We start from the raw sequence: 72,089 nt of genomic DNA, 5'->3' as shown, positions 1-72,089 counted from the left end.
TTTTGAGGAAAAGGACTCCTAGTTTCGGAGCGGAATAAATGTCGAGCAAACTGCAAATCAGTCTAAAGTTGTCTTCTTCCTAGAATAACGTGATCATAATAAATGATCAGAGTCATTCTGGGAGAGTCAAGGATAGACAAAACAATTGCTGGCATAGGCCAGAAATAGCGCGCGCCTTTTACAGCTGTTTAAGCGGTGCCTTTGTGAGACAGCGACATGTGAAATTTACCTCTGTAAAGAAACCGAAAATGCGCACAGCCAGTGAATCTACAACGGTGGAGTTATGCGCGCAGTAAGCGTGGGAACGCCGTGTGCAAGATTTTCTCACTTTCGACTTTATCTCCGCTCGGAGAAGTCCTTTTTCCCCGGCCCACCCACCCCTCTTTAGTTTAAGTAGAGTTGAAGAAGTAAACTACTTAAAGTTGATTGAGGATTGACAAATTGGAAGTACAATGTTGTTTTGAGTGATATAACGAATTGTATGTATTTAATATCATGGTAACACGGGGGTTGACTGGGGGAGGATTTCTTTACTCGTGATTATTCCATGGTTGGTTCCGATTATCACCACTTCTTATATATGCGCTGGTATAGTAGCACCGGGATAACATTGGGGATACTGCAGGAGATACTATCCTGTCGGTGGGTCACGTAAACCCCAGGTATCTGGGGTGATCGGAGGGAGTTACTACCCTTCCGCTGATCGCGTGACTCGAGACCCCACAAATATAGTGTTTCCATAACTATGTTATTTATGCATTGATGATTTTGTGAGTATTGAAAAGTTGTGGGGATCATCCGTAGGAGATACTATCCTACCGGCAGGTCACGTAAACCCCAGGGACCTGGGGTGATCGGAGGGAATTACTATCCTTCCGCTGATCGCGTGACTCGAGATCCCACAAATATAGTGTTTCCATAACTATGTTATTTATGCATTGATGATTTTGTGAGTATTGAAAAGTTGTGGGGATCATCCGTAGGAGATACTATCCTACCGGCAGGTCACGTAAACCCCAGGGACCTGGGGTGATCGGAAGGAGTTACTATCCCTCCGCTGATCACGTGACCGGAGATCCCTACAATTTTGAGTTTCACTCATGGTACATGTACCCTTAAGATTGTTGAATCATATCACGTTTATACATTATTGTCGAATTGTTTATGGTGGACCCTCTTTATTGTGGTTATAAGATTTTGTTATTGCTTTTATGCATGTTACTTGTTTTACTTTGACTTTCCTACTTTACATGTTTTGAGGAAAAGGACTCCTAGTTTCGGAGCGGAATAAATGTCGAGCAAACTGCAAATCAGTCTAAAGTTGTCTTCTTCCTAGAATATAAAATGAAGAACCGACCGACCGACCAGGTTTTTGCTGGGCTGGTGAGCGTATATCGTCGCACGGCTGGCAGAAGGGCGTTAGCTCGAATTTCAGGTCAAAAATCGATTTTTGATATTTCATGTCATATAATAGAGTTTTCAAAGCTCTTTCAAATGATGTGATCGAGATGGCATAAAACGAAGTAAATGATTACGTAATCGACAATAGTAAAAGGGCGTTAGCACAAACTGTCAGATATCGCGCTAAGCAGAAGGGCGTAAGCCCTCTACGCCCTTTGCATATTAGGCGCGAGCGTAAATTTTGATCAAAGCAGAAGGGCGTTATCGCGAAGCTGACGTCTGCTAGGCCTGTGGTAAGCAAAATAACTGCTTCTTCTTTTAAATAACGTGTTGTAAATGTCAAATTATCTGGAAGATTTGATATATTTGGTCATACTGATTACATTATGATTAGGATCGTTAGAATATTTTGATTTTATCGGGTAAAAATGCGATGTATAATGATGATAATTAATACGTTGCCCCATGTATTGATTTATATGGTATCACGGGCAAGTAGAGTCATTACGCATTATCATTGACTCTCTGTGCTGGGGTGGATGTTGAGTGGCATTGACTCTATGCTTTGCTGGAGTGGGTTGCAATGTAAGCGCTCCCTTGAAGTTGAAGGCCTCCAAATATGAAGTAGATCTAGGTCTAGCAACTAGCATGAAGCCCCAAGTCAAGGGTGATTTTCGAAAGTGCGTTCCACGCAGTTACTAGCTGTCCCGAGGGAAAACGTCAGTTCCGGTAGAGTTGGGTGCGGGATGTAATGTTGTTTGTGTGAGGTTGTTCAGTTAGATCAAGATACATGTACAGTATGTAGGAGTAGTCGTCAATCTATAGATCTATGTGCCATGATAATCATTTCACTGTTTTTTCGCTCATGGAAAGACGAGACAAGACAACAATTTGTAAAGACAGTGGTACGGATTGAAATTTGAAAGCATGCTTAGCGTAGATCTACAAAATTAGTTAAATAAATGCCAGATTGTTAGTAGTATACCGTATTCAGGTATTATTATACCAATTGCAACAGTGCAAGCAGATTCTAGACTCTAGAGGTCTAATACTTTTTATTGTTCAAATCAAATTTGCAAAAATGATAGTAGTCTACAGATATGAAAGGAGAATGGTTTGAATTTTGATACCTTTGTCTTTTAGTGGCTTTGTTCAAATTTAATCAAGGGCAATCTCAAATGATAGTTGCATGTCTAGAACTCAAGTTTCTACTTTCCGCTACAAGTATTGGGGACGGTCAATTGTAAAGTAGCTTGTAAGTTGGATTAGATCTACTTTCAGTCAAAATTAATGTAACCCTTTTGTTTCCCTCACTTTGTCAGGATTTGCACAGGTAGGCTACAGCATGGAGCCAACAACAGAATTGCTTGTTCAGTGGAAAAAAGATGGCTCCAAAAACCGTGGTAGTGTATGGAGATATATTCAATGTCCCTGTAATCCAATAAAAGGGACAAAAGTCTTCATGCCTTGGAAAGGCAGGAGATGGGAGGGAGTTGTCCTGTCAGTGGATGATGAGTCTGAGGAAAGTGATGATGACAGCATACCAGATCAACCAAGGCTTGACGTTGGAGATGTCGGTGTCGGTGTCAGAATGACAGGTAATGTATAATACTATTGATGAAACAGTGTTGGCCTACATACTATTCTGTTTGGTTTGATAACAATATGACAGCAATCATTGAACTGAAATGCTATTCAGTATCCAGGGGCGTCTCCAAAGGGGGGGGGGGGACGCGACACCCCCCCCCCCCCCCACCTGTCAGGATATTGTCGGTAAAATTGCGCTGCCCTCGTGAAAAAAGAGAAAAGTGGGAGGGGAAAAAAGTGAGGGAAAGAAAAGAAAAACAAGAAAAGGAAAAGAGAGGAAAGAAAGGGAAAAAAAGAGAAGAAAAAAAGAGAAAAAAGAAAAAGAGGGAGGAGAGGAAAAAAGAGAAAAGAAGACAGAAACAAACAAAAAGGGGGAAACAAAAGAAACGCGGGTGAAAGAGAGGAGAGAGAGGGGAGGTAAGAGCCTGAGAGAGGAGGAGTGGGAGTAAAAGAAAGAGGGGGTTGTTGGGTGGAGTCGTCTCGTCGAGGGAGCAAGAAAGACATGAGTAAATATGTTACTGTGTCGGGTCAGATGTGTCGGTATTCTTGCTCGATCCTCGTGTACTATATCAATGCAGAAGTTTGAAGTCGGTGAGGTTTATATTGTCGGTCGGCTACAAGTTTTTTTCCCTACGAAATGTGACTTTTTATCCGCTGCGATGACTTCGAGAGTGACTACGACTACAAAACTTGTATTTTCTAGAAGTTTCACTTTCCTATAATATCAGCTAAAGAAATAAGAGGTTTAAAATTTTCGGGGAAACTAAATTCAAACAAGGATAAAGAGTCAGCTATAGTACAACGAATTGTCTTCCTTTCTCTATATTTTGATGAAACGCCAAAAATTCTGCGCTTTGCGCGAGAGGGAAAACTTAATTTAGACGAGTCGAGAACGGTAGAACGAATCGTCCTCTTTATCTAATAATTTAAGGAAACGTCTAAGCTTCCGCGATTTGCGCGGGAGGGGGGACAACCGAATTTAGAAAAGGATTAAGAGTCGAGAATAGTACAACGAATCGTCTGCTTTTCTCATAATTTAAGGAAACGTCAAAACTTCCGCGCGAAAGCACAGGAGGAGGGAAACTGATTTCAGACAAATTAGGGTTAAGAGTCGTGAACGGTACAACAAATTGTCTGCTTTATCTAATAATGTAAAGCCCCACTGTCCTACCTGTAGCTACTTGCTCCCTCTTTATAGAAAACTTCCCCAATCGGTGCCTGTTGGTCCCCCATGATCCTCTTTTTCTTATGTTAGTTGAGAGTTAATGAAATAGCCACCTCTCAGTGACCTCGCTGTGTGGTCTAATCCCTTCTGGCCCAGTAGTATTGACGGTCTTTAAGGAAATGTCAAAGCTTCCGCGCTTCGCGCGAGAGTGGGAAACCGAATTCAGACAAATAGGTCTTATAAAGAGTAGAAAACGGTACAACAAATCATCTGCTTTCTCTAAAAATTAAAGGAAACTTCAAAGCTTTCGCGCTTTGCGCGAGAGGGGGCAACTGAATTCAGACAAATAGGGCTTATTACGGAGTCGAAAACGGTACAACTAATCGTCTGTTTTCTCGAATAATTTAAGGGAACGTCTAAGCTTCCGCGCTTCGCGCGAGAGGGGAAAACTGAATTCAGATAAGGATTAAGAGTCGCAAACGCCGGGTACAACAAATCGTCTGCTTTCTCTATTAATTTAAGGAAATGTCAAAGCTTTCGCACTTCGCGTTAAAGGAGGAAACTGAATTCAGACAATTAGGGCTTATTAAGAGTGAAAAACGCCCAACTATTCGTCTTCTTTCTCTAATAATTTAATGAAACTTCAAAACTACCAAGCTTCACGCGAGCGGGGGAAACTTCATTCAAACAAGGATTAAGAGTCGAGCATATCAACGAATCGTCTACTTTCTCTAATAATTAAATGAAACATCAAAACTTCGGCGCTTCGCGCGGGAGGGGGAGAACTGAATTCAGATAAGGATTAAGAGTCGAGAACAGTACACCGAATCGTCTGCTTTTCTCATAATTTAATGAAACGTCAAAGCTTCCGCGGAAGGTGGAGAAACTGAATTCAGACACGGATTAACAGTCAAGGATGGTACAATAAATTGTCATATTTTCTTAATAATTTAAGGAAACGTCTAAGCTTTCTAAGGCGTATCACCCACCCCCAATTAAAAATGATACGCTTGCCCACTACCGCCCCTCCCTAAAAAGTGCTACGGTGTGTCTGCGTGCTCCCAAATCCGTACGGAGGCGGTACTCACCACGTACCGATACCCAAATTTTGCACACGTTTTTGCACGTAGACAGCATGCACTTGCAAGTACGGCGGGATGTGACCACCGAATTAGTTGACGAAATAATTCGTATATTTATGTCGTCGAGGAAAATGACCATTTGCGCATACACAAGTACTATAGATAGTTCATATGAAAAACAATTTAGATTTTTACCCCAGGTTTATAGGGTTAAATTTGTAGATATTGGGACATTTAATTTTGTCGGTAATTGGTGGCTAGTTTTGTCGGTAATCGTTGGCCTCTACACCCCCCCCCCCCCCCCCCCCCCCACTGAAGAAGGTCTAGCGACGCCCCTGACAGTATCATGATTTCTAAATGAATATTTCTGAATTATTTTCATTGTAGACCATGGACCTCTACCAGATCAACCAAGGCTTGACGTTGGAGATGTCGGGTCACAATGACAGGTAATGTATGATACTATTGATGAAACAGTGTTGGCCTACATACTATTCTGTTTGGTTTGATAACAATATGACAGCAATCATTGAACTGAAATGCTATACAGTATCATGATTTCTAAATGAATATTTCTGAACAATTTTCATTGTACATCATGGACCTATACGAGATCAACCGAGTGTCGGTAGGCTTTATGATGGAGATGTAAAGCAATGAAAAGTAATGTCACGAAGAAACATTGTTGGCTTACATACTTTCCAAAATTATTTGATGATCATTGTTAGCTTTTATTCATATGCAGTAAGTGTCATTTTAAAAAAAAGTTTTCATCAAATTTTCAATTTAGTAAAGTTAAATATATCGTCAGTGGGGTGACAAAACCTTGTATCTCAATTTGTGTACCTAATGGCCTACGACACCACCTGATAAATCCATGGAACGCCTTCTCTGTTTTTTTTACAAATTCCACAAACACCCTTAAACTAAACCTCGTAACTTTAACCCCCTTTGAAGCTGCACTGACAAAACCTCGTAACATAAGATATGTAATCCCTTTTTCTCGTAACTCACACACGGCCTAACAGTACCGAAGTTAGTGTATTCAAATCCTCGTAACTTATTCAACCAAATACTCGTAACTCATTCAGAGTTGAAAGTAAGAACTCGTATCTCAATTTGAATAAAAACTAAAAACTTGTATCTCAATGTAGATAAACGCAAAAACCTTGTAACTCACTTTTAAATATAAAAACTATTATTTTACTGTATTTCAACAATGACATTACAAATTGTATAAATATTCCAGTTTTAAAAAGAAAAGACGGTGTCACAGCACTAAATTTGTTGAGACAGGAAAGTTTTTTTGCTCTCCTGAAAATTCATGATTTTTGAGATACAAGGTTTTGTCACCCCACCGATGATATTAGTTATTTAGTCCTATTAATAAACCAGACTGAGATAGTTGATGAAGTGATATTCAAGTTTTTCTTTGTTTTCTATATTTTTGTAACGTTCTCTTTTTATTCATAGACATGCCTCATTGAAGTTCAAATGTGTCAACATTTCATATGTTTACATGAAGTGTTTAGTACATGCTCCCAGTGTCTTGTTTCCCTGTGTGAACACCACTTCAAAGAGGACAACCCATGTGCAAACCACAATAACTATGCTGTAAGTTAAACTAGCGTTATGTTGATTTCACTAAAAATGCCTTATAAATTATCGTAAAGCCCTTATACAGTATTGATATGGTCAAAAAGAAGTTATAATCCATGATAATTGTTACATTATTCCTTAAGCTGTTTCTGCTAGTTTGCTTGCATTTTTTGAAGATGTTGCAATAGTTAAAAGTATCTGCCCCCCCCCCTGATAATTGTTTAAAATCACAAAAACAATAAAACCATTAACTTTAAAGTCATTGCTGCCATGACAATTTCAGGATATGTTCAAAAAGTTCTCAAAAAAGAATGTAAGTGGCACTCCCCTGGTTATGGGTACCGGTATATTTAAGTTTTGACTGCGGCAAAGCTGAAAGATGAAGGTATCATGCTAACTATATTACAAAATATTACAGTGCTCTCTTTATAATATTATTCCTGGCTTTACATATTTTTACTACCATAGCATCTACTTCAAATTCCGGAGAGGTTTTCAGAAGATCATCCAGCGATCGACACAGTTCTGGAATTGATGACGGTTGTTCCCTTAGCAATCGAAGTGCAGGAGACAGTTGACATAGTTTCAAGTTATCCAAGCAGACAGTGAAGGTAGTACTGAAAAATATTAATGTCTCAAATGTCACCAATTTGAGTTTGTAGTTTACAGTGGGCATTGTCTTTAGGAATTATAAGTCAGTTTGTTGCAATTATGCTGTTGCAGACACCTCTACAATATTCATTAATCAAAACAACAACCTCTTAAGCTAACTTTTGAACCATTTATTTCTCCTACAATATTTACTTCGAAAATGGGTTTTACATTTCTATGTCATAAAGTTTATTCTTGTGTACTTTACAGAGAGTGGCTTCTACACAGAGATATTGGAGAACGTCCTGAACAAAGTGAGGTAAAAGTCTGAAGCTTTAAAATGGTTGCCTGTTACAAATTCCCCCAAGGGAGTGGAGAATTTTCTTTGAAAAAGATAAATGTATTTTTGTTGTACCAGAAAATGGCTGTGTACATCTCTTTAGACAGAGTAAATGGAATAATTGCTCTGCTTCCCTCTGATGGAGGGGTTCTGGGATAAATGACCATGCAGACGTACTGCAATTCTCTTCTTTCTCCTCCCATCTCTCTTTCTCTCTCTCTCTCTTTCACTCCCTTATTTCTTGATGATGGCTGGGTTTAAAGGTGGGGTAAGGGGAGAGAGTGAATGTATTGGTTCATTAAATCAAGGCAAGAGAGGAGAAGCAAAAGGAGAGAAGCATGTCAGTCAGATTGCAAGGTTACAGTCATTTACATTGACTTGCTGCAGTGTTGACTCCTTCATCCTTCACCAGTACTTTTACTTTTATAGAATTTTGCACTCTGTACAGTTCAAAGCATGAATATGTTAAACTAATATTTTGTCCACCACTTTTATATTTTTTATTCTAATACAGAATAAGAGAGCCAGGAAACGTATTGCAGATCCCAACAGCTGCTAAAGTTTCACTTATTGTCATACTTTTTTGTATCGCCTTTGATAATGCTGAAATATTTTTGAAGTATTTTCTTTTTTGTTAACTTACTGCACAGTACGTTAACTGCAGAATACACAAAGTTCTTTTAAGAGCTACCATGTTGTACTTTCTGCCATAAACGTGTGCTACAGTTTCACTTATTGTCATACTTTTTTTTTTATATCGCCTTTGATAATGCTGAAATATTGTTCAAGTATTTTCTCGTATGTTAACCTACTGCACAGTACGTTAACTGCAGAATACACAAAGTTATTTTAAGAGCTACCATGTTGTAATTTCTGCCATGAACATGTGCTACAGTTTCACTTATTGTCATACAATTTTGTTTATTTGCCTTTGATAATGCTGATATATTGTTCAAGTATTTTCTCTTTTGTAAACTTACTGCACAGTTTTTAAAACTATGCTACAAAAGCTCACTAGAGCTAGAACAGATTCAACGCAGAATACAAAACTTTCTTTTGAGAGCTACCATGTTGTTCTTTCTGCCATGAGCATGTGCTACAGATAAGTTCCAATTTTTATATTTAATCATGATTCATTATGATTGATCAATTTTGAATGATTGTACATGGAATTGTAAAATGAACTGTACAAAAAGGATTCCAGTTATATTGCAAAGAAATAAATTCAGTCATTACCATGACAGAAGTGTTCATCTTAACATTTGATTGCTTTGTGCTATTTAGCGTTTATTCTTATATAGTTACATTTGTTCATGGGAAAAATGTGTCCGAGAGAGTAATGTACTAGAATGGAAATGACTAATGCGACAAGAAGATAGACACGCAACTGCAAAAGAGGGGTAACAAACGATTATGAGATGTGTTTAATGGAGAAAGAAAAAGAGAGATAGACAGAGAGATCGATAGAAATAGAGAGAGAGAGTGAGGGGATGTTCTTGTTTGCATGAGAGAGAGAGAGACAGAAAGAGAAAGAATTGAGAAGAAATTGTACATAGTGCTTGGTGTGCCCCCCCCCCCAAAAAAAAAGTATACAAATATACTTTTGATTATTGACAACAATATCCAATCAAACTTAAATCACATATGAAGCACAACGTACAGTATACAGTTGTAGACATAAAGGGCATTCTGTAACAAATTAATGCATTTCCTGCATTCTGTGAAGGATTAAAGATAAATATCAGGATGGGGCAGAGTGATGTGATCAGTGTAATTTTTTAATTTTTTACTCTATTACTCTTTGAATGTATTGACCTCTTTGTATAGAGATACGAATAAGAGGAAATATAATAGAGTTCGAAATCATGGGAATAAATTCCGGAAATCAGCATAAAGTAATTATTACTATTTGAAATTCCAAATAGGTTTAAGGAAACATGAAAAATACCTTGGATACTATAAGCGATGTACTTGGTTAATGCATTAAGAATTACCCTTGCATAATAATCAATAAATTGCCGTGATACATTATGATTTAAAATAAATTGCTGATAAATTTAATGAGTTTTTTGTAAATATTGGAAGCGAAATCCGCAAAGCATAACCTAATACTATTAATTAATGCTAAAACAAAAGCAAACGAAAAATCAAATTTGATATTTTATCATCACAAACAATTGCATGCGTCTGCTTTTTATTTCAGAAAGTCTGAATGACAACACGCTCCATCCGGGCTACACCATGCGCGTTACGCCCTTTTACAAGCTTTACGCGCCGAAGCGTATCTATTTTACTCAAAGCAGAAGGGCGTTACGCGGCTTGCGCCCTTTAGCATGAAAGAAGATGCGCAATAATGCGTTAAGCAGAAGGGCGTTAGCACTAAATCGCCTCAAACTTTTATAAAACTGACTTATTTCCGGGAAAAAATGTCTTGTCGTGTTCTGCTTTAACATTTCTATTAGTCTTTTAAGTTTTAAACCAAATTTCGGGACGGAAAGCAGTTTAAATATAAAACAAATCTTTAAATGCGAATTACTCGAAAAGTAGTTTTCGAGTCGATCGCGCGCTAACGCCCTTCTGCCAGCCGTGCGACGATATATGATTTCATTGATCACGCCATCTTCTTCGGCTTGAGTCAATAACTAGACTGCTATGACAGGCATCGATGTTTATATAGGCTCAAGGGGACGTTACCTACTTATATGACCCGAGGCGCACGGGGCGTCCCCGAGAGCCAGTATAGAAACAGCTATGCTTCGAATTTTAAAGTAGTCGATATATCTTTTATACACCGAATTCACAAACACATCTACAGAGAATTTCCTTGATTAAAGACTGGTTAACAAATCACAGAAAATGTAAATCTTCGCTGGAAAGTTGCATGAATGTTACGATCATTCGGGAATCGCAGACTAAAAGCACTGTATGGTATCCGTGCTCGCACAAAGAAACTATTTACACGTAAACCAATGGGGATCTCTAAAAATGTTATTTATGCGGCCCGTTAGGCGGGCTTGTGAGCATATTTTAAAAAAAAATTGACCGGTAGGCGGGCATGGCTAAAATCACGAATCCAATTTCGACCAATCAGATGACTAGATTTCTTCAACATACTAAACAGAGGGGGGAAATAGAGAATATAATATGAAGAGCCGGCCACATTCTGGACCACTATATTGTCAGTTGCACACAAGGGCGTCATTGGTTTGACGTAGGTCTTCACAGTCACATTTCCCAATTAAAATAAAGGAGTTATTATCTTATTTGTGCATGCAAGTATACAATTATTTTGTAATTTCTGAAATTTCCTGAAATCGATCACTGTAAATTTGTATCAGGATGACGTCACTTCCTGTTGCTTTTAGTAAATTTTAGTAAAGTAATATTTAAATTGTTGTAATTAATTGTTTAGCTTGCACCCAGTAGATTAAGATCGCATGCTCGATCTGTTAATTGAAAATTACGCCCTGTGTGCAAATCATTTTACAGTTTCGGTTTATTCAACTGGATGGCATTAAAAGTATTTAGATATTTTACGTTTGAGTGAGCATCAGTTAAATTCGGAATAACAAAGTCGCGAAAATTGGTTTGCTCAAACAATATTTAAGCCTTGGATTAAAGTCTTGGTCAAAGTGCCGTTCGTCTGTTCGCTCCTCCGCCCACACAAACAGGAACAGTGTAAATCATATGGGTGCATTTTTCTTGACATGGAGAACATTATCAGGGGCACACATTGAGACTGGAAAATAGAAAGAAAACAATAGAACAAATGGACAAATAAAAATTGATATAAAATCAACACCAACTATAAAGAAGAAAAATAAACAGAGCACATTTCTCGAATTTTAGCGTTCTGTATCCCTCTCTTTGTTGTTTTTTAGCACATTTGGGTGTTGAGACAATAGGATCAAAATCGATTTAATTCTATGGTGGGTGCTGTTCTAACAATTTATTGGTATGGAAATATTGAAATACTGAACTTGTGTTGAATGGAACATTCCCGTTTTTACTTCAAAATACTCCATTCCCTTTCATAATGCTGACTCATCTTTGACAGAGCGGAACCCTTTTTTTGGTAAAGCACAGGGGCGGATCCAGGAATTTCTTGCCGGGGGGGGGGGGCACCGTGTGGGAAAGAGAACTATATATATATATTTAGTCCCCCCAAAAAATCGCAACGACTCAGCCAGCCGCTCAATAAGCGGGGGGGGGGGGGGGGGGTAAGAGGACACTATTTTAATTTTGTTTAGTCCCCCCAAAATCGCAACGACTCAGCCAGCCGCTGAATAAGCGGGGGGGGGGGGGGGGGGGGGGGGGGGGGGGGGGGGACACTTCTTCTTCTTTTTTTTTGGTCACGAAATTTTTGAATTTGACATTTTGCTACGTTGGGGGGGGGGGGGGTAAGTCACCTTTTTAGGTCAGCCATTGGAATTTTTTTTTTTTTTTTTTTTTTTTGGCCGGTGGGGCACGCCCCTGTTTTTCAGTACATTTTGGGCGAATTTAGGGCTGATTTTAACATATTTTGGGGGCCGGGGTCGCGTGCCCCCTGTGACCCCCCCCCCCCCCCCCCTGTATCCGCCACTAAAGCATTCGATGCGCTTCTCTTCGCAAGACCCGTATGTACAGGTGTGTAACCTGCTTCATTTGGGTTCCATGCTGCTCTCTAGATCGGATCAGTTGGTAAGTCCTCTTTGTAAATCTGCCCGAATCAGTTGCAAATCATTGAATTAAAATAAGCTTAAAGGGAAAGTTGAGCTCTGGTCAAGGTGAACAAAATATCTTAATAAATCATACTGAATAATATTGTGGTGTACTTGTGGTGCTTTCGTCCCGGCTTTATTTCGTGTAAGGATATTGCTTCACTTAATGGCTGCTGGGACAACAGCACCACTGCGCCTAGAAACAATGTATTAGGAGCGTTATAAATGTGATTTATTATTATTATTATTATTATTATTATTCTCCTCATGTTAGTTTGGAAAAATATCAAAGGTAGGAATGTCTCCTGAAAAGAGTTGCCTTTAAAATGCTCCCATGATTGGAATATTACAAGTGTAATGGGCCCGTACCGCTACACAAGCGATAGCTGAAACGTTTGCACCAAATATTTGTGTGCACTGACTTGTACCTATTTTTGTATGTAGTGTGTATGACGTCAGAAAGACTGTGTCAATTTGTTTTCATCTTTACCATTCCAAAACTTCATAGCATCAATTGTTATATGTAGGAAATAATCAGCCTATTTCTCTATTGCTTCCATGTAATTTCTTTCAAAACGCCTTTCCATGACCATAGCTCAATTTCATCGTTAATTATAATATCTATGCATTTGGATTTAAATTAAAAGTCTGCAGTGGTGTATTTATAAACTTTGGTTATTAGAGTGAAGTATTTCAAAACGATGAAATTGATTGTGATTTGTAGAAAATGTAATTTCAACCATTATTATCTATATAAGGGTACCAAGTGGTACAACAAATCAGTGTATTCAATATCTGTAGCGCAGTACCCGGATGACTGACCAATATTGTTTTCGTATTGCTCAGTCATCTGGGAACTTCAACAATATATATCACACACAAACATACACACACTCAAAAAAGCCATTTTTACCGAGGTAAGTCTTTTTTTTCGCTAGTCAGCCTGATATAGATAATAATAATAATATTATATGCCTTTTTTCGTGTGATACTAGAATATATTGCCCTCGCTTTGGCAATATTGGACTCGTCTCTGACTCATTCAATATTGTCAATATATTCTTGTAGCACACTCAGAGCCATCCAATATTATGTAATATCATATTGTTCTTATATAATTTGATATTCAATCAAAGGATTAAATTTGCCGCTTACACATTAGTGGCGTATGTCGTGTCATATTCTTTGTTTACAATAATAGAACTAATGTATTATGGGTGCATGCGAGGATACCAATATTTTGTGTTGTTCTGTTATTATGATTGTTCACCGTTATTTTCAATTTGATTTGATTTGATTTATCTATTTTTCTCCATGGTCCTTTTCCAAAGTTACAAAATAATTACAACATATAATCATGATAATAAACAAATTCTATAACTATAACATTATCGACGTTAAATACTTACATTGTAATACTAACATACCATAATCTTAAAGAAGGATTGCCACATAAGCTAAGCTTGGTAATCCTTTATAAAAACTAAATGTTTCCTGTATACAAAAATGATGTTGGGGATGGCAGTAAAAAGGATTTCACGGCCACTTTCATAAGATTTTGTGGTGTTTGAGTGATTTGTTTTCTTCCCAATAATATCATTATTTATATTCCATGTTGACTTCATATTGTCTTTAACTTTTTCTAGTTAAAGACATTGTAAATAATGTTTTTGCGCGAATTTCATATAACGTTGGTTCACACATTGCGTTATTAAAAAAAAAAACAATCATCAAGGTTTCGAGCCGATGGAATGCGAATATATAATTTGTAATTTGTATTTCTATTCTTGATATATGTCATTATTTATGACACTTTTCTTTAAAGGGATTGGGTAACTTTGTCGCAGATTCTGAAAAAAAAATCCTGGATTTACCTCATGCTGCTGCAATGATAATTATTAACCTTTAGGTCAGTCAGGAACTCCATGATTTTTACAAGCCAATCGCCTGTCTGATTATCAAGATATTTATGATTGGAAATCGAAACCAATTTTTGCATTTTCCTAACGGTTTTTCATAACACTACAGTCTACAGACTATTGGGGAAAACGAGTATGGTAAAACCGGTCACTCAAAGATATTTACTTTTTGGAGTCACTTCTTGATCATTTTGAAGCGCAATTTTGTTTTAGGGCTTCAATATCACACCATATCACAGACACTGATAATGATAACACACAGGGCCGAGCTTCTAAGATTTAACTTTGTTAAACGATGCCTTTAAGTGTTGCATATTGACAGAATTTACGTTTCGATGCATTACATTTTCTACATCCTTGTTTAAAAAAAACATTTTGTAATGAAATGTGATCATTGTTATATGATCTGATAATTTCGAATAAATAATAGCCAATGTTACAGCTTTTGTTTAAAGCATTTGTGAATATATTGTCGGTTAAAATAGCAAAAGATGCGTTTATTCTAGTTGTTTTATTGATTGGTGGATCTACTGCATGGAAAGAGAATAAATTAAGAAGAGTTGAAACACTTTTGTCTTGTATGGAAAGCAATATGTGTACATTAAAATCGCCTATTAAGTATACTTCCTTATTTTCTTGAGATAGTTTATTCAAGGATGTTTCTAAACTGACATAACATGATTCAATGTGGTTGTGTGGAGGTCTAAACATTGTACTGATGTTATTTTTTTGCCCTTATTGTTTGTCAATTTCGATAAAATCTTGGAGCTAGCAGCATTTGAACCTGCCATTAGGGACTTTTAGATTGAGTGGACGAGAACACGACGTACGCCGACTGATCATGCGTGTCAACGTACTCAACTGCCCATGTTGACTACAATTAGAAATCTTATCTTAGATAAACATGCATGCAGGAAGTAAGACTATGAACATGACGGACAAAAGAACATCCCTTCACTGCTATATGTAAAGATATGTAGAACATGTGAATATGCATGTGCCAGTACCTGTTCTACACATTTTTACATAATAGCAAGGAAGGGATCGATGTTCCTTTGTCTACCTGAGGAACTGTATATTTTATGTGCACGCGGCATACTAGCTATTACCGTACTAGATTTAGGAAATCAAGGTTGACGCATTCTCGATCGATGACTGAGACGACGTGACGCATGCGCAGTGCCTTAAAATGACGCCACACGTTGCAGTCACAGCTGTCGACGTGCAAATCTAAAAGTCCCTATTTACTGTTTGTAGGGCAGTGAGCACCAAGCTATCGCTGGTTCATGGCTCAGTCACTCACGAAACAATTACCTCAGCTCTCCATATTCATTCTGACTTGTTGATATTCATCAGACCGCAAATAGGACAATAGCTCAGGCTCCATGGGTGAATTTCAATAGTTGTTAACAAAAGTTGGCTTGCACTCACTAGAAAAATATGACATGCTCTTGTTCGGACTTGTTTTCAATTTCAATTTCAATTAGAAGGAAGCCCAACATTTCGTATTGTATTGATATATATATTTCCACAATGATTACGTCCGCATTGCTAATATTCTTCCTATATGTACATATTCTACGTTTCGATTGCATATATTCTTTGCACTATTCTCCTGATAGATGTTATACTTTTTTCTTTTAATAACCACACAACTAGTACTTCTATGATACTACTACCTCTTGTAGTATATACTATTACTACTACTACTACTACTACTACTACCACTACTGCTAATAATATTATTGATGATGATGATGATGATGATGATGGTGATAATGATGATGACAGGACAGCAATATGACACATATGAAATAATATGGTAAAAATAATAGTCTCATTATTTTTCCATCTCTTCTAGACTGGCTCTGTACTTCTCCATCAAACATGGCCCGGCTTGTTGTATTTTGCCTTGGGTTTACTGTTGTGTCTCAGTGTTTCCTCTTCATTCAATGCAGTAAGTTTTCAATTTACCGGTACATTAAATTTGTATCATTACCAACATATTCAACATCTACAAACCAATTAGCTGATGGAAAAGAGCCATTGCGTAAATACAATCTGCGCATGGGCACTATAGGTCAGTTCTACAAAATTGTAAAACCTACTGAGACGAATACTGGATACGTGCTTATGACAGTTATATCATATGTATTACTGCACCGACTGTACATAATTTGGAACCCATGTGGAAGTATTAAAGGGTATTCATGAAGCACCTCCATGACTTTGGCAGTAATTATTCTAAAATGCACAAAGTCTGACTTTTCCATGTTTTAAGAGATCTGTGGATATTTGGGTTGATTTGAACCATCAACTAATTACGTTGTAGTCTATATGTCTATCTTTTTGGCATTCGAGTAACTTCATGAGAACAACGACACACGAGACCGACGATGCCGGTCCCGAGGGCTTTCTGACCAAAATTACAATTCACATTTCTTCGTGTATTTCTTTGAATTGATTTCATTTTACAATTGTTATACTTCAACTTACTGTGAAAATCTTAGATTGGAAAACGGAAGTTGAAAAACCATATTGAATTGGTTTTTCTGTCGAGATGAAGTTAATTACAGTGGTGATGATTTCATTTTTCCTAAAGACAGATTCAACTCTTTTAAAAAACAAATCCCTGTATTCTTTAAATATTCATAAAATTATTTCAAAGTCTTCAGTTGAAACCTAATGATTTTTAAAAACATGTTTACAAAAATCAGTTAATCATTAACCATTCATTAATCAATATTGAAACCGTCGGGGAAAATCGTACACAGTATGACAGGGTCCGCTTGTCAGTCAGTCGGAAACATTTGTCATAATGATGTGTGCTGTGTCTCTAGACATATGGCAAAATGCACTGATTCATTTCTATTTCCGCATAGAAGGGAACCACAAACAGTGTATTTGTTTTCTTTTCCAAACTTAACGTTTTTGTTTGTTTCATATGTACATTGTTTATATGTGCTTACACTACGTTCGTTTTCTAATCCGTTGATATGTTATGGATGGATGGAAATAAAACGACAAATCAATTTATGAATGTATAAATAGACCGGAATCTAAAGAGAAAATATGATACCCCGAGATAGAAGATTACCTTGAGGAGACCAAGAGTATATCATTATTGCAAGAACAATACCAACTCATCTTTCTGTTTTGATCAAGAATTACACATAATTTTTCCTTATTCATTCTCTAATTAGGATATACTGTATTTTTAAGATGTGCTTGACGCAATCTTAAATAATGATAAAACACAATATTGTCCATAAAATTACAATAATCTTCTTTAACTCTTTTTTATGAAATGACTCTGATTTTCCGCAAGATAATATGGTTTAATAAATAGATAAGTTTATTATCTTCTCAAAACTTTATTGATCAATCTCTTTTACTCTTTAGATTGAGCAGTAATGTTTTGAGAAGGTATAAACGCATCTATTAAGATTAAATAAAATCGTCACAATCATTTCATAAAAATAGGTAAAGTAAAACGCTTCCGCCTTTACGGGCAACATGCATATGACTGCGCTAGTGAGTAACCCAGAGTTGTATTTGAATTGTGATGACTCGGAACAATGCTCTATTTGTATTATCCAACCACAATGATATGGACAAATATACAGTGCACACAATTTTTCTTTAGAAAGTACTTCCCGCACAATCAGAAATAATACCTGGTTTTTTCAGGTAAACAACTTTGACCTTGGGGTTAAAACCTATCAAACTAATAGAGCAAGATATTACAAGCATTTAGGCATGTAAAGCATGGATACCAATAAGCATATAATATTGACTATTTTCATTTGTTTACTATTTCCCGTTTTCTATTATGCAAGTTTTGGTTCGAAACAGACACTTATTATTATTATTGCTGTAATCAAAACCACCATAACATGTTCATAATCAGGGTCGTACGCAGGGGGGGGGTTTGGGGTTCAAACCCCCCCCCCCCCTTTGGTATTTTAATGTATGTAAACCCCCCTAAAAGAACCTAAAAACCCCCTTTTGGCTTTTTTTTTTTTTTTTTTTTTTTTTATTAAAAAAAAAAAAGAAAAAAAATTATACCCACGGCTAACCTAAATAAGGTGACCTCACCCCCCCCCCCCCAACGAAAAAAATGTCAAATTTTGAAATTTTGAGACCAAAAAAAAAAAAAAATGTCCGCTTACCCCCCCCCCCCCCCCCCCCCCCCCCCCCCCCCCCCCCCCACTGAGCGACTTTTCGGCCGGCGCGATTTTCAAATTTTCGGGAGCAAAATATTTTAAAACCCCCCCCCCCCTTGAAAATATCCTGCGTACGCCCCTGTTCATAATGTATCCATACAGCATACTTGCATATTTGGAGCGCCAGGAGTGGCAATGTGCCAAACATGAGCGCTAGCTCTACAAGACTCCACTATTATTATTATTATTATTATTCCCCTTTTGTCATAATGATGTGTGCTGTGTCTCTAGACATATGGCAAAATGCACTGATTCATTTCTATTTCCGCATAGAAGGGAACCACAAACAGTGTATTTGTTTTCTTTTCCAAACTTAACGTTTTTGTTTGTTTCATATGTACATTGTTTATATGTGCTTACACTACGTTCGTTTTCTAATCCGTTGATATGTTATGGATGGATGGAAATAAAACGACAAATCAATTTATGAATGTATAAATAGACCGGAATCTAAAGAGAAAATATGATACCCCGAGATAGAAGGGGGGGGGGGGGGTTTGGGGGTTCAAACCCCCCCCCCCCCTTTGGTATTTTAATGTATGTAAACCCCCCTAAAAGAACCTAAAAACCCCCCCTTTGGCTTTTTTTTTTTTTTTTTTTTTTATTAAAAAAAAAAAAGAAAAAGAAAATTATACCCACGGCTAACCTAAATAAGGTGACCTCACCCCCCCCCCCCCAACGAAAAAAAATGTCAAATTTTGAAATTTTGAGACCAAAAAAAAAAAAAAGTGTCCGCTTACCCCCCCCCCCCCCCCCCCCCCCCCCCCCCCCCCCCCCCCCCCCCCCCCCCCCCCCCCCCCCCCCCCCCCACTGAGCGACTTTTCGGCCGGCGCGATTTTCAAATTTTCGGGAGCAAAATATTTTAAACCCCCCCCCCCCCCCTTGAAAATATCCTGCGTACGCCCCTGTTCATAATGTATCCATACAGCATACTTGCATATTTGGAGCGCCAGGAGTGGCAATGTGCCAAACATGAGCGCTAGCTCTACAAGACTCCACTATTATTATTATTATTATTATTCCCCTTTTCAGGTATTACAGTATATACCTCACAATCTTCCAATATTTGTAATCTAAAGACCCCATGAGTATGAACTTACACAAGTGAATAAACTTTTGGAAAAGGAAAGAAAGGGCACCCATAGGAACCTGTAGAAAATAAGTAAACGAGACCAAAGTCCGTGTGGTGCACCGGGGGGAAGATGTCACACAAAAAGACTTGTATCTCAGTGTTTCGAATTCCGACATGGCACTTATATCCTTTGGCAAGATATTAACCTACACTTGCTACTCCCCCCCCCCCCCCCCCGGGTGTTAAATGGGTACCTGGTAGGATGCGACCGTCATTGTTGGTCAAACATTTTGGCCCGAATTCACAAAGGAGGTTTGTCGGTCAAACCTCTGTTTCGACAAACCTCCTTTTGTTATTTACAAACCAGGTTTGTAAAAAACGCGTCAAAACGCGTCATATGACGTACATAAACCTCGATTTGTCGACAAACCTCCTTTGTAAATTCGGGCCTTTATGAGCGTCATGTAACGCCTGGCGAGAATACTGCCCAGGGCCCAGGGAGCTGGAGTGGGGATTGTGTACACAGTGTGTGCGGGCATGCACTGAATCCATTGACCGGCCCGGGGGTAATAGTTATCTGTTATTAAAAGCGCTTAGAGACATTGTATTAAGCGATATATAAGCGGAATATCATAATTATCATTAGACTGGATATGCTCCAAATGTTTGTGATATCTAACAAGCAAATAACAAAGATTAGTCCACAATCAGGTGCAATACCTATCGTCTGAATCCAAGAATGTTCACACAATTCACACAATGTGTCATGCTGTTTTGTTCTAATGGGTATCTAGTAGGATTTATTCCTTGAAAGCACTGAACGCTACCGAAGATAATTTAGCTGGAGCTAAAACCAGGGTAATAGTGGCCAATGGCCTTTGAAGAAAAACAATTGTCAATGCTCGATATGAAAGAGGAAATAAATCTCTTTTTTCTCAAATATCTGTTATCCCATATGAATAGTCAGTCAGTTGAAACCTTATCCTAACCTAGACCATAGCCATAATATATCTAGATGTAGCCCCACCCAAAAAAAGAAAAAAAAAATCATAATGGGACGTGTCACCAAGTTGCCTAAAATGTTTTTAAAAGATGTCGTATCAGTCCAATGGAAATGTAAACACAAAGACACGATTACGACATTTAAAAAAAAACATTTTAGGCAACTTGGTGACACCCAATATGATTTTTGTAATGGCACATTAATATTTTTTTTATTAGATCTATAACAATAGTAAAGAATATAATCATATCACATTCAAATGTTCTATGCATGAAAAAAAAACAACTTGAATACAACATACAATTTAAATCAAGTATACATAATAAAATGGCAATAAAGAATACATTATGAGTTACAAAGGTTAAAATATCAAATAACTTTATCATCACTGAATAAAGGTTAACAATACAAACAAAAATAAAGTAGTAAGTAATGAAAAGTAAGCTAAAACAAAATGTAAAGAGCTGACAAAATTAAAAGCTCACTGCTGCTGGAGAGCGCCCTCTCTCTCTCTCTCTCTCTCTCTCCTTCTCTCTCTTGCTCGCACTCTCTCTCTCTCTCTCTCTCTCACGTATCCTTATGTTTGCACTTCGTTGTTCTGTATTCCCCTTATGGCCTCTGGATCAGTTATTTTTGTCTACCATCTTGAAGATAAACTTTAGTACTGGTAATGCGATTGCATTTTGAAAGGAAAGGTGTGGAAAGGATCAGAAACAGTTGATCATGTAGCATGTAAGTATTGGTGTGCACTGCAAGGTTCTGGAGTCATCAAAATCATAATAAATTTGACCGAGTCTTGGTAAAGTAATAAGCACTGTACACAGAAAGCTATATATGGGACAACACACATGGGGTCGGGGCTAGTACTATCTTGATTTCCTTGTCTTTCTATGTTCATTACTCAGCCAGTATACATTTTCTTCCAAAATTGTTTGGCACATGTCATTTATTTGTAATCTTGAACATTCAGTGTAAGTTTCGTTTGATTCTGTAAGAATTAATTTTTTTTTTTTTTACCAGAACTGGAGTTTGTCTTTAATACCAACTTCTCATGATATTGTCTCTCTCCCATTATATATATCAGTATTTTGTTAATGTTGGAAAGCTCGTACGAATGAATAAAATTTGCCATTAAAGTCACATAAATGCGCTTTGTAAAAGTGTAACATTATCATTACATGCACCATCATTATCTTTAGGTTGATGATCATTGTCATTTTTAATGTTGTTGTTATTACTATTCACATTATCATCCACATGATCATATCAGTATTATTAATATTAATATTATCATTCTTCTGAATATTATCATTATTATTAGTTTAATCATCATCATCATTATAATTATTGTTTCTATCATTATTATAACTGTTCTTGTTGTTGTTGTTATCACTCATATTCTCCACTCAGCTGACAAAATCTTTATAACGGACCTGCCCGATAGCAAGATCTTTGTGGGCGAGAACAGTGGCTTCGACTTCCACGGCGAGGACATCCGCGAAATCCCACTGAGCGGGGTTGAAGCTCCTACAGGTATTGACTACGATTACCGGACCGACAAGATTTACTGGAGTGATGAGGATGCGAGGACAATCAACCGAGCTTCACTTGATGGTTCGAACCAGGAAATCTTGATTGAAGGCATTGGATGTGAGTGTGGCTTAGATATAATATATATTCATTCGTTCATGTATTTATTTGACTATTTATGTATATATCCATATATTTATTCATTATATTTGTTCGTTGATTTGTTAAATATTTCTTCATTTATTGTTTATCTAATCATGTATTAAATAAGGTTTATCCATTCTAGCTCTATTTTTGTTTTGTTTTTATTATTTTTGTATATTTTTTTCATGTCTTTAGGCTTTTTCTCCAATGATATATATGCCATTTCAAAAATCATTTAGATTTGTTCTATCAATCAGAGTAATGGCATCCTAATTTTCATACTTAATATGGTGCAAATGAAATATAGACAGTGACGTTTTCGTATCGTCAGTCATCGTGCTATCCACCCTGGGGTTTGTGCATCATTGTGCTGCAACACCAAGATCAACCATATTTTATCCGGCCCATTTAATGATATCATTTTGATCAATTACAGTCTAGCACAAAGATTCTTTTCTTCATCTCTGTAAATGTACCTCTTGTTAATCATTCTAATTTATCCACTCAGACCCGCAAGGAATAGTCCTAGATTTAATGGCGAACAGGATGTTTTGGACTGATACTCTGTTGGAACAAATAGTGAGTGCTAGCGTACTCGGGTCTAACCGACGAACCATTATCAGTACGGGTCTTTATCGCCCATGGGCAATCACATTGTCTCAAAAAAGAGGGTGAGTGTAAATGAAAAACGTGTCATCTCTCTTTCTCTCCTCTGTCTCTGTCACACACACACACACACCTACGCACACGCACGCACAAACACGCACGCACACACGCACACGCACACACACACGCGCGCGCGCTCACACACACACACACACTCACAAACCAAACACACACATTGCGACACCGTATATATATATATATATATATATATGTTCATGTCCTGTTAAAGATTGAACAATAGAATTACTGCCCCTACGTACGATTGCAAGCCGAGGAAACTTAAAGGCCTCCCAGGAAACATTAGGTTTAATCATTAGTCATTAGTTTTATTAGTCATATTGTTTTGAATTTAGGGTAAGGGTTAGGGTTAGGATTAGGGTTAGGGAAATATACCAATTTTTATGATGTCCTGTTAATGTACCGTTTAGGGTTTTATATAGATGTCATGTTAATACAACATATATGTATATATAATGTATATATATGTATGTATACAAATATATACATATATATATATATATAATGTAGTAAGGGACAGAAAACCTAAGGGTCATGGTCATAAAGTTCACCTTTTCTTGTCCCAGTCAGCCCCGTCTGCCTTGTCATCATCTCTACACCTGTTTTGTATCATGATCAGTCTGTTTTGGTTAACCCTTTGTTATTATTTTATCTGTTGTATGAACTTTTTTTTCTGAAATGCCGAATATACAGTGCCTCCCAGAAAAAACGAAACCGACAATTAGCGATGTTTTATCATAACTTATTCACAACTATAATTAATAAATGACACATTTCTGTAAAACCTAGATCCTCCTCTTTCATCGGATGCAATTCATATGATACATATCTGACGCATTAGTGATTAAAATCAATTTGAAGAGAGGGAAAAAGTCATTTGGCGGACGGTATCTGAATTTCAAAGAGAAAATCACATTTGCAGAAAGTTCAGTTTCAGCCCTTTCATATGACACCTCAATCAGGAAAAATGAGCAAAGAATACAAAAGTCCTGTTTGTTCAAAGTGATGTTTGCATTTCCACAATTTAATTTAAAAAAATTTGTTTTCACTGGCTGCCTGCCGTAGCAACAAACGGAATTGGCTCCTTGTCGTTGACGATCAGCCATAGACGAAAGACTTCATGCGTGATTGATTGTCAAAGAAACGGAGTTAAGTCTTTTGTCAATGCTGCTTGTTGCTACGGCAGGCACCCAGTGAAAAATAATTTGTTTAAATCAAATTACGGAAATACAAGCATCAATTTGAATAAACAGAACTTTGTTATTCCTTGTTCATTTTCCTGATTGAGGTGTCATATGAATGGGTAGAAACTGAACTTTCTGGAAATGTGATTTTCTCTTTGAAATTCAGATACCGTCCAGCCGCCAAATGACTTTTTGGTTCCCTCTCTTCAAATTGATTTTAATCACTCACGTTTATTTTATTCCATTGTATGTTATTCTTTGTATTACACATTTGGAGAAAATAAAAACAGTATATACTATGCTCTCTAAATAGAATCCAATCGACAAGGAATTATTCAACCACTGCTTTTGGAGTGGATTCAACTCCAAAGTCAATTATCTCTGATATGAATCCTTTCTTATAACTATACATGTATATAAACAATTTTCAGATACGTGCATACTCATGTTTTTTTATACCTTGTTCTCATGGTAAAAGGAAATTGTACTGGACTGACGAAGGTATATCAACTGGAAAGATTGAGATGTCAAATAAAGACGGATCGGACAGAAGAGAGTTGATTACAACACGCTTGAGAGAACCTAGGGGCCTGGCGCTTGATTCCCAAGGTACAAGAAATATCCCCGGTGGTACCACTTCATGTTCAAAAGTGTAACACATGATCGTCAAAAAAGTCAAAAACTATAAATTCAAGCGAGCGTAAAAACTCGAGAAAAAATTCCTCTCAGCCGCTTTAAATTAGGCGCATATGTTAAGGAGGCAATGAGCAATCCGTTGTTTCGAGGGAGATGGAGGGAGATGAAAACATCTTGTTATAGCATGTACGGAAATAATGCCACTTTTTAAACATGAGTGGCATTTGGTATTGAAAGTGAAGTTACATTCATTGTTTTAACTTTTAAATTCTTGAACAAAATGCAATTGATTAGGTTGGTATGTCATGAAGTGCAAAAAGGGCATGCCGTATGAAAGATGAGAGATTGAGAGAAGCCTCTTTTAGCAGTTGAGTAGAATATGTCATGATAGTTTAAAGGGGCAAACGATTAGTGTAAAAGGGGCACAATTTTCTAATTAAAATGACTAATCTAGAGAAGGGACATTTGATAGCGTTGAAAACGACCGCGATTGTATTCTACAAGAGCTAGAAGCCTAAAACAGTTCGTTGAAATTTGGGGCATCATACCCCATGACCCCCTCCCCGCTACTGCCTTTCATTATGGTAATAGAAATGGGAGAAAGCAGACACTTTCCTAAGTGCAGTTATATAGAAAGGAAAAGGGACACTTATCAAAAGTAACAAGGGGATTTTATCGTATTTGAAAGGGGCACTTATTAGAAAGGAAAAATGGTCAATTAAAGAAGGGGAGGAAAGGTATTTATTAGGAAGGAAAATGGAAACGTGTCAAAGTAAAAGGGGTTGTTATCAGAATTAAAAAGGGACACCTCTCCTACCTAGAATGGGCGCTCATTGCAGATGAAAAGGGGTAGTCATTAGAAGGGGAAATGGCATTTGTCAAAGTAGAAGCGGCAACTATTTGATTTGAATAGGCAAACTTATCAGCGGTAAAAAAAAAAGGGGGCACTTATGAGAAGGGGCACTTATTAGATATAAAAAGGGACACTTTGGGAGTACTTAACAACATGGGGGGAGGAGGGACGGTTTTTATTATCATCAGTGATGAAGTCGCTCCTCATTATTGATTAACTCCCAGACTATTTTTCTTCAATTCGTCTTCTGCAGAACAGCGCATTTACTGGACGGAGAGCTACTATGATGTGATCGAGTCGATTGATCTTGATGATCTATCTGATCGGAGAGATCACGTTTACGCTGAGAGTGGTAATTTAGTGGTCTTTGGCATCTCTCTCTATTTCACCTCCATCTACTTCACAGACTTCGCATCTAGAGGTCTCCATGAGGCAGACCTTGGAGTTGAGGAAATCAGGGATATTACTGGATTTTCAGCAGGAGCGCCTACCCATGTCAAGATTTATGCCGGTAAGAAGAAATCAAAGATCTAAGAAGAAAACTTTGATCAGAGTTATAATGAGTACAAGTTAGATTATTTTGATTATTTATTTATCATTATATTCAGGAACTGAAGTAAAACTATGTTGTCTTTGTTTTTCATTCAAGAATTTTAAACAGGAACAGTAATGATAAATAATAGGATATTAATCATGCTACTACTACTACTACTACTACTACTACTACTACTACCACTACTACTTCTACTACATGTACTACTAATACCATTACTACTACTCCTAATAATGATGATAATAATGATAATAATAATAATGATAATAATAAAAATTATAATAGATTGACGTACTAGACTTATGCCGTCCATGTCGGAAGGAGACCTCGTGATGGCTTTCGTATGGTGATGATATGCCAGGTATTTCTGTCTGCAGCCAGTCTTGATGCATGTGTCAGCCTTGTTATGGATCTTGCTGTGCAGTCCTCTGAGATGCAGTCAAGCCATCTTTTCGGTAGACGGCCTCTTGGTCGATTTCCTGTGATGTTTCCTTCAACAGCAATTTTGGGGTATCTTGTGGGTTTCATTCTTAGGACGTGGCCAAAATATTGATGTGTGTGTTTCGGATCTTGTCTATCCTTGGCACCCCCGTTATGCAACGGAGGCATGCCATTTCAAACACCTGAAGCCTTTTGTTATCTTCTTTTCTTTCTGTCCAGGATTGTGCCCATGAAGCAGTATTGAGAGGATAAGTGTTTGATACAGTTGCGTCTTTGTGTGGCTACCAAATATTTTTTTGATGTCCAGATGTTATTTAGTCTCTGGAAAGCTGCCCCTGCTTTCCTGATTCGATTGTTAATGTCACTTGAACTTGAGCCGTTTTCTGCTATTGTTCCCTCGGTTATACGAAATCTTCCACCTGTTTTAGTCTGTCGCTAGCTATGTCAATGTTGAGGTTGCACTTCATTTTGATAATAACTTGTTCACCTTGAGACCAAGGTCACAGCTTAATATAGATAAAAGTGTGGCAATAGAAAATCAGTTAATAATATTGAGCAATCTAAGTTGAATATATTTGTTCTTCGATTGGAAAATCTGAACTGTAATTGATCTGAGCCTTTGCGGAAAGCGGAATTGTTTACCTGAAGAGCCTTAAACAAGGACGCTGTCTGTTTTCTCTAAATCGCACTCCCTTTAATATTTTAATAACGCTGCTCGCATGAAATTATTTTAATTGATTCAATTTCAGACTTAACGTGCCCAGTTAACGAGTCTTGCCCCGGTAACAGTCGATGTCAGCTCGTTGCGTATAACACTCCCGAGTGCATTTGTATAGCGGGTTGGAAAGGCGTGAACTGCCTTACACGTAAGTAAATGCTGTGTTTACATATTTACAATTTGGCTAAACTATGAACAACCTACCTTCATTAGAGTTAAGCTACCCTGACACTTGCACGGATTTCAGCCCCGTTTGCTCTGTGTGACAATCGATAGACGTTCGAGAGACAATAGGGACTTTTAGATTTGCACGTCGACATAGTGGACTGCTACGTGTAACGTTCTTTTAAGGCACTGTGATGTCCTTTTACGGCACTGCCATTGCCTTAAAAGGACGTCACACGTAGCAGTCCACTATGTCGACGAGCAAATCTAAAAGACCATATTCAGGAGAGCCTAGAGCCAACCGAGAGATGGTCCTTTTTAGAAGACAATGAATGTTCCTCGTTAACTATACAGGTTCCACAGGGATAGCCCCTGCCTCCCTGGTTGCTTATCAAGGAATAGTAGATATTAAAGTGTCATACTCATAGAACTTGACATTTCATCTAATTCAAGCTCTAAATTCTATCAAAATTTTTAAAGTATACTATTCTTCAATGATTCGGTAACACATGGAAAACGAACCTTAGATTTCCCCATAGATTGTTGGACAAAATACATTATCGTTAAGGCACAAAATATTTAAAAAATGGAAAATAATATTGTGCATTTTTCAGCTGTCGTTTTACGCAATTTAAATTGCCCAAATTTCTGTTTGTGTGTCGTTGTTCTTCTTTTTGTGGGTTTGTGTTGTTGGTATTGTTGATTTTATTTTGTTTTTACTTGTAGGAGTCACATGTACTCTCCCAAACCCCCCGCTGATGGCGTCTTTCGTCAACCCCAGCGATAGCTACACGGCTAGTACCACTGTGACCGTTACGTGTGACAATGGCAATGACCAAGCTGAGTGGATTTGTAACGCGTTTACAGGAAACTGGGACGAAGAGCCAATTGACTGCTCCGATCAGTCTTCAGGTATTCCTTAGCTCTTTAAAAAGATAATGGTCACATCAACAACACTATCAATAATGATGATCATTGTGATACTGATAACAATAATAATAATAACCATAATAATAATAATGATAATAATAATCAGCATCATTATAACAATACAAAAAGAAAGAAGTAGAAGAAGAAAAAGGAGAAGCAGAAGAAGAGGAGAAGGACGAAATAGAAGAAGCAGAAGAAGAGGAAGAAAAACAAGAACAAGCAGAACAAGATAACGACAAAAGAGAAAGAGAAGATCATGATATAAGACTATGGTCCTGCTTACCAAGAGTATCCTAATCAGTAGTAATACTGCTCTTCTGGAGTGCCCTGCAATCGTGTTAATACCCCTGCCTCATCGTCTGGCTACTATCTGGATTTAAGACGTCAGGCATTAATTTCAATGAACTTGTTCCTACTAAGTACCTTGTTTGCTTCTCCTGGGTGAAGAAAAGCAATCGTAAAATAATGTCTTGCCACATTTATGACTTGGCAGGAATTTGAACCCTGACGTTGGGGGCGTAAGTCGGCCACATTGAGAAATAAAGAAAATCTACGAGACTGCTCTTTTTTTGGAAAACAATTTGTTTAAACCTTCTTTAATAAACACGTTGAAATTAATGAAATGCGGAGAATATCATTAATTTTTTTTTTGTCTTTTATTAATAGCTTAAATAGGCGTGGAATGTTGTTGCTTTTTCTTTTTTCAGCATCTTAACAAATAAGAAAAGTTCCTGAAACCTCTTTCCTGCCAATTTCAGGCACATTAGGTATAGTATTTGAGGTTATGAAACCAGCATTTGTTACCTGATACAGGTGTGGCAACTAAGCAGCAGAAAGTGCTACTGCTATGCTTAGGAAAAGTTGATTTGTGTCGTGAAAACGTATTGTTCTGGATAAACTTGATGACAATATGAAGTTTAAACACATTTTGGGGTTACACCCACTTCACCCAGTAAATAGAGATCGCATGCTCGATCTGTTCGATTGTTTCTGTTCTTGTTTCAGATCAACCTATAGCAATATACGCAGGAATCGGCGGTGGAGTATCGCTCTTAGTGCTGCTGTTGTGTATGTGTGCATGTGTCTACTGGTAATTATCGGACCTTTTTTTCTGTGTTAAAGGTACTATGTCCCTTTTGCAGCCAACCTCAAGTTCTGTAGAACTTTTGCAGGAATTATGAATATGTCATGAATGTCCTATCTGTGAAATTTGAACGTTAGCAGCGTCCTAATTATGCAAGGAAACCCGTTTACTTGCTAGACTGCACTGTCAGACACTTTTGAGTGAGTGACTGGCTTTTTTTTCTTCTTTGGTAATGACATACATAAAATGAGCTGTAAAGGCTACATAAGCATTTGCCTACATCAATAACCCACTTCTTGTGATGGCCAAAATTAAACTGATTCAATCTTTGCGCAGCATAAAACGTATGACCATTCGGTACAATGGTCTGAAAATCAAGACTATTACTTATTGGCTCTATAGCTCCTAAGTCTATTTGACAACTAATCGTTATTTTCCCACGTGAAGACATTTTTAAGCCCCACCTTTTTTAGGGAAGTTCTAAATTAGTATTATCTTTCAAATGCCGTTGGAATTTAACCTTTTCATTTGTTTGGCCTGCAAATGGGACATAGTACCTTTAAACAGACATTGCAATATCTATATAATGGAGATTATTAGCAGAAAACGTCATGCAAAAACTACACCGTCTTTCGAAAGTTATTATTCTTTCCAACATGAATTTCTTAAGTTTGTTTTAAATGCTTATAATTGATTTGTAATGTTTTGTTGGAAACATGAATAAATTTGAAATCGTGAAATCTTGAAGTATTGTGTTTCTTGTAAAAGTCAGATTTTTTCGGCGGTTCTATTATATTTGTTCCAAAGCTGCATGATAAATGTAGGGAATTGTTGGGAAGTGTATTTAATGTCATAAATAATCGTTGGTTTATACTTACATTAACTTTCACTCAGGGACATACCCCTGTATCTAGCAAAAAAAACTACAAGTGAGGACAGAATGTATTAAAAAAAATGCAAAGTATTTACGGAATTAGATGAAAATCAATATTGTGGTAAATGTGATATGAGGGGACTAATTAAAGACTCATTGATTTGTTTTCTATGAACAGGACGAAACGCAAACCACAAAGACCTTCTGTCGCCACCCCCGTTCGGTCTGCCGCCCTATCTATGACTGCTGTTTACACTGCAGGAGCCCAGCCTGGCGTAGTCACAATGCCTGCTCAGGCAGGTGCTATGCCGGGCAATCATGCCACCAGCTCTGTAAACCAGACAGTCCCCTACTATCCTGCTCAAGCAGTTGCTATGCCGGGCAATCATGCCACCAGCTCTGTTAACCAGACAGTCCCCTACCATCCTGGTCAGGCAGGTGATATGCCGGGCAATGGTGATAAGAAGCAACTCGAGTCTGAATACGAGACTTCCTTGGACGCGATGAATGGACCTTCTGGTGCGGCAGCATATCCAGGGCAACCTGGAGCGCCTCCCCCTTACTTCACAAACCCTCAAAACTGAATACATACATATAATGATAAATAAATAAATGATAAAATAAATGAATACATACCTATTAATTGAATTAATTAACAAATTAATTAATGGATGGTGGATAAATGAATGGATGAATAAAAAGATGAGTAAATCAACAAATAAGTGAACAAATTTATAAATAAACAAATTAATTAATAAGTTGATAAATAAATAAAAATTAAATAAAATATAGTACACAATGATCTAGCGTAAAAAAGGATGCTCAGTCGGTCCCTATTTCTGAAGAATCGGAAGAAAGTTTAATACTTTATGTGTCTTATAGATGACGTGAAAAATTACCTAGAAAAAGGTAAATTGGTTCTAGAAAATTGTATTCAAAATATATTTTCGATAAGATGCCAAACACAGTAACATTAAAGGATATTCATTCTTTCAAATTCAAATGAATTTTCAAATTTTAATCAAATGTATCAATTTAAATTTTAGTATGCCAAGTGACCTATGTCATGTTTCTAAATGGTTACATAGATACATCTGAATAAAATTTTAATATTATCAACATCATCGTCATCCTCATCATCAGCATCATCATCCTCATCATCCTCATCATCATCATCGTCATCCTTATCATCAGCATCATCAGCATCGTCATCCTCATCATCATCATCATCGTCGTCATCATCATCGTCATCATCCTCATCATCCTCATCATCAGCATCATCAGCATCATCATCATCATATTTTTGTTACAATCATTTTTTTAAAGTTTTTTTTTATTCATGTTGTTGAAGATGATGTTGTTGTCATTATGCTGCAGATATTGAAAAGCAAATGATAAAGGTTAAAGATTTTCTAAACCTATTGATTTGGTGTAGGTCTATCGTACCATGCGAAAGATTGAACTCAAATGCAAAAAAAAAAGCGGGGCGGGTAAACTTTAAATTTTGATATTTTTCTGTATTTCTGTACATACATCTTTCAAGATCAATTGGCTGATGTTGATTTTTCTTTGCGTAGCTAAGTGGGGGGGAGCAGCAGAAAGGGAGATGGGGCAGCTTCCAGGAACCGTAAAAAGGCGAAGAAAGTACTGACATCCACACTACACATGGTCCTTCATATTTCATCCCTGTAGTAAGACCGGTGTCGCCCCCCCCCCCCCCTCCCCCCGATGACAAGTGCCCCCAAATGCCTGGGCCATGCTTCACCACTCTTTTAGTTTGAGTTTTCTTTTGTTTTTTGTTCGGCATCCGCCGTCTTTTTCGTATTAATCAAGAGATATGTACAATATGAATGATTGACATTACTGTATTTTTATTCATGTGTGAAAAAGTGGTTTGATATTCGCATACCCAGAAAGTTACTTATATCATAAATTTGTAACGAGTCAATGATTCATCTCGTAAGATTCTGTACTTACTTTACGTTAAGCTTCTTCTAGAATTCAGAGATGCAAAGTTTCATATTTTATCATTTTACGTTTATTATATCGTACTTACTTTACAAATGTATGGTATTAAAGGGAAATTTGTTATGACAGCTACCGTTATGATGTTTATTATTTTACAATGTATACATTTGAATTTTCATTTTCATTTTTTACTTACATGCTTGTCTTTCACTTTATGGGATTTGTTATATCATACATTTCAAGTTCAATTAAAAGATAGAAAACCGTTTCGGAGATTTTCCGATATGATATACTCAGTACAAATTTAAAGTTACCTCTGTTTTTTGTGTCGACCTTATAATGATTATATATTATATACGCCATGGCAATCCTTTTCAAAATGGACAGTAGAACCGTATGAAACGTTTTTAACTTGAAGTATGAAGAAAATTTGAGTAGGCCTATGTGATTGCATCGCTAAAGAATTCATCTCCAAATTAAAAGGAAAAGTTGATTTCATATTACACATGAATAAAAACCACAGTAACTTTGTATTGAAAATCATAAGAATGATTTTGTTTAATGTGGGACCCAATATGATTGGTTAATTCTACTTAACGTTTTTCGAATGTACAGAAATAAAAAGTATGCAAGATATCACGTTGTTATTTTACCTTACCCATCCAGAAGTCCCCTTCCCTGTAATTAAACACGGTTTATGGGTAAGATGTTGTGCGCATGTATTTCCTTGTTTATTTACATACGCACGTCTTTAGTTCTCAATCTAATATTCCAATTTAGACATTTTTATCTAAAAATATTAATATCAATCCACAGAACTGTTCAATCTTTTAAATGTCTTGTCTTAGTAAAATTATTCACTACTGAAAAATTATTCACTACTGCAACAAACATATTTCTGTTTAGATCTTTACTCTGTTTGTATCCTTTTACCTTTCTTACTTGACGTAGGATTACAAATTTTCTTTTACAGAATAAAAGGTTCTTCTACCAGCTTAACAAAACCACCTGACATGCTTTAGTTTTGAAAGAGAGCATATAGCGAGAAATGGTGAGACAGAGACAGAGAGATAGAAGAAAGAGAGAGAGAGAGAGAGTGAGAGAGAGAGATTGAGAGAGAGTTACAGATGTGTTAAAAGCCGATAAAATATTTAATCACATTTGGAATAAACCAACAACCTGCCGCCCATTTCATCGACAATGTCGGTCTCAAGGGCCGTTTTACATCTTTCCCAAGGGTTCCCATGCAAGCCCGACGCTGTCGTTTCATGGGCTGTCTGTCTCCTGCGATATCCCGCAATCAGGAGACCGTGATAGGTTGGATAACCGGGCTATATTCACCATGCGGAAAGGCACATCTTAAAGCCAAACTGCAATACTTATCAAAGAGATTCGATCATACATAATTATGTCCTCCGTAGATTTACATCCCCTGATGAGTTGGCTCGACATATAGACTGCAGACGAAAGTATACAGTACGAAAACATAGTCTTTAATACCCCACTGCACTATACTTATCGCTACTTGCGCCCTCTATATAGCAAACAATGCCTAATCGGTGCCTGTTGGTCCCCCATGATCCGCTTTTTCTTATGTTAATTTAGAGCTGATTTGATGAGATAACCACCTGTCAGTGACATTGCAGGGAGGTGTAACCCCCTGGCCAAACTAGTGTAGACGGTCCTTAAAGGGTCATCCAAACCCTTGTTAAAAGTTCATTTGTATGCAAGCAGAAAACCCGATAAAAAGAATGGTAACAGTTTCAAATAAATAGGTCTAATAATCCAAAAACTATAAATGTTTGAAATGTGGGATCGATCACTAAGGTCAGTGGATTGTGACGTAGTCGCTATCTTCATTAGCTTCTGTTTTTCTCCTAATTGCCCTCTCCCTAGGGGCACTTCTCAAAATATATTATGGGTAGTATATTAATGTATGTCCTCTAAAGAGAAAGGGCTCTCCTGAGTCATACATTTTCGAACATTTGAAAGTTTTAATCTTTCTTTGTGTTGAAACAAATGGGCGCAAGTACTTTCGATACACCAACCGAAGGGCAATGTCACTGCACTATGGTGTATTACATAATTATCAACGGTATGTATTATGTATACACATATATGTGTATATCAATTCCAATTACATTGTAGTGAAGGGATGCTTATTTAAAAAAATACTAATCACCACCAGAGAAAAATGTTTGCAACTTAAATTATATAAAATCTACCTAAATAAACTTTCCCTTGACAATCCATATTATGTAACAGCTAAGAGGCGGGGGGGGGGGGGGGTGAGGAAGGTATATACACAGAATATAACATAAAAACACACCCATGGTACAAAATCTCTTTGTACCACTGTTGTGAATTCGGGCCAGTAAGTCTATACGGATTTTCAATTGCGAGGGAGCGAAGCAACATTTTTAACATTTGTGACTTTGCAGGCAAAATAATGAAGAGAACGCATTCGAACGCAGCAACTTCTTTCTCTATTGCGACTTACGGAAGTGAGTCCTGGGCCATGACAATGAATGACAGAAATAGAATTGGTGCCTTTGAAATGTGGTGCTACAGGAGGCTGTTGCAGGTGTCATGGAAAGATAAAAAGACAAATGTGTGGGTCCTGGGAAAGAGTAGATCAGACTTGACCATCAGAAAGGGAAATCATGGAAAGAAAACTTAACTATTTTGGGCACATTGTTAGGAGATCTGAAGGTGTTGAGAAGCAAATACTGCAAGAAGCAGTCGGAGGAAAACGGGTTAGAGGTCGTCCATCAATATCTTGGACTGATGATATTGTAACGAAATTTATTACAACTGTTTAATACAGACTGCTTTCGTTCTCGAACTCTCAATTGTCTCTTCTTAGTTCTCGCTCAGTATCTCTTTCACTCATACGTGTATGCAAAACAAATGCGACAGAAGAAATGGAGTAGGTCGATCGTGAATTTCAGTTCTATTCGTCGTTTATTACTTTCAATAATGACAGCTCGGTAGAAATCGTGCTCTCTCTAAACTGGCACTAAATACAGTCATGTACAGTGAATTATCAGAACGCCAGCAGATTTGGAAAGCGGCAGAAAGGAGTCCCGAGGAGAAGTCTCAAGAAGAAGTCTGTCTCTCGATTTTAGATCTCCCTGGCTTTATAAAGGAAGTTATATTTATACTGTTTTCTAGCCGGACAACCTTCCAGCAAGGATACAACCCGACCTCGAGCTAAAGGGCAGAGTCTGTCCTCAAACTGAGGACAAAGTCTGGCCTCCGCTTGGGGTCAGTCTAAGGTCGCACGCGACTGAGTGTCTGTCCTTGCCGTTATGTAAGACGAGGGCAGACTCTCTAGACGAGCGTGGCCCTGGTCTTACGAAATAGAAATTCCAGAATTACTCGAGGACGAAAACCAACATCGTAACTCTACTCAGTTTGACTTGCACAGCAAGCTACAATATATAGCGAAATAGTAATGAACTATGCACACGATACAGACATATTTAAATTCGTTACAATATCAAGAAAGTGTCTGGACAAGGAATGAAAGGTGCAACACAATGGCAGGTAAGAGAGTTGCATGGCGTGCTCTCGTGAAGACCACAGCAGCGCTTTACAGCGCCACCTGAAGTTGATGATGATGATGACTTCGCAGTGCGAAAATTTATACCTTATAAAGAGGAACACCCCAATCCTGATGGGGTTATAAGCACATTCTCATCATGGATAACTAAAAAAGACCTTTGATAAGTTACATATTTATATTAACTATAAATGCGAGTGAGCTAAGTGAGCGATCTTTGGGGGAAATTGCTCTAATTAGTCGCCTCAAATAAGGAGCATGTTTGATGATGAAATGAAAAGGGGACACACACCAAAAGGGATAAAGACACTTATCAGAAAAAGAAAAGGGCACGTGTCAAAGTATAAAGGGTAATTATCAAAGGTAAAAATCGGGCTCTTCTTGCACCTGTACATAAAAAGGAGCACTCACCGGAGATGAAACAGGCACTTATGAGAGTGGGACATGGGCATTTGTCGACGGAAAAAGGGGCACCAATCAAATTTTGATAGGGGCATTTATCAGAGGTGGAAAGGGGCATTCAAAAAAAGGTGAAAGTGCCCTTATTTGAAAGGGAAAAGGACACGTATCATTGTAAAAAAAGAAAGGGAAATTATCAGAGGTGAAAAGGGGCACTCATCGCACCTAAAAAGGGGCACTTATAAAAATGAAAAGTGGCACGTGTGAAAAGGAAAAGAAAAAGGAGCAATATAAAAGGGGCATCTTTCAGACTTTAATAGGGAAAATTATCAGAAGTGAAGGGGCATTTACTAAAGATTAAAAATGTACAGATATTACACAAAAAAATAAGAACTTGTCCAAAGAAAAGAGGCACATGACAAAATAACAGGGGCATTTATAAGAGGTGAAAAGGGGCACTTGTCAAAGTAAAAGGGGCTCTTTTGTGGTACTTGTCAAAGTAGGGGGACTATGCCCCCTTTTTCTTGGTCATAACATACATAAAATGAGCAGTTTTTAGTTAACGTAGGAAAAAGAGGACCATGGGGGACCAATGGTCACCGATTAGGCATTGTTTAATATAGAGAGGGGGCAAGTAGCTACAAGTAGTGCAGTGGACCTTTAAAAGACACATAGGCCTAGGTCTTTTTTTTTAATATAATGTCATGAAAAACCCCGGAATTTAATGGATAACTGATAAAAAGGAATTTCGTGATTGCTGTGTGCACCAAAAATTACTCAACTAGCTTTTAAGCATGGGTAGTATTAAAGCACCTTGAACACCTTGATCATATTGCGGCATGTGTCTGGTGGAGTTGAGCGCTGTATAAAGCTTCAGTATTCATTTGGAGTACAATCTTTTATCAATTGTCATGTAGTCTTTCTTGCATGGCAGCGTGATTCGCATCTTGCCACTTATCTATTCAACCTTGGCTGTTTTTTCCTTACGAATTCATAACAATTTCAGGTAATCCGAAGGGAATTTCCCGTGATTTGAAATCATTTTTTGTTCCATTCTAACTCATAAAGGAAAAATACCCGAGTGTTAACAAACGAAAATATTGTTAGAGATTTTGTTTTTATAAAACCCGTACTCATCATTCTTTACGATGATTTGACACATTTAACAATTCCTATCGGTGCTATTTGATTTCAAAATTATTTTTTATTAGACACTTCGAGTACAAACTGAAAACAAAATCCCTTTGAATTGTATGAAACATACTTCAAAGCGTATACAAAAAATGAAATGGAAATTAAAACTACCAAAAAACTTGGCGTAAACAATGAAAGGGAAAAAACCCAGTGCGCAAAGTGTTTTAGGGGATTTTGGCTATTAGGAAACACCTGAGTACATTGTTGTCTATTCAGCATTATGAGTGTGAAAATGTTATAAGATATACAAGCATTGGCTGCTTTGTGAGGTTTCTACTCAGTGGTTTAACACGGGTCCAAACATCGATGGGAGGGGGGGGGGGAAGGGAATCGGCAGTGGTCTGACCTGGATGATTGAATGGAAATTGACCAATCGGCAGTCGCAGCGTCTTCTTATCGAGTTCCTTTTCCTCCCCTTCCGTACTTTCTTCTTATTTTGTCTGTTAGGCTCAAGGGGACGTTACATCATGCTATAACCCCTCGGCGCCGCCCACGCCCTAGAGAGTTAGTATAGAAAAAGCTATGCCACGAATATTATGCTAGGAGTCCACTGGGCCAGCGCCAGTTGGTGCCAGTTCGCGCCAAAGATTATGTGATTGGCGCGTAGTGGCTCGCTGTGGCGCCGAATTAATGTCCGCTCGGCATGTGTCGCCAAGTGGAATAAACTGGGTGCCATATGGTGTGCGCCAAATGCCACCCGGCTTGCTCCAAAATGTTGCGCCAGTTTGCGCCAGTTAATTCCAAAATTCACCCTGTTGGCGCCATTGGCGCCATGGTGTTATATCAACACCAACTCTGAAGAAGAAAAAAACACAGAGCACATTTCTCTAATTTTAGCGTTCTGTATTCCTTTCTTTGTTTTGTTTTTAAAACGTTTGGATGTTGAGAGGATAGGATCAATTCTATGGTGGGTGTGTTCTAACAATTTATTGGTATACAAATATTAAATACCGAACTTGTGTTGAATGGAAAATTTCCTTTTTTGCTTGAAATTAGCAACCCCCTTAAAGAGAAGATTCATTGATTTAAAAAACTAACTTTAATGTCATTATTGCAAAGGTGACACTTTGATTGGCCAAGGTTATCAAAAGCCAATGCTTAGACAACATTCAAAGTAATGATTATTAACAATTACAAAACGCTTAGATACAGCCCCGACATAGCACCTGAAAAGCTCTCCGGTCGCTGCTGAGATATGACGTCACATGTTGAACATGATGTGCACAAGCAGACGATGTCCCATGACATCTCACACAATTTCACTGCCTGTTTTGTCATCTTTTCTTCAGTTGTTTCTCTTACTTCAATACCCTCAGGCGAAATGTTTAATCTATTGCCTCACTCTAAACCCCGTGCATGGTATTATTTGGGTGAAAAATGCAAGGAAAAAAGAAGGAGAAGGAATCTGTCGCTTGTAAACAAAATAGGACGCCATTGTATTTTCAGCTGCATACACCGCGGCATGTTCGGCGTTTCAAGAGGGAACAAATGACGTCCATGCTATCATTCCGGAGGTTTTTTAATTTGAAAGTGTGGTTTCTTTGATTGTTCATTACCCCCTATCCTGTGTATTTACAAACAAAAGAATTTAGTTTTCAGAATGGGGGTCATATCCCTTTTTGAATGATGTAAAATTCCATCACATTCATATACACTAAACTCATTATAATTTGAGAAATAAAAGCATTGCAATTATGTTCATTCTTTATGGGGTGTCGTCTGCTTGGGCAGGGTTGGTTCATATTGTGACGGCATTAAAACATCGTTATTTTTCCGGCGAATCTCTCGCATATCCCAGATGCTATAGAGGTTGTTTTATTTGTATTTTTATAAATCACCCGATATGTAGTTGAACTAAAACTTGCACGATGGCCATCTGTTAGCTTACCAGTTTCTAGTAATACGCTATTTGCCATATTTGTGATTTTCTATGAATCCGCACTTTAATACTGAGTCATCTTTGACAGAGCGGAACCTTTTTGTTTTCAAGCATTCGATGCGCTTCTCTCTGCAAGACCTGTATGTACAGGTGTGGAACCTGCTTCATTTGGGTTTCATGCTGCTTTCTAGATCGGAATCAGTTGGTAAGGCCTCTTCGTAGATCTGGCTGAATCAGTTTTCAAATCTTTGAATCAAGGTAAGCTTAAAGGGAAAGTTGAGCTCTGGTCAAGGTGAAAAAATAATTTCATAACTCATTCTCCTCAGGTTAGTTTGGAAAAATATCAAAGGAGAAATGTCTCCTGAAAAGAGTTGCCTTTAAAATGCTCTCATGATTGGAATATTACAAACGATAGCTGAAACGTTTGCACCAAATATGTTGGTGCAAAACTGACCCTTTTAGTATGCAGTGTGTATGATCGTCAGGAAGACTGAGTCAATTTTTTTCTTCATTTTTACCATTAATAATACAGACATTTATAACGCACAACATATCCACCGAGAGGGTGCTCAAGGCGCTTACAATGAGCTACATAATATACTTAGATACAATTTTGCTTACATTACATTACACATGGTTATTAAAAAGAAGAATATGATATTAGTTAAAGACAAAGTTGGCCATGAGATAAGTTTTCAGGCTGGCCTTGAAACTATCTACTGATTTACAATCCTTAAGTGTGTTAGGGAGACTGTTCCACAATCGGGGAGCTGCTGAGGCAAATACTCGATCTCCCCATGATCGTCTGGTCTTAGGGATGATCAGAGTTGATGTATTGGCAGAACGCAGACCAAAACGACCAGGCTTGCGAAAGTTGAGTAGAGAAGAGATGTACTGTGGCGAGGAGAACTTCAAGGCACGGTATGTGATCAGAAGGATTTTGTAGGTGAGACGATGTTCAACAGGAAGCCAATGCAGGGATTTAAGGACTGGAGTGATGTGGGCGAACTTGCGTGTATATGTCACTAGACGGGGAGCAGCATTCTGAACAAGCTGGAGCCTCATAACTTGAGACATAGGGATGCCATAGAGTAAAGAGTTACAACAATCGATGTAACAAATGCATGCACAAGCTGCTCAGCCGCCTTTGTGGTGAAATACTTGCGAATAGCACGAAGATTGCGGAGACTGTGGATCGCAAGTTTAACACTTGATGATACTTGCGACTCCATGGTCATATTGGAGTCAAAAATAACTCCAGGATTTCGAACTTTCTTCACTGGAGTAATTGATGACGAACCAATATTCAGATTGGGGGTTACCGACTTGGCGAGTTGCTGCTTGGAACCCAGCATAACAAACTGAGATTTGTCGTCATTGAGCTTCAAGTAATTCTCCTTCATCCAATTCTAATGTCACTTAAACAGGCTTCAACACGAGCAATCCAGGCATCAACTTACCCTTGTGTGGGAGAACACGAAAAGTATATCTGCGTGTCATCATCATACATATGGTGCTTGAGATTATGCCTCTAAAACTTCATAACATTAATTGTAATATGTAGGAAATAATCAGCCTATTTCCCTATTGCTTCCAGATAGTTTCTTTCACAACGCCCTTCCCATGACCAGAGCTCAACTTTATCTTTAATTATAATATCTAATCATTGAGATTAAAAATGTACATTGTTGTTATTATAAACATTGGTTATGAGAGTATTTCAAAACTATAAAAACTGATTGTGATTTGTAGAAAATGTCATTCTTCTTTGCACAGTGATGTCAACCAATATCACATTGCTGTAATATAATTTAATATTCAAATAAAGATTTAAATTTGTCGCTAACACGTTAAGGGCATACGCTGTATCATATTTTGTGTTTACAATAACGCCTTTAAAATAAATAATGTCTATGTCGTAGTTTGTATTATTGTATAATTATTTTGATGTTGTACAAGAGCGCCTTGAGCAGTCTTTTAGAATGGATATGTGCGCTTTATAAATTGACATTATTATTATTATTATTATTATTATTACCAATATTATATATTGTTTTGTTTTTCTGTGATTTATCACCGTTATTTTTTATTTTATTTTATTTTATTTATCTATTTATCTTAATGGCCTTTTTCCGATGTTTCAAACAAATTACAACATACATCATGATTATGAAATTATAACATCATCCACGGTAAATATTTAAATTGCAATAAGGATTGCCACATAAGCTAAGCTTGGTAATCCTTTATAAAACTAAATCGTTCCTTTATACAAAAATGATTTTTGGGATTGGAGTAAAAAGGATTTCAAGGCCACTTTTATAAGATTTTGTGGTGTTTGAGTGATTTGTTTTCTTCCCAATAAATTCATTTATCATATTCCATGTTGATTTTATATTGTAAAATAATAAACAAGGTTTGGAGCCAATAGAATGCGAATAGATAGTTTGTAAAAAAAAAAATCTATTCCCGATAGATGTCACTATTTATGACGCTTTTCTTTAAGTGTTTATGCATATTGACAGAATTTACGTTTCGATGCATTATATTTTCAATATCCATGTTTTTAAAACCCGTTTTTTAATGATTTGTGATTATTGTTATATGATCTGATATTCCAGAATAAAAAATAGCCATCGTTAAACCCTTTGTTTAAAGCAGTTGTGAATATATTGTCGGTTAAAATAGCAAAAGATGCGTTTATTCTAGTTGTTTTATTGACTGGTGGATCTACTGCATGGAAAGAGAATGAATTATTAAAGAAGAGTTGAAACACTGCTGTCTTGTATGGAAGGCGATATGTCTACATTAAAATCGCCTATTAAGTGAACTTCCTTATTTTCTTAAGTTTATTTAAGGATGTTTCTAAACTGTCATAACATGATTCAATGTGGTTGTTTGGAGGTCTATACATTGCACCGATATTATGTTTTAGCACTTATTGTTTTCAATTTCGATAAAATCTTGGAGCAAGCAGGATTTGAACCTGCCATCGATCTATTGCTTGCCGGGCAGCGACTCTACCACCAGGCTATCACTGGTTCATGGCACAGTCACAGTCACAGTGTTAAAGGTGATATAAGAAAAACTTGGTCTCATATCAATGAATTGTTAGGTCGGTCAAATAGGCATTCACTTCCTCAAGAGATGGATTTTAATGGAGTACTCCTATCATCTGCCAAGGATAAGGCTGAAAGTTTTAATAAATATTTCATTGGACTACCCATGAAAATCAGTACAGATATCCCTCAAGTACCACAATCTTTTCGTGATTATATGAAACAGTGTGAAGATAATGCATCTATGTTTCTAAAACCAACTTCAAACTCTGAGATCATTGATATTGTGTCATCTTTGAAACCATCTAAATCTAGTGGTTCTGATGATATTTCACCTAGAATTATAAAGGAGTGCATTCACCTTTTTATTGATCCCTTATGTAAAATCTTTAATATGTCTTTATCTCAGGGAGTTGTTCCAGATAAACTCAAGGTAGCTAAAGTGGTACCAGTATATAAAAAATCTGACCGTAAAAATGTTATTAATTATAGGCCAATAGCACTGTTACCAATCTTTTCTAAAATTCTTGAGAAAATAATTTATAAACGCTTAAATGAGTTTTTATCTAAAAAGAATATCTTGATTCCTCAGCAGTGCGGTTTTCGTAAGCACTTCTCCACACAAATGGGTGTGTTTAATTTATTAAGTAATATCATAAAAGCTATTGATGGAGACAAGTATTGTCTGGGGATGTTCTTAGATCTATCTAAGGCGTTTGATACCATTGACCATGGTATCCTCCTCAGGAAACTAGAGCATTATGGAATACGTGGTGTAGCATTGTCTTGGTTCCAAAGCTATTTGTTTGACAGATCTCAATTTGTTGTGGTAGATGGTAGTAGTTCCCAACTTGCTTCTATTAAATATGGTGTACCTCAGGGTTCTGTTCTTGGTCCCCTGTTGTTTTTAATTTATATAAATGATATAATACACTCGTCAACATTATTCTCATACTCCCTGTTTGCTGATGATACCAGCTTGCTGCTGGTTGATAAGAAGGCTGAAGATTTATTACTAATTGCAAATCAAGAGATTCAGAAACTGTATGCATGGTATTGTTGTAATAAGTTATTATTGAATGTTCAAAAGACCAAATGTGTTATTTTCGCTCAAAGGGTAAAAAGCTTCCAGATGGTATTTCTTTTCTTAATGTTGGAGGCCATGATGTTGCGCTTAGTGAAAATGTTCAGTTCTTAGGGTTAACTATGGATGAACATTTATCTTGGAAGAATCATTTAGATGTTGTATGCACTAAGTTGTCTCGAAGTGTAGGTGTCATTTTTAGATTGAAATTTATTTTACCTGAAAGAGTGCTGATAACATTATATAATAGTATTATTCTTCCTTATTTGACATATTGTAATGTTGCTTGGGGAACACTTTTAAGTCATATCTTGATAAGTTAAGAGTATTGCAGAAGAAGGCAATAAGGCTTATTACTAATTCTAATTATAGACATCCAAGTTCTCCATTGTTCCTTCGGTTAAGAATGTTACCACTAAGTGGACTTGTGTCAATCAATTGCGTATTGTTTATGTATAAACTTCAGTTTATGCCTCATGAATGTATGTTAAAAGATTTATTCCGTAAAAACTCACAAATTCATAATTATAATACACGTCAAAGGGGTCTTATTCATCAGCCTTTTGCAAGAACAAATATCACTCTGACCTCTTTCCATATCTCTTGCATCAAAGAATGGAACAGTTTGCCTGATGGTATAAAATATAGTACAACTCTTTCTAGGTTTAGAAGGTTATCTAAAACGTACCTACTTGGAAAACTGACATAATTCTACTTTGTATCTTAATAATTTCTCATTCTCAAATGCTTATAGACCACTAAGGACTGTGTGTGTGTGTGTGTGTGAGGGTACGCGCGTGTGTGTGAATATTTTTTTGTGTTCTATATTCTGTAGCTTAGTTTGTTTCCATTCCTTGTATAAAAATTACATTCTTTTTAATCACCTTGCCATATCGTTAATGTATGTATTTTGTTGACTATAGGGCCCCGCTCACAAGCTTAGCTTCTACAGGGGTCCTAAAACCATTCACTTAATGATGTACTATTACCAGTCTCTTTTTCATGTAAAAGATTATATCATGTTTTGTGTGGTTTTGAATAAATGAACTTGAACTTGAACAGTCACGATAAACAGGACAAAATACCTCAGCTCTCCATAATCATTCTGACTTCTTGAAATTCATCAGACCGCCTAAAGGATAATAGCTTTATTAGGCTTCATGGAAGAAGTTTCAATGGCTGTAAACAAAAAGTTGGCTTGCACTCACTAAAAAAATCTCTTTTACTTAAACAAAAAGTTGGCTTGCACTTACTAGAAAAATATGACGTGTTCTTTTTCGGACTTGTTTTCAATTTCAAGAAGGAAGCCCAACTTTTGATATTGTATTAATATACTATGTGCTCATTGCTAATATTCTTCTTATATGTACATATTCTACGTTTTTATTGCATATATATTCTTCTTATATGTACATATTCTTCGCTTTTATTGCATATATATTCTTTGCACTATTCTCCTTATATATGTTCTACTCTTTTTTTTAAAATTTGTAATAGTAATATAGTAATACAACAACAACACAACTAGTACTTCTATGATACTACTACTACTTATGATACTACTATTACTACTACTACTACTACTCTTAATAATATTAATGATGATGATGATGATGATGATGATGATGATTGTGATGATGATGAAGATGATGATGACAGGACAGCAATATGACACATATGAAATAATATGGAAAAAATAAAAGTCTTATTATATTTCCCATCTCTTCTAGACTGGCTCTGTACTTCGACATCAAACATGGCCCGGCTTGTTGTATTTTGCATCGGCTTTACTGTTGTGTCTCAGTGTTTCCTCTTCATTCAATGCAGTAAGTTTTCAATTTACCAATATATTTAATATTTACCATTACCAACATATTCAACATCTACAGACCAAGCTGGTTGGCAAAGCAATTGCGTGAATACAATCTGCGAGTGGGCAGTATAGGTCAGTTGTACACAATTGAAGAAGAAAAAAAAAACGCCGGAACGTAAAACTGAATACGTGCTTATGAGAGTTATATCATATTCATTACTGCTCTGACTGTACATTCTGTGAAACGCGTGTGGAAGTATTTTTCTGAAAAGGGTAAACAAAAAGGTATTCATGAAGCACTTCGATCACTTTGGCAGTGATTATTCTAAAATGCACAACGTCTGACTTGTCCATGTTTTAAAAGATCTGTGGATATTTGGGGAAATTTGAACCTTAAGCTGATTACGAAATGTTCTATATGTCAGTATTTTCAGCATTCGAGTAATTTTGTTGGAGTTCATGAGAACAACGATCCACGAGACCAACAATGCCGGTCCCGAGGGCTTTCTGGCCCAAACTATCCTCATTGCAATCCACATATCTTCGTGTATTTCTTTGAATTGATTTCATTCTACTGTTTGTTTTTTTAACTTCAACTTACACGAATTTAAAAAATATTCAGTTGAATTATTATAGTAAATCGTTTTTTTTCTGTCGAAATGAAGTTAATACTGTGGTGATGATTTAAAAAAAGAAGACATATCCAACTCTTTGGAAACAAATTCATGTGTTCTTTAAATATTCATATATTATTTCAAAGTCTTTAGTTGAAACCGAATGATTTTTAAAACATGATTACAATAATCAGTTAATAAGCTCTCATTAATCAAAAATGAAACCGTCAGGGGAAAATCGTACACACAATGATTGTGTCCGCTTGTCAGTCATTATGACGTGTCCTGTGTGTCTAGAAAGATGACAAATGCATTGATTGGAAGGGATCCATAAACAGTGTTTTTTCTTCTTCTTTTTTATCTCCAAACTTTACGATACTTTTGTGTCATATATTGTATGCTGTTTATATGTGCTTGAACTACTTTCATTTTCTAATCCGTTGATATATTATGGATGGAAATGAAGCGACCAAACAATTCATGAATGTATAAATAGACTAGAATCAAAACGGGTAATAATGATACGACGAGATTAAAGATTATCTTGATGAGACCAAGAATACATTTTTTTCACACAATAAATTATGCAAGAACTGTCAGAACATCACCAACTCATCTTTCTGTTTTGATCTAGAATTAGTTCTCCGGGGGTAGTTGTCTTAGAGGATGGTTGTCGTAGGGGTAGTTATCTAGGTGTAGTTGTCCGGGGTTAGTTGTCCTAGGGGTAGTTGTCCTACGGGATATTTTACTGGGGGAAGTTGTCCGGGAGTAGTTGTCCTAGGGGGTAGTCGTCCTAGAGGGTGTTTGCCCAAAGGGGGTAGTTGTCCTTGGGGTATTTGGCTGGGGTGGTTATCGGGGGGGTGGATGTCCAGGGGGTAGGTGCCCTAGAACCCTATTACACATGTAAAATGAAATATTTAAAAATGAATTTAAACTACTAAACCATTGTATTATCCGACCACACTGATATGGACAAATATACAATGCACACAATTAAAACAAATATATATGTTTGGTGGGGAGTTTAGACCCCTTGGGGTTCCTGCACAATCAGACAATAATACCTAGTTTTCCTAGGTAAACACCTTTGGGTAAAATATAAAAGTATATAGCAAGAAATTAGAAGCTTTTAGTCATGTTAAGCACGGATGACAATAAGTATATAATACTGACTATTTTTTGTTTGTATTATTTTTCTTTTTCTGTGATACAAGTTTTAGTTCGAAACAGACACTTATCATTACTATTACTGTAATCAAATTCATCATAATTCATTCTGTATCCATACAGCACTGCATACTTGCATATCTGGAGCGCCAGCTTCTTTTGTTATTATTATTCCCATTTTTAGGTATTACATTACATACCTCACAATCTGCCAATTTTTGTTATATAAAGACCCCCATGAGTATGAACATACACAAGTGAAAAAAAAACTTGTTGAAAAGGACAGAAAAGGACAACCATATAGGAACCTGATGAAAATAATATAACGAGAGCAAAGTCCATGTGCTGCACCAGGGGGAGATGTCACGCGATAAAGACAGGTCTCTGTTCTGCTTAAACTGGATATGCTCCAAATGTTCGTGATATTAACAAAAAAACAACAACAGATCAGTCAACAATCATGTGCAATACACATCGTCCTGATCCGAGAATTGTTCACACATTTAAATGTGTTATGATATTTTGTTATAATGGGTACCTGGTAGGATTTATTCATTGAATGCACTGAACGCTACCGTAGATAATTTAGCCGGGGATAATAGTGGCCAATGTCCTTTGAAGAAAAAACATTGTCAATGCTCATTATGAGACAGGAAAGAAATCTCTTTTTCAAATATCTGTAATCCCATATGAATAATCAGTGCGTTGAGACCTTATCCTTTATTTATTTATTTATTTATTTCTAATATTTTGACAGGGTAGCCCATTCACCAACAAGTAGTGGTCTTCCATGGGGCCCTGAATGAACATATTTACATCGTTTATAACATTTATACAGAACAGTTACAAAATAATACTCGTTTGCAAAATAAATATAATCATTAACCTAGTAAACAGTAATGTCAATAGGAAAATATTAATTAAGTCGCAATTATGTGAATAAGTCATGTAAATATTACAGAACATGCACGTAGTGTATGTACGGCTGAGCCATTCACAAATTACAACTTTGTTTAAACAATCTCTTAAATGAATTGACAGAGGAAGCCGTTCTCAATGAATTATCTAGCTTATTCCATTCAAATATGGAAGAAACAATTGGGCTACACTTATAACAATCAGTGTGAAATCTAGGCACACGTAAACATCCACTGTCTATTTGCCTTGTATGATGCTCATGTACATCATTAGGATTGATTAAGCCTACCTGAAGGTAAGAAGGTGCTAAGTTATGAACGCATTTATATATCATCATAACGCGACTTAACTCAAACCGCTTGTCTAGTGTCATCCATTTAAGACTTGTGAACAAATCAGCCGACGGTGTGTCATATGTCTTGTTCAATATTATTCTTGCGGCCCTCTTTTGATTTTTTTGCAGCTTAGTTGTATGAGAATGAAATCGGTTCGACCGTACAACAGAGCAGTAATCTAATCGTGGCAACACTAGACTGTTATAAAGTAACTTTAAGGATTTTTGAGGCAAAAAAACTTTTTGCTCTCTTTATCATGCTAATGTTTTTCTGGGTAAGTTTACTTACGTTTTCGATTTGTTTAGACCATTTCAATTCTTCATCTATCAAAAGTCCTAAGCATTTGGTGAATTGAACTCTTTTGATCAAATTGCCGTTTAATGAAAAGGTAAAAGATTCAATTTTCTTGAGATTAGCAGGAGAGCCTATTAACATGACACAAGTTTTTTCAGTGTTAAGAACAATGATACCTTCAGGAGTACATTCATGTAGACTATTAACATATATTGAAAATAAAAGGGGACCAAGAATTGAACCTTGTGGCACACCTAATTTGATGGTTGATGGATGCGACTTGGCTCCTTTGAATTGGGTCACTTGTTGTCGATCCCCTAAATATGATTTGAACCAATAAATAGTCCTATTACTACAACCTATACAAGCTAGTTTATGTAGAAGTAGCTCATGGTCAACAGTATCAAAAGCCTTACGAAGATCTATGAAGGCAACTCCAGAAATTTTTTTTGTTATCAATATTCAACGACCATTGATTTACAAGTTTTGCAAGGGCAGTAGCTGTTGAATGTTTAGGTCTAAATCCAGACTGATTAGGGTGTAATAATTGATTCACGTCCAAGAATTCACTGAGTTGTTGGTGGACGGCCCTTTCTATAATTTTACTCACGATAGGTAATATTGAAATGGGGCGGTAATTATTCAAAGAAGAAATATCTCCAGATTTGAATATTGGTACAACCCGAGCCTTTTTCCATTCACGTGGAACAACTCCTGTAGACAGGGATTTGTTAATGATATCACAAAGAGACTCTGCGATAACATTCTTCGTCATCTTTAAAAGTTTACAGCTGATGTGATCTTCACCAGTTGCTTTATCTATACTCAGATTATCAATCTGTTTCAATACAAAATCCTCAGTAATCAAATTCAAATTAAATTGCGAACGAGTTGGACCAATATTATTGTCCTCGTCTACTCTCAGTTGAGACTTATTCCTTCGCAGGTCCTTTGTAATCTTAGTAGCATTAGAAATGAAAAAGTCATTAAAAGCTTCAGCAATATTTGCATTGTCTGACACATTAGCACCATCAACATTTATGCTATTGGGAGATATAGGTAATGACTTAGGCACCAGGTTTCTCAAACATCTCCACATTTGCTTACTATTGTTATGATTTTGCGAGATCTGGTCTGCATTATATTCTCTTTTTCTTTTCCTCATGAGATGAATAACTGTATTCTTTAGATATTTGTAGGTGTCCCAAAGATCATCACTTTTGTTAGCTTTAGCAGCTTTGAGAACTTTATCACGTTCCGTCATAAGCTTAACAATCTCGTCACTTATCCATGGACATGCCTTTTTTCTTATCCGCTTTTTACATACTGGTATGTGCTTGTTGATTATATTATTGAATAGAGTCAACCACATATCCCACGCAACATCAACATTATCTATATCTTTTATGACCTGCCAAGGAGTACTTCTCAATTCATTGTAAAATTTCTCCTCGTCAAGATTTTTAAACGAGCGAAATTCTGCGTATTCGGATTTGTTATGGATCTTTGCACTAAAATCGCGAACCGTATACACCAAATAATGATCACTTATGCTAGTTTCAAATATTCCCCATTCATTGTAAAGTTCCTTGTCTGATACAAATATCAAATCAATTAAAGTAGAAGAGGTATTTGTAACTCTTGTGGCAGTATCAATTAGCTGACTTAGCCCGTACATATTTGTATAAAACATTAACTTTTCAGCATTCAGATCAAGTTGGTGTGGCATACAATCACAATTGAAATCACCTAAAATAATACAGCTCATATCTTCCGAGAGAGCAGAGTACAAATTTTCGTCTAATTCTTCAAAGAAATCAACGTGAGAATTTGGAGGTCTGTAAAACTCTCCAACCAGGATGGGAGACTTATTTGGATAATGCAATTCAAACCAAAGGCATTCTAAAGTAGATGAAATCAAATCATCCCTTCTTTTATAATTGAACCTCTTGGATATATATACAGCTACACCACCACCATGTCTCGTACGGTCTCTACGTAATAAAATATAATCATCTATATACAATTCAGAATCATCAATCGTGGAGTCGCAAAATGTTTCATTTAAACCAATAACATCAAATGATGCATTTCTCAGAAGTAATCTAAGTTCGTCAATCTTAGCAACTAAGCTATGAATATTCAAATGGGCAAATGTTAAGCCCCTGTTTCTAAACGGAGGAACTGAACCACCTTCCGACTGTTTAATGTTACTCTTATTCAGTTCATGAGATTGATCCTGAAGATTATGATGTAGTATGCCAGTATCAGAGACAGAGTTTAACAGCATGTTGCCATGACAAGACGTAGATGCTCGTCCCACCCCTGTTGAGCTTTTGTCAGTGGAAACATTGGAAGAGCAGGTGCAGACTTTAGCCTTCCTCTCGGAGCAATCATCTCGAAATCCTGCGTTGAAGATCCAACAACTTCAGCGTAGGACGTTTGCTGAGTAGGTGTAGGTGGCCCTTGAGGTCGCTCAATAAAGTGGCGTAGATTAGAGGCAAGAACAGCTTGTCCTGCCTTATTGATGTGGACCCCATCTCTGCCGAGGTGCCTGTCACCTATGTTTTCGTTGTCAACGAAACCCCATCTCCTTTCACGGGCAGCTCTTCTCAATCGCCCATTAACCCCATCAACACTGCGCCTCTGGTGAACCGATTCCCATCTGCGGTGTATAACACCAGACAAGCATACATCACAGCCTTTTGCTGCAATCACGTCTGCTAATGCTATGATGTCATCGGCGGTGGATGTACTACCATTACCTTTCGACAAGTCATTTGACCCAACATGTAGAATGACGTCTCCTTTCGCCTTTACACCCTCAGTAGCCTTCTTAGAGGAGATATCAGCCACCGTTGCCCCTGGGTTCGGATGGCAGACTACTCGATGTTTCCGGCTCAGGAGTCGGCCCTCTATGTGCTTAATCATCGAGTCGCCTTCGATGACAACATCAGGTAGCTTAGACAAGCGGCGTTGGCGATGCCCTTGTCGGAACTCATTGGTTTGGTCGCTCGTCGACATCAAAGTCGAAGGCTTTGCGTCAGTGCCTTTGAAAACAGGCGGCGCTGGCCTAAACAATAACCATAATTTTTCTAAATGTAGCCCCCCCCCCCCCCCCAAACTTAATAAAATAAAAAAAATCATAATCGGACCTGCAACCAAGTTTATAAAATATGTAGTATTAGTCCAATGGAAGGTAAACACAAAAATCCTAAATTTACAAGTACAATTCCTGTCGCACGGATGCAGCTAAATTTAAATACACCTCCTATCGTAATGTCTTAACATCTGTGCTACCCTGCTGAAAAGAACACACTCATTCAATGTGTTTCACATTATGAATCACAGTATGCGCCACAATGTTATTTGGGGCGTTTTCACATTGTGGTCGCGTCGTTTCACAGTGTGGTTAACAGTGTGGATAATCACATATTCTCAGTGTGGATAACCGGAGTTTCACAATGTGACCACACTATGAATCTGTGGTTGTCCACTCTGTGAACCACACTGTGAAACGACGCGACCACAATGTGAAAACGCCCCAATTTAACATTGTGAACACTCACACAGTGAAATGCCCACCACACTGTGAAACATCCATTAATTGTTCCCGAGTCATTGCCGGTGACACTGGAAAAAATATCTGTTCGTGCTGGCGAGAGGTTGAGCTCGATCCAACTTAGAGCTCGGTGATAACGTAAAACATATAAATATTTTATATTATCACCAAGCCCTTAAAGGTAAAGACCAGTATTGGAAACGCCCCAATTTCAAAAAATGAAATGTAAGCTCTCTTTACCAATCATGTGAAAGAATATGTTTTGACTAATACATGATGATAAAAAATTTGCCGGGAAACCGCCTTCTAATTCATATATTTGGTAAATTTGTTTCCCTCATGGACTGTGAGAGATATAGGGTAGTCTCATATACATATTTCTGTGTATAGTGCTTGTAACTTTACGAAGAATGGGCCAAATTTCGTATTATTTTGATGATTCCAGAACCTTGCAGATGCTAGATGCTAGAAGATCAACCTTTTCTGATCGATTCCACAACGTTTCTTTCACAATGCAATCGCATGACCATAACTGGTCTTTACCTTTAAGGCTATTACAGCCGTCTAAAATCCCTGGCTCTGGGTTCTCGATGTTTGCAGTATTCAAAAACTAAAAATATCAGTCACCTCCGCTAAAGCAGAACCAAAGCCGTCTGTCTCTTGACATTAACATAAACTCAGCAATTTCTGCCCAGGAAGAAGATCATAAGAAATTCAGTAATGTCTGCTGAGCAGTACCAAACCCTGTTTGCTTCTTGGCTTCAAAATTGAGGTATGCCCAAGTCCCAGACTGTACCCACGCCAACCCTCTACACATTATGTACAGAACCTGAAACGGGTTCATAGTCATACCTTCCTAATGATCAAAACAATGCTGGGTCAGCACAATAATCATTGGCATAGTTTAATTAATTAACTGTCTACCATCAATGGCACATTCCAGACCCTCACTCTCTCTTTTCTTTCCTTTCAACATTTATTGCTTAAATACTAATCTCTCTAAATTGAAATTCAAAGACACACACGTGTGCATTTTCAAAGTGACCATGATGTTATGTTAATTTGTTTGTGTGTAGAAGAGGTTAAAATTCGTCCAGCTGTGAATTAAATCCTCTACATTAATTACTTCTGTCCCTCCTCCCCCTCTCTCTCTCTCTCTTTATAAATATATATACACACCGTGTGAGTAAAAAAAAAAAGCATACACCTAGAAAATTGCTAATTATTTAAAAAAATCATCTACGAACAGTAAATTAATATACATCTAATGAAAGTGTGTTTTATCCCAAATCAGTTGGTATCTTTTTTTGTGTGGTATGTATTCACGCTTAGATGAACATGAGGCATTGTTTGTAAGAGTGCAAAAATCAACTTTCGCCAAAGTGATGCCTACAGTATGTATTGCAATAAGAAATACAATGAAAATGCTGTTATTGCCTTTTTCTCAACTTTTAATTCTTCCGTTTGAGTTGGCTTATTTCCAACTTGACATATTATCAACATAGATAAGAAATCATATAGAAACATTTCTATAATTCCGTTCGAGTTTTAGCGGTAGCATATTTCCAACTTGACATACTATTAACATAGATATAAAATCATACAAAAACCATTTACATATTTCCGTTCGAGTTTTTGCGGTAGCATATTTCCAACTTGACATATTATTACATAACATAGATATGAAATCATATAAAACCATTTCCATAATTATTTGTTTGCAATGGCGGAAGGCGACAGGCTGCGATTCCACAAATATGGGAACCCGAGGGTCACGGGTCACGTGACCAGCTGGGAAGACGGTGCTCTACCCAGCAGGCCCAGTTTCCTGGGCCATTGGTTCCCTACACAAGATCTGGTAATCGCAGCCTGTCCCCACCGTCGGTTCATGGCGCTCTTGGCCATTCCTCTCCTTGAGGCATACTGGAAATGATTATAGTTCAGGAACGAAACAAAAGAACAAAACCCTCTCATTTCGGAATACTAAGACTTCCGGAACAGAAGCTCCAGCCAATAAGCCAAAACCGGCCGACCCTGTCAATAATGTAGTCCAACCAACCATCACAATAATCAAGCCCAACAAACCATCCATGTCAATAAACGAGCCCAACCAACCATCCATGTCAATAAGCAAGCCCAACCAACCATCCATGTCAATAAGCAAGCCCAACCAACCATCCATGTCAATAACAAGCCCAACCAACCATGTCAACAATCAAGCCCAACCAACCATCCATGTCAATAAGCAAGCCCAACCAACCATCCATGTCAATAAGCAAGCCCAACCAACCATCCATGTCAATAAGCAAGCCCAACCAACCATCAATGTCAATAACAAGCCCAACCAACCATCCATGTCAATAATCAAGCCCAACCAACCAACCATGTCAATACAACAAGCCCAATTTCTTTCTTTCTTTCTTTTTTTTTTTTTTTTTTTTTCTTTCCACAATCTGCATTGATTTCCATGAATGTTGTAGCCTTAAAAGAACAAAATCACACAGTGATTAACAGATTGTGTACCATTAAAAGAACAATAATGAAACATAAATCAATTTACTCTAAAATAACGATCTTTATACCTACATCAATGAAACTTGGCAGACACATGTATCCATATACGTGACAACTGTCTGCCAGTTTGGTAAAATTCGAATACGTCAGCGCAAAGTTATCGCCAAGAATGATGAATTTACTATGCGTTACGTAATAGCGCCTTTAATGCGTGCAGTACATTGCGCGCAGACGACAACGGTGTCAAACTGACCGCAATGAAGTGCCCTTTCGAATGATACCAAGTATGGTATATGTTCACACAGAAAATTTTGAGTAAATCACATTTGAACAAGGGTCATTATACGAATTCCGCCGAGTTTCCGCCCAATAATATAACACGTATCGGCTATGGCGTCATTTTTTCAGACTGCTTTTCACCCCCTAAACGTCCCTTTTTTTCCTTGAAATTTCGCAGTGACATTCCGAGTTGCAATACGCAGGGCACCTCTTGGCCGGATTTTTAAAATTGGTCAAGGGGGTCATTTAAGACGCAATTTTGTCCTATAAATCTATTTTACATCACGTGTTTCGATAGGATTACCATAGAACAAAAAAAAAAAGTTGTTTACAATAACAACCATGAAATTCTCTTTCCCATGATACCAAATACGTCAGATAAAGTGACATAAAGAGAGAGAAAAAACAAACAATTAAAGTCCGGTCATAATACAGATCCTGTACGTTTTCCGCCCACGCATTACACGCATTGTCTATGGGGCAAATCGGGTTCACGCTTCTGGACCCCAGAACGATCTTTATTTTTCTTGAAATTTTACAGGCACATTCTAAGTGGCCAAGTGCAGAGCATCAAGAAGCCGGACTTTTTTTATTATTTTTTTTTTAAATCGGTCAAGCATGACATTAAATGCTACTTCATACTCTGCGTAACTAGTCCGAGAGATGCTCTTTCGTTTGACATGTAAAAACATGGCGTCATTGCACGCACATCGTTCTGACACGATTGCATTTCTAGTATCTTACTGAACTTGTTTAACATACTAAATATTGTACAACATCACTTGTCGAAACACGACTAACCCCAAATAAGTGCGTGGTTATACGACAATGAATAACATCCCACTGAGCTGGTTAAAATTATTGAAAACAAAGTAAGCAATCGTACTAACTCTCCATAATTATATCCGCACCTTATATGTAGGCCCCTATCTCCTTTGCCTACAATCAACCCGACCTTGTCCAACCTATTAACGGACATAAAGTTTATATGTCTCACTGCGCCATCCCCCCCCCCCCCCCCATCTCCTTAGGGAATGATATGTTTGCGGAATTAGAAGATGAGACTAGCCTGTGGCTAGGTAACTCACCGGGTGGAGGATGGACAATAGACGGTTGATTCGCCGTTTCCAGGGATTCTGTGATGTTGGCCCCCCCCCCCCCCCCCCCCCCCCCCCGTCGGAGTCTGGTCTCCTTGGCGCTCCCGCCCTGCCGAAGCGGCTGGGTTACTCCTCGAGCCGCGTCTCGTCACTCGAGAATGTGGAGCTGGCGTTGTCCCCCTGATCGGGTCACTGTTTTGAAGCGCTGGCTCTCTCCGCTTTCCTTTGCCCTTTCGTCCCGTAGACGCCTTAGACTTCCCCATCTTGTCGTCCACACAATACAGACGAGCTAGTTAGACGACTATGCCGCAATCCGAGCTCCGATGTAACTTCCTCCAATATTTAATTCCAGCTATCCAATACAATTACTCCTCTGTTCAATTCCAAATATCTAGTGTAACATTTTCTCTTTTTAGATCCAATTATCCAGTGTAACTCTTCCTCTGTTTAATTCCAGATATCCAGTGTAACTTTTCCACCGTTTAATCCTTATATCCCGTGTAGCTGTCTCTCTGTTCAATTCCGAATATCCAGCGTATTGGTGTGAAACCCAGTGATAATAGAAACTAACCGGTGCAGTCAGTTCAACAGCGACAACCTGTGTACAATTAGCATGTATAATTCTGAGTCCAATAAAACACGACCAACTCAAACGGAGTATCAGCTGAGAATGACCCATTGATTAGTAAAAATACACGTCGTGGGAAACACTTGCCTTGCGACCCCGATCTGTATTACAAAAGCGCGCCTATCATTGATATTTACAAAACACGCGTGGTAAAGATTCGGCTTTGTGACCTCAATGTAGGTTACAAAGAGATGCGCCTATGTTTGATATTTGCCGACCTGCTGGGAAACATTCGGTTATTGACCTCAATATCATTTTACAAAAGAGGCGCGCTATCGTGTGTAGTCACCGGCTTGCCGCATATTTCCGGCCTACACTATTGCATTCTATTACAATTGGGTTTATTTTGATAACATCAAAATAAACGTATTATGTTGGTATTAGCAGAGTGAGAGAATTGAACGTAAGAAATGAAATGCATTACATATGCCTTTTGCAGAAGCAAAATCACACACACAGACAGACACACACACACACACACACACACACATGCGCCCGCACAAATGTTCGTTTATATTCGATATTTGATATGTGTGGCACGATTGATTTTGTTAGGAATGTTATTTGGATATGTCATGACCGATTTAATACCCAAATCCCAATTGTTTTATTCAAACATCACATAAGCAACTTTGGCGCAAGTCGATTTTTGCACTGTCGCAAACAATGCCTCCTGTTCATCCAAGCGTGAACACATACGACACAAAGAAATACTAAATGATTCGGGATAAAACAATCTTTCATAAGATGTATAATAATTTACTGTTCATGGATGATTTTTTTTAAAAATTGCAATTTTCTAGGTGTAAATTTTTTTTTGACTCACACTGTATATATATAAAAGTGCGAGAATTCTCAACTCTGACATGACAACGGGTGTTCCAGAAAATGTAGGCGTGAAGAATCCACAAACACATAACAAACACTTCCAATTACAGAAGCACAGTGACTAACCAAGAATACCCCATAACCTCACACGCCACATGCAAATCCAGCTGGGTGATATTTCATTTTCATTTCATTTCATTTATTTTCCATTAAAATTCAAAATAAAATAAATGACAAATTAACAGCAAAATCGGAAGGACCCCAAGAAAAGCAAAGCTTGTGAGAATGGGGCCCTGTACAAAAATAAACATACAAGCAAATTATCATAACAAATATTGTAAAACTTATCAAAACAAACATACACCCACCCTCATTCATTCACATGCACACAGACACACCAACACACACCGCAGGCAGAACATTGTACAGAAAAATCTACTCAGTGCACTTGATTTGTTTAAACAAAAACTGTTTACATGAATATTTAAACTTTGATAGGGTTGAACTACCTTTTAAATTATAAGGTAAGGAATTCCAATCATGAATACTCTGGAATCTTAAAGTATGTTGGGTCAAGGAAGTACGTACAAAGGCGTAATGATAGTTTGATTTATAACTGGTTTCGTAAGAATGGTAAAAAGAATTTGTTTTAAACATGTTATTAAATATTGATGGGAGCTCTTGTTTATGAGAATTGAACATGAAGACTAAAATGTTTAATTTAATGAGGTCAAAGACTGGCAAACATTTCAAATCATAAAACAAAGGAGCACTTGAAGTCATATAGTTAGAATTAGAAATTATACGAACAGCACGTTTCTGAAGAATATGAATTTTATATAAATGAGTCTTGTAAGTATTACCCCAAATAATATTACAGTAGTTGATATGTGGTAAAACAATACTGTTGTAAATAGTTAATAATATATGTTTCGGCAACGTCTTTTTAAAGAATGACATGATACCAACCCCTCTTGAAATTTTTGAACAAATATGGGTAATATGGTGGCACCAGTCAAGTGATTCATGAAGTTTGATACCTAAAAATTCAACAATATCAGTTTTCTTAAGAACATCATCTTTAATACGCACCGGGGCAACATGACTAGGAATCCTTTTTTGTTTAGAATGAAAAATTACATAGTGGGTTTTTTCAGCATTAAGAAACAACTTATTACAAATATACCACTCACTTATTTTCCTTAATTCATAATCTATATTACTAATTAGTAAATTAATATCTTTATGAGAAGAAATAACAGCAGTGTCATCAGCAAATAATGAAAATTTTAAAATACTTGAGGAATTTAAAATATCATTAATGTACAACAAAAATAACAGTGGCCCAAGCACAGATCCCTGTGGGACACCCGTATTATTACATAAACAATCAGATTATGTACCATCGGCCATCACATACTGTTTTCTTTCTAATAAATAACTCCTAAACCATTCTAGAGGAACACCTCTTATACCATAATAATTCAATTTTTTAAGCAGGATGTGATAGTCGATGGTATCAAATGCTTTGGAGAGATCCATAAACACTCCACAACAAAATTTCCCTTCATCAAATGCGCGCGCTATATAATTTGTAATGTTTAATATGCTTAAAGACGTGGAATGATTTTTCCGGAAACCAAATTGCTCTGAAGCTATGGAATTATTTTTTAACAAAAATGTATAAAGTCTTTTAAACATAATCTTTTCGAGTAATTTTGAAATAAGTTGACAACAGTGCAATTGGCCTGTAATTTTCTATATTACTTACTGGTCCTTTTTTGTGTAACGGAATAACTTTGGCCACTTTAAGTTTGTTAGGAAATATTCCTGAGACAAGAGATTTATGATAGATATTGCACAATGGGTCCACAAAAAAGTGTATACATTTTTTTAACACAGAAGTTAAGACATTTTGAGTTCATGACAGAGACTAATTATTTCATGAGAGGAGGTTGGATTCAGAAACAAAGAGGACATGCATGGTGCAGTCAAAAAGTCGTTAAATGATTTAGATGAATTTGGAATTGACGCTGAAAGTTTTTTAGCCATGTTGATAAAAAGAGAGTTGAAAGCCTGCGCTTTATCTTTTGAAGAATGGAAAGATGAATTCTCATAAAACATTTTCTGTGGTAATGAACTATTTTTGTTTTTTCCAAGTAAATTATTAATTTCTCGCCACTTTTTAACCATGTCACCTTTGAATGAATATAATAACCTAGAATAATATTCAGCTTTTGAAGCTCTAATTGTAGAAGTTAACCTGTTTTTATAATCATTATATATTATTTTTTTCCTTGTATTTAATGTATGAACTGCAACTTTATACATTCTATGTTTACGCTTAATTGATCTCAAAATACCATTAGTTATCCAGGGTTTCTTAAATTGTACTTTATAACTAAATTTGCGTGATGTTGAAGTACATACAGGAAAACATGCATCATATAACGTACGAAACTTGTCAATAACATAGTCATAACATACATTTACATCATTGTTATCATATACTGTGTGCCAATCAGTTGTACCAAGTTTCTCCTTGAACATAAATATTCCTCTGTCATCGACTAATCTTTTCTTATAATTCTTATTGTGAGTTGGAACAAAATAGTTTTCTTTATCTTTACATAAACAATATATTGGGAAATGATCAGAGAGATCGGAATAAATGAGTCCTGAATATTTACTTTTATGAATTGTATTATCTATTAATGATGCTTTATAAGGTGTAATACGAGTGGGTTTTGAAATTAAAGGATACATATTAAAAGAAAACATTAAATCTAGAAAATCAGTTGTTTTGCAATGTGTGTTATAGTTCAGTAAATCAATATTGAAACCACCCATAATATAAACATCTCTTTGCTCACTTTCCAGTTTTACTAGAATGTCATTCATTTTTATCATAAAAGCAATTTATATTAGTATTTGGAGGTCGATATACAAAACCATTGGTAATTGGCTTCGTTTTTCCTTGAATTTCAATAAAAAATAATCTCATATGCAGGTGTATTAAAAGAAATGTCGGATCGCAGTGTTACATTTAAATCTTTTTTAAAATAAAGGGCAATTCCATCACCTCTACGTGTGGCCCTATATGATTGTAGAAGATTATAATTATTCAACTTAAATAATGACAACTCTGTACTATTACTAAACCACGTTTCAGATATACCAATAATACTAAATTCATAAGAAAGAGAAGATAATAGTATTTGAAATTCATCAAAAATTTTCTTTAAGCTCCTTGCATTTAAATGTAGCATTGAAAATGTAAATGTTTACATGAGAAATTACTACAAAAATCATCAGCAAATACATATTTACATGGATTTACAACAGTATTTATAGAATTAGAATCACAATCAGAAAGTTCATTCCCAGATGTTCTCATGAAATCTGTTTCAAATGGATTAAATTTCAAACCCTGAAGTTTATTAAGGTCACCATGTGAATTCATATAAAAATAAGTATATACAGACCAGTAAAATGGACATTGATCTACATTTGCCACTCCCCGCCCAGGTGTTAAATGGGTACCGGTATGAAGGAATTCCTTAAAATGCTGTGAGCGTCGAAATCGGCAGCCTAGCATAGCCGGGTAATGTTGGAGCGCCTTGAGGACCTTTGCAAGGTCGATACGTGCGCTATATAAGAATCCAATATTATTATATATTATTTACATAATAGAATTCAAGTTTACTCTGCTCTAGAGGCCCTCGAAGAAATATCACACGTGACTCTCTTTAAATTATGTTTAAGTCGGTCAGTGGCAATCCAAATACTCTTCGGATTTGATTCGAATTAACAATAAGACGTCTTAGGAAAAATCCACACAGCCAAAACTTATATTTTATTTTTGATTTGATTTGATTTTCTTCTGCATTCATGTAAACATACAGTTTTTCGATAACAATAATAATACAAGGTACAATAAGTATTTTTCTGACAATGAATCATAAATTAAGCAAATACATATATATAAATTGTTATTTTCAAAAACGAAATGATAAACTGTCATAGATACTAAATTTCCTCAAACATGATAAAACATTATAAAATTATTTGCGGAAGAAGTACTGTCATTGTAAGCAAATTGCCTGATCATACGACAGCCCCAGACAAAACTCATGAAATATATTAACACATTTATTAAGCAGAAACGGATAGGTAATTGAAAATACAAATTTCGATGATGGTGATGCAGATGAGGATGATGATGATGATGAAGAAGATGATGATGATGGTGATGATGATGATAAGGATGATGATGATGATGACGATGGTGATAATGATTCGAATGAATGAATGAAAGAAGAGATGAACTTCGCTTCCGATTTATTCTAAACAATTTATTTCAACAATGACAATCAATTTCGCATGTAGTTATAATGCATGTCTTCTTCATTAATTGTCACCCCTTCTGAATAAAGAACATATGAATGAGAAAGTTACCCGATTAGGGAATGTGACAAGGTGAAAGGCTGGTAACTGTTGCCTCCAAACAAAATAAGTATCTCCTTATTTTCTACTTCTTTTATTCTAATATTTTTATTTTTATTCTTCATTTGAAGGAAACGTGTTAATGGTCAGAGTTGCTAATAATCATAAGAGATTTTACTGTAAGGATAATAAGTAAGAATGATAGACTTATAAGACTCTCTATATATATCTCTCTCTCTATATATATACGTATATATATCTCACATTTGTATAGTATTTATTGAAATCAAATCAAATTACATCAAAACCCCAGAACAAACAGTCCGAAGACTGTCGACACCTGTCTTGTGTACAAGTTCAACATACAATTTAAATCAAGTATACATAATAAAATGGCAATAAAGAATACATTAATGAGTTACATAGGTTAAACTATCAAATAACTATATCATCACTGAATAAGAAGTTAACAATACAAACAAAAATAAAGTAGTAAGTAGTGAAAAGTAAGCTAAAACAAAATGTAAAGAACTGACAAAATTAAAAGCTCACTGCTGCTGGAGAGCGCCCTCTCTCTATCCTTCTCTCTCTTGCTCGCACTCTCTCTCTCTCTCTCTCTCTCTCTCTCTCACGTATCCTTATGTTTGCACTTTGTTGTTCTGTATTCCCCTTATGGCCTCTGGATCAGTAATTTTTGTCTACCATCTTAATAATAACTTCTCATGATATGTCTCTTTCCTATTACATATCAGTATTTTGTTAATGTTGGAAAGCTCGTACGAGTGAATACAATTTGCCATTAAAGTCACATAAGTGCGCTTTGTAAAAGTGTACCATTATCATTAGATGCACCATCATTATCTTTAGGTTGATGATCATTGTCATTTTTAATGTTGTTGTTATTACTATTCACATTATCATCCACATGATCATATCATTATTATTATTAATATTATCATTCTTCTGAATATTATCATTATTATTAGTTTAATCATCATCATCATTATAATTATAGTTTCTATAATTATTATAACTGTTCTTGTTGTTGTTGTTATCACTCATATTCTCCACTCAGCTGACAAAATCTTTATAACGGACCTTGACGATAGCAAGATCTTTGTGGGTGAGAACAGTGGCTTCGACTTCCACGGCGAGGACATCCGCGAAATCCCACTGAGCGGGGTTGAAGCTCCTACAGGTATTGACTACGATTACCGGACCGACAAGATTTACTGGAGTGATGAGGACGCGAGTACAATCAATCGAGCTTCACTTGATGGTTCGAACCAGGAAATCTTGATTGAAGGCATTGGATGTGAGTGTGGCTTAGATATAATATATATTTTCGTTCGTTCATGTATTTATTAGACTATTTATGTATATATCCATATATTTATTTATTATATTTGTTCGTTGATTTGTTAAATATTTCTTCATTTATTGTTTATCTAATCATGTATTAAATAAGGTTTATCCATTCTAGCTCTATTCTTGTTTTGTTTTATATTATTTTTGTATATTTTTTGTTATGTCTTTAGGCTTTTTCTAATGATATATATGCCATTTCAAAAATTATTTAGATTTGTTCTATCAATCTGAGTAATGGCATCCTAATTTCGATACTTAATATGGCGCAAATGAAATCTGGACAGTGACGTTTGCGTATCGTCAGTCATCGTGCTATCCACCCTGGGGTTTGTGCATCATTGTGCTGCAAACCAAGATCAATCAGATTTTTTTTCTGGCCCCTTTAATGAAATCGTTTTGGTCAAATACAGTCCAGCACAATTTTTTGTTTTCATCTCTGTAAATGTATTTTTTTTTTTACATTCTAATTTATCCATTCAGACCCGCAAGGAATCGTCCTAGATTTAATGGCGAACAGGATGTTTTGGACTGATACTCTGTTGGAACAAATAGTGAGTGCTAGCGTACTCGGGTCTAACCGACGAACCATTATCAGTACGGGTCTTTATCGCCCATGGGGAATCACATTGTCTCAAAAAAGAGGGTGAGTGTAAATGAAAAAACGTGTCATCTCTCTTTCTCTCATAGACAGCTATTTTTTTCTTCTCTGCCTGTGTGTCTGTCTACTCTCTGTCTCTCTATCACAGACACACACACACACCCACCCGGAAAACAAACACACTCACGCACATACACATATATACACACACACACACCCACAAACATATCGCGACACCTTATATATATATATATATATATATATATATATATATGTATATAAATATAAAACATATGAACATTGAAAGCAAACATTCAAAGGCCAATACAAATTAGTGCGCAATCAACCTGACCAATACCCGGCCCCCCACTCAGTGTTATTTAGGGTACGCATATGCTCGTTCCCTCTTTTTGAAAGCACCCCCTATCTGAGGACTGCCAACATTTCCGAACCCCCCTTTCGCGGGCTTTTCGCGGGCTTTTCCTGCCTTGAAGACCCCCCTAAATCATGAAAAATGGTCAATGTACCCCCCTTAATTCGGAATAATTTCTTAGGAGTGCAAAGAGATGAGAGAGAAAAAGAAAAAAACACCCCCTTTTTAAAGAAATCTCCGGGTTAAAAGTCAAATACACCCCTTTTTTTACAATTCTCGGGCCGGACTTTGTCGCACGAAAAGTACCCCTTTACCGGACATTTTGGTAACACGCATGCGGTCATTTCGAACCCTGAGTCGGGGGGCCGGGGACCAATATGAGACTAAACGGTCAATTCAACTGGAATACCCGTGTGAACGTATTTCTGTGCGTGGATGGGTTAATGGTTATATGTGTGGGTATATAACATCCACTCTCAACGGAGTTATTCAACCACTGCTTTTGGAGTGGATTCCACTCCAAGGTCGCTTATCTCTGATATCAATCATTTCTTACATCTATACAATGGCATGTTTATACACATAGTTCACATACACATTTTTCAGATACGGGCAAATCATTTTTTTCTTCTTTTTTTCTTATGGTAAAAGGAAATTGTACTGGACTGACCAAGGTCTATCAACTGGAAAGATTGAGATGTCAAATAAAGACGGATCGGACAGAAGACAGCTGATTACAGCACGATTGAGAGAACCTAGGGGCCTGGCCCTTGATTCTCAAGGTATACAAGAAAAATCGTCGATGGTATCACTTCATGTTCAACATTGTAAATACATGATCGTCAATGAAGATGATTACTTATTTTAAGTAAAATGTAAATACTGTATACACGAAGACAATGTGAATTGATATCACCTGGATATAGAAATAGTTTCTACTCTAGTCGTTCAAAATAACATAGAATTAAGGTTTACTATATACTTTTCGGATGTTTGTTAGAAATCTTGCCCCCAAAGGAAGGGGAAATGGGCATTTATGGGCGAACTCATCAGAGGTACAAAAAAGGGCACTTATAAGAAGGGGCACTTATATGAAGAAAAAGGAGCACTTCTCTGAAATAAAGAGGGGCACTTTTTGGGTACTTTACAAAATAGGGAGAGGGGAGGGACAGTTTTTATTATCATCAGTTATCTGGTCGCTCCTAATTATTTATTAACTACCAGACTATTTTTTTCAACTCGTCTTCTGCAGAACAGCGCCTGTACTGGACGGAGAGCTACTATGATGTGATCGAGTCGATTGATCTTGATGATCTATCTGATCGAAGAGATCATGTTTACGCTGTTAGGGGGGACTTGGTGTTCTTTGGCATCTCGCTCTATTTCACCTCAATCTACTTCACAGACTTCGCATCTAGAGGTCTCCACGAGGCAGACATTGGAGTTGAGGAAATCAGGGATATTACTGGATTTTCAGCAGGAGCGCCTACCCATGTCAAGATTTATGCCGGTAGGGAGAAAAAAAAGATCTAAGAGGAAAACTTCGATCAGAGTTATTTTGAGTACAAGTTAGATTATTTTGATTATTTATTTCTAATTATATTCAGAAACTGAAGATAAACTATGTTGTCTTTGTTTTTCATTTAAGAATTTTAAACAGGAACAATAATGATAAATAATAGGATATTAATCATGCTACTATTACTACTACTACTACTACTACTTCTACTACATGTACTACTAATACCATTACTACTACTCCTAATAATGATAATAATAATAATGATAATAATAACAATTATAATATATAGATTGACGTACTTGACTTATGCCGTCCATGCCGGAAGGAGACCTCGTGATGGCTTCCGTATGGTGATGATATGCCAGGTATTTCTGTCTGCAGCCAGTCTTGATGCATCTGTCAGCCTTGTTATGGATCTTGCTTTGCAGTCCTCTGAGATGCAGTCAAGCCATCTTTTCGGTAGACGGCCTCTTGGTCGATTTCCTGTGATGTTTCCTTCAACAGCAATTTTGGGGTATCTTGTGGGTTTCATTCTTAGGACGTGGCCAAAATATTGATGTGTGTGTTTCGGATCTTGTCTATCCTTGGCACCCCCGTTATGCAACGGAGGCATGCCATTTCAAACACCTGAAGCCTTTTGCTATCTTCTTTTCTTACTGTCCAGGATTGTGCCCATAAAGCAGTATTGAGAGGATAAGTGTTTGATACAGTTGCGTCTTTGTGTGGCTACCAAATCTTTTTTTGATGTCCAGATGTTATTTAGTCTCTGGAAAGCTGCCCCTGCTTTCCTGATTCGATTGTTAATGTCACTTGAACTTGAGCCGTTTCCTGCTATTGTTCCCTCGGTTACACGAAATCTTCCACCTGTTTTAGTCTGTCGCTAGCTATGTCAATGTTGAGGTTGCACTTCATTTTGATAATAACGTGTTCACCTTGAGACCAAGGTCACAGCTTAATATAGATAAAAGTGTGGCAATAGAAAATCAGTTAATAATATTTAGAAATCAAAGTTGAATATATTTGTTCTTCGATTGGAAAATCTGAACTGTAATTGATCTGAGCCTTTGCGTATTACTAGTGTATAAAAAACAATTAGATTATGTTTTTTCTTTTAAATCTACAAACCTGAAAGCTATATACCATTAAGTCCTTTGACAACGTAGCTTTAAAAGCGGAATTGTTTACCTGAAGAGCCTTAAACAAGGATGCTGTCTGTTTTCTCTAAATCGCACTCCCTTTAATATTTCAATAACGCTGCTCGCATGAAATTATTTTAATTGATTTATTTTCAGACTTAACGTGCCCAGTTAGCGAGTCTTGCCCCGATAACAGTCGATGTCAGCTCGTTGCGTATAACACTCCCGAGTGCATTTGTATAGCGGGTTTGAACTGCCTTACAAGTAAGTAAATATTTACATATTTACAATTTGGCTAAACTATGGACAACCTACCTTCATTAGAGTTAAGCTACCCTGACACTTGCACGGATTTCAGCCCCGTTTGCTCTGTGCGACAATCGATAGACGTCCGAGAGACAATAGAGACTTTTAGATTTGCACGTCGACATAGTGGACTGCTACGTGTAACGTTCTTTTAAGGCACTGTGATGTCCTTTTACGGCACTGCCATTGCCTTAAAAGGACGTCACACGTAGCAGTCCACTATGTCGACGAGCAAATCTTAAAGACCATATTCAGGAGATAACCGAGAGAGAGAGAGAGCCTAGAGCCAACCGAGAGATGATCCTTTTTAGAAGGCAATGAATGTTCCTCGTTAACTATACAGGTTCCACAGGGATAGCCCCTGCCTCCCTGGTTGCTTATCAAGGAATAGTAGATATTAAAGTGTCATACTCATAGAACTTGACATTTCATCTAATTCAAGCTCTGAATTCTATCAAATTTTTTAAAGTATACTATTCTTCAATGATTCGGTAACACATGAAAAACGAACCTTAGATTTCCCCATAGATTATTAGACAAAATACATTATCGTTAAAGGTAAAGACCAGTTATGGTCATGCGATTGCATTGTGAAAGAAACGTTGTGGAATCGATCGGAAAAGGTTGATCATCTAGCATCTAGCATCTGCAAGGTTCTGGAATCATTAAAATGATCAGAAATTTGGCCCATTCTACGTAAAGTTACAAGCACTATACACAGAAAGATGTATATGGGACTACCCTATATCTCTCACAGACCATGAGAGAAACAAATTTACCAAATATATGAATTAGTAGGCGGTTTCCCGGCAAATTTTTTATCATCATGTATTAGTCAAAACATATTCTTTCACATGATTGGTAATGAGAGCTTCCATATCATTTTTTGAAATTGGGGCATTTCCAATACTAGTCTTTACCTTTAAGGCACAAAATATTAAAAAACTGGAAAATAATATGGTGCATTGTTCAGCTGTCGTTTTACGCAATTTAAATGGCCCAAATTTCTGTTTGTGTGTCGTTGTTCTTCTTTTTGTGGGTTTGTGTTGTTGGTATTGTTGATTTTATTTTGTTTTTACTTGTAGGAGTCACATGTACTCTCCCGAACCCCCCGCTGATGGCATCTTTCGTCAACCCCAACGATAGCTACACGGCTAGTACAACTGTGACTGTTACGTGTGACAATGGCAATGACCAAGCTGAGTGGATTTGTAACGCTTTTACAGGAAACTGGGACGAAGAGCCAATCGACTGCTCCGATCAGTCTTCAGGTATTCTTTAGCTCTTTAAAAAGATAATGGTCACAACAACAACACTATCAATAATGATGATAATTGTGGTACTGATAACAATAATAATAATAACCATAATAATAACAATCATCACCATCATCACTATAATAATACAAAAAGAAAGAAGGAGAAGCAGAAGAAGGAGAAGACGAAGAAAAGGAGGAGGAGGAAATAGAAGAAGCAGAAGAAGAGGAAGAAAAACAAGAACAAGATAACGACAAAAGAGAAAGAGAAGATGATGATGTAAGACTATGGTCCTGCTTACCAAGAGTATCCTAATCAGTAGTAATACTGCTCTTCTGGAGTGCCCTGCAATCGTGTTAATACCCCTGCCTCATCGTCTGGCTACTATCTGGATTTAAGACGTCAGGCATTAATTTCAATGAACTTGTTCCTACTAAGTACCTTGTTTGCTTCTCCTGGGTGAAGAATAGCAATCGTAAAATAATGTCTTGCCACATTTATGACTTGGCAGGAATTTGAACCCTGACGTTGGAGGCGTAAGTCGGCCACATTGAGAAATAAAGAAAATCTACGAGACTGCTCTTTTTTTGGAAAACAATTTGTTTAAACCTTCTTTAATAAACACGTTGAAATTAATGAAATGCGGAGAATATCATTAATTTTGTTTTGTCTTTTATTAATAGCTTAAATAGGCGTGGAATGTTGTTGCTTTTTCTTTTTTCAGCATCTTAACAAATAAGAAAAGTTCCTGAAACCTCTTTCCTGCCAATTTCAGGCACATTAGGTATAGTATTTGAGGCTATGAAACCAGCATTTGTTACCTGATACAGGTGTGGCAACTAAGCAGCAGAAAGTGCTACTGCTATGCTTAGGAAAAGTTGATTTGTGTCGTGAAAACGTATTGTTCTGGATAAACTTGATGACAATATGAAGTTTAAACACATTTTGGGGTTACACCCACTTCACCCAGTAAATAGAGATCGCATGCTCGATCTGTTCGATTATTTCTGTTCTTGTTTCAGATCAACCTATAGCAATATACGCGGGAATTGGCGGTGGAGTATCGCTCTTAGTGCTGCTGTTGTGTATATGTGCATGTGTCTACTGGTAATTATCAGACCTTTTTTCTGTGTTAAAGGTACTATGTCCCTTTTGCAGCCAACCTCAAATTCTGTAGAACTTTTGTAGGAATTATGAATATGTCATGAATGTCCTATTTGTGAAATTTGAACGTTAGCAGCGTCCTAATATTCAAATTATGCAAGGAAACCCGTTTACTTGCTAGACTGCACTGTCAGACACTTTTGAGTGAGTGACTGGCTTTTTTTCTTCTTTGGTAATGACATACATAAAATGAGCTGTAAAGGCTACATGAGCATTTGCCTACATCAATAACCCACTTCTCGTGATGGCCAAAATTAAACTGATTGAATCTTCGCGCAGCATAAAACGTATGACCATTCGGTACAATGGTCTGAAAATCAAGACTATTACTTATTGGCTCTATAGCTCCTAAGTCGATTTGACAACTAATGGTAGTTTTTTTTCCACGTGAAGACATTTTTAAGCCCCACCTTTTTTAGGGAAGTTCTAAATTAGTATTATCTTTCAAATGCCGTTGGAATTTAACCTTTTCATTTGTTTGGCCTGCAAATGGGACATAGTACCTTTCAACAGACATTGCATTATCTATATAATGGAGATTATTAGCAGAAAACATCATGCAAAAATTACACCGTCTTTCGAAAGTTATTATTCTCTCCAACATGTATTTCTTAAATTTGTTTTAAATGCTTATAATTGATTTGTAATGTTTTGTTGGAAACATGAATAAATTTGAAATCTTGAAATCTTGAAGTATTGTGTTTCTTGTAAAAGTCAATTTTTTTTCGGCGGTTCTATTATATTTGTTCCAAAGCTGCATGTTAAAGGTAGGGAATTGTTGGGAAGTGTATTTAACGCATAAATAATCGTTGGTTTATACTTACATTATTTTCACTCAGGGACATATCCCTGTATCTAGCAAAAAAACTACAAGTGAGGAGAGAATGAAAATGAAAATCAATATTGTGGTAAATGTGATATGAGGGGACTAATTAAAGACTCATTGATTTGTTTTCTATGAACAGGACGAAACGCAAACCGCAAAGACCTTCTGTCGCCACCCCCGTTCGGTCTGCCGCCCTATATATGACTGCTGTTTACACTGCAGGAGCCCAGCCTGGCGTAGTCACAATGCCTGCTCAGGCAGGTGCTATGCCGGGCAATCATGCCACCAGCTTTGTTAACCAGACAGTCCCCTACCATCCTGGTCAGGCAGTTGCTATGCCGGGCAATCATGCCACCAGCTCTGTTAACCAGACAGTCCCCTACCATCCTGGTCAGGCAGGTGCGATGCCGGGCAATCATTCCACCAGCTCTGTTAACCAGACAGTCCCCTACCATCCTGGTCAGGCAGGTGATATGCCGGGCAAGGGTGATAAGAAGCAGCTCGAGTCTGAATACGAGACTTCCTTGGACGCGATGAATGGACCTTCTGGTGCGGCAGCATATCCAGAGCAGTATCCAGGGCAACCTGGAGCGCCTCACCCTTACTTCACAAACCCTCAAAACGTAATACATACATATGAAGAGCTTGATTCCAAAAGGAGCTAAATCCATATTTTATCAAAACTGAGTTTTTTGTCTTAAAATAATGGTTTCCTACATAGGAACAAAATGCACTATATGACATTCTAAAATTTCACCAGGAAATATGAAATTTTTTAGTTACAATATCATGTTTCATTCCAAAAGGAGCTAAATCCAAATTGGTTTCATTCCAAAAGGAGCTAAATCTACTTTGGGTAAATCAACTTTTTTGTTTCTCCACTTTCCCTTCAGCCATGTACCTTCATGTTGTTATTTATGTTAAAGGTGTCGTCCTGGACCAATACTATATGATAAGTAAAAAATCTACCAGTTATTTCTCATTTTTTACTAAATTAATAAAATTTATGGATTTAGCTCCTTTTGGAATGAAACATGGATTTAGCTCCTTTTGGAATGAAACGGATTTAGCTCCTTTTGGAATGAAACTGTGATATGTTGTTTACTTTCTTTTCAAAAGGTATTTTTAGATGTGATTTTACTGTTATTATTTAAAAGGAAAGGTTTGCTACTAAATTAAAATAAATTTCAGTGTCTTTATTGAGAAAATATGCTAAAATTTCACAAATTTTAGGTACAATATCATGTTTCATTCCAAAAGGAGCTAAATCCACGAAAAATAAAAATCTAAAAATTTATAAAAAATCAGAAATAACTGGTAGATTTTTTTAAATCATATATTTTTGGTCCAGGTTGACACCTTTAACATGTATAACAGCATGAAGGTACAAGGCTGAAGGGAAAGTGGAGAAATAAA

General features: G+C 36.9%; 4 protein-coding genes across 4 annotated transcripts; 3 read left to right on the top strand and 1 right to left on the bottom strand.

Annotated features, from left to right (window-relative positions):
- The first annotated feature begins 12,403 nt into the window (after nucleotides 1–12,403).
- Nucleotides 12,404–31,090, top strand: LOC105438789 (low-density lipoprotein receptor-related protein 4-like). Its single transcript, XM_030996752.1, has 10 exons — nucleotides 12,404–12,445; nucleotides 16,246–16,341; nucleotides 22,096–22,335; nucleotides 22,868–23,030; nucleotides 24,706–24,836; nucleotides 25,970–26,227; nucleotides 27,460–27,576; nucleotides 28,320–28,505; nucleotides 29,529–29,613; nucleotides 30,660–31,090. The coding sequence occupies exons 2-10, from the start codon at nucleotides 16,272–16,274 to the stop codon at nucleotides 31,063–31,065; spliced, it is 1,656 nt and encodes a 551-aa protein (XP_030852612.1). The 5' UTR covers nucleotides 12,404–12,445; nucleotides 16,246–16,271; the 3' UTR covers nucleotides 31,066–31,090.
- A 9,056-nt stretch (nucleotides 31,091–40,146) lies between these two features.
- LOC100889877 lies at nucleotides 40,147–40,563 on the bottom strand. Its single transcript, XM_003729260.1, has one exon. The coding sequence runs from the start codon at nucleotides 40,561–40,563 to the stop codon at nucleotides 40,147–40,149; it is 417 nt and encodes a 138-aa protein (XP_003729308.1).
- Nucleotides 40,564–63,883: 23,320 nt separating this feature from the next.
- Nucleotides 63,884–67,844, top strand: LOC115928561 (low-density lipoprotein receptor-related protein 5-like). Its single transcript, XM_030995881.1, has 5 exons — nucleotides 63,884–64,135; nucleotides 65,115–65,245; nucleotides 65,716–65,973; nucleotides 67,278–67,385; nucleotides 67,771–67,844. Exons 1-5 carry the CDS (start codon nucleotides 63,999–64,001, stop codon nucleotides 67,842–67,844), a joined length of 708 nt encoding a protein of 235 aa, XP_030851741.1. The 5' UTR covers nucleotides 63,884–63,998.
- Nucleotides 67,845–68,462: 618 nt separating this feature from the next.
- LOC115928883 lies at nucleotides 68,463–71,639 on the top strand. The gene is made up of 3 exons (XM_030996916.1): nucleotides 68,463–68,698; nucleotides 69,706–69,790; nucleotides 70,813–71,639. The coding sequence occupies exons 1-3, from the start codon at nucleotides 68,545–68,547 to the stop codon at nucleotides 71,336–71,338; spliced, it is 765 nt and encodes a 254-aa protein (XP_030852776.1). The 5' UTR covers nucleotides 68,463–68,544; the 3' UTR covers nucleotides 71,339–71,639.
- Nucleotides 71,640–72,089: the final 450 nt, after the last annotated feature.

Source organism: Strongylocentrotus purpuratus, unplaced genomic scaffold (genome assembly GCF_000002235.5).
Source record: "Strongylocentrotus purpuratus isolate Spur 01 unplaced genomic scaffold, Spur_5.0 spur5_scaffold_3, whole genome shotgun sequence".
Classification (NCBI taxonomy): Eukaryota; Metazoa; Echinodermata; class Echinoidea; order Camarodonta; family Strongylocentrotidae; genus Strongylocentrotus; species Strongylocentrotus purpuratus.
The sequence above is the reverse complement of the archived record's forward strand: the minus strand, read 5'-3'. Positions and strand labels throughout refer to the sequence as shown.

What these genes read in the sequence shown, in the direction of transcription:
- LOC115928561 (XM_030995881.1), top strand. Translation starts at nt 63,999, where the DNA reads ATGGCGAACAGGATGTTTTGGACTGATACTCTGTTGGAACAAATAGTG. An exon ending in CCTGGCCCTTGATTCTCAAG is followed by an intron (nt 65,246 to 65,715) that starts GTATACAAGAAA and finishes CGTCTTCTGCAG; the next exon opens with AACAGCGCCTGTACTGGACG. An exon ending in GGGTTTGAACTGCCTTACAA is followed by an intron (nt 67,386 to 67,770) that starts GTAAGTAAATAT and finishes TTAACTATACAG; the next exon opens with GTTCCACAGGGATAGCCCCT.
- LOC100889877 (XM_003729260.1), bottom strand. Translation starts at nt 40,563, where the DNA reads ATGTCTCAAGTTATGAGGCTCCAGCTTGTTCAGAATGCTGCTCCCCGT.
- LOC105438789 (XM_030996752.1), top strand. Translation starts at nt 16,272, where the DNA reads ATGGCCCGGCTTGTTGTATTTTGCCTTGGGTTTACTGTTGTGTCTCAG. An exon ending in AGGCGTGAACTGCCTTACAC is followed by an intron (nt 27,577 to 28,319) that starts GTAAGTAAATGC and finishes TTTTACTTGTAG; the next exon opens with GAGTCACATGTACTCTCCCA. An exon ending in ATGTGTGCATGTGTCTACTG is followed by an intron (nt 29,614 to 30,659) that starts GTAATTATCGGA and finishes TTCTATGAACAG; the next exon opens with GACGAAACGCAAACCACAAA.
- LOC115928883 (XM_030996916.1), top strand. Translation starts at nt 68,545, where the DNA reads ATGGCATCTTTCGTCAACCCCAACGATAGCTACACGGCTAGTACAACT. An exon ending in CTGCTCCGATCAGTCTTCAG is followed by an intron (nt 68,699 to 69,705) that starts GTATTCTTTAGC and finishes TTCTTGTTTCAG; the next exon opens with ATCAACCTATAGCAATATAC. An exon ending in ATATGTGCATGTGTCTACTG is followed by an intron (nt 69,791 to 70,812) that starts GTAATTATCAGA and finishes TTCTATGAACAG; the next exon opens with GACGAAACGCAAACCGCAAA.